General features: G+C 35.2%; 2 protein-coding genes across 4 annotated transcripts; both read right to left on the minus strand.

Annotated features, from left to right (window-relative positions):
* Window positions 1–16,592: 16,592 nt before the first annotated feature.
* LOC114265201 (phosphatidylinositol 4-phosphate 5-kinase 1) lies at window positions 16,593–21,794 on the minus strand. 3 transcript variants are annotated; one of them, XM_028205975.2, is made up of 9 exons: window positions 21,664–21,794; window positions 20,228–21,559; window positions 19,940–20,104; window positions 19,606–19,771; window positions 19,335–19,445; window positions 19,038–19,231; window positions 18,806–18,936; window positions 18,616–18,706; window positions 16,709–17,400 (listed from the first exon to the last, which is right to left on the minus strand). In XM_028205975.2, the coding sequence occupies exons 2-9, from the start codon at window positions 21,301–21,303 to the stop codon at window positions 17,082–17,084; spliced, it is 2,253 nt and encodes a 750-aa protein (XP_028061776.2). In that variant the 5' UTR covers window positions 21,304–21,559; window positions 21,664–21,794; the 3' UTR covers window positions 16,709–17,081. The 3 variants fall into 3 exon arrangements, with proteins under 3 accessions (XP_028061775.2, XP_082779704.1, XP_028061776.2); XM_028205974.2 differs by having other exon boundaries at window positions 16,593–17,400; window positions 19,940–21,559; window positions 21,664–21,785; XM_082923578.1 differs by lacking the exon at window positions 21,664–21,794 and having other exon boundaries at window positions 16,593–17,400; window positions 19,940–21,657.
* An 8,602-nt stretch (window positions 21,795–30,396) lies between these two features.
* Window positions 30,397–58,160, minus strand: LOC114265202 (oxysterol-binding protein-related protein 1C). Its single transcript, XM_028205976.2, has 10 exons — window positions 57,241–58,160; window positions 56,648–57,004; window positions 47,808–47,898; window positions 44,488–44,933; window positions 41,911–42,066; window positions 32,297–32,464; window positions 32,083–32,223; window positions 31,204–31,431; window positions 30,963–31,076; window positions 30,397–30,821 (listed from the first exon to the last, which is right to left on the minus strand). Exons 1-10 carry the CDS (start codon window positions 57,781–57,783, stop codon window positions 30,657–30,659), a joined length of 2,409 nt encoding a protein of 802 aa, XP_028061777.1. The 5' UTR covers window positions 57,784–58,160; the 3' UTR covers window positions 30,397–30,656.
* Window positions 58,161–62,247: the final 4,087 nt, after the last annotated feature.

Consider the following 62,247-nt stretch of genomic DNA (forward strand, 5'->3'; position numbering starts at 1 on the left):
TATGAATGATGATGCATATTATTATACAAATAGCATAATACAAATAATATAATTAGGCATAAGTCATAAGTCTAAAACAGAGAACTAGACAATTTAATGCTGGGTGCTCTAAAAGCACCATTAGTGATGTGGCAACGGACGGGGCCTGCTCCTTGTGTCTTGTTTTTTTTTTTTTTTTTTTTTTTAAATGCTTGCCAACTCATTAGTGGTGCTTTAGAGCACCACTTTTAGTGGGATGTATCATTACCTAAAAAATATGAATGTTTGGGTTAATTTTTTTACTTTTCATGAAAAAATATATACTAAAAAATTGTATAAATTAGTGTGTAGGGAAAAATTAGGATTGGAAATTGTGCAACCGTACTTTTGACTTTTGATAAATAGTGATAACTTTTTAACTTTTTGAGTAATTTTTTGACTTTTTAATTTTTTTTCAACTTACCAAACTTGGCCTTAGAGCTCATTTGATATGTGAGTTCGCTTTTCGACTTTTTGACTATTTTAATTTGAGATTAAAAAGTCTTGTTTGGAATAAATTTTTTTGACTTTTGTAAAAGAAAAAATAAAATAATTATGGGTTATCATTACCCATAAAATAATTATGGGTTACCAAACTTGGCCTTAGAGCACCACTTTTAGTGGGATGTATCATTACCCAAAAAATATGAATGTTTGGGTTAATTTTTTTACTTTTCATGAAAAAATATATATTAAAAAATTATATAAATTAGTGTGCAGGAAAAAATTATGATTGGAAATTGTGCAACCGTACTTTTGACTTTTGATAAATAGTGATAACTTTTCAACTTTTTGAGCAATTTTTTGGCTTTTTAATTTTTTTTCAACTTACCAAACTTGGCGTTAGAGCTCATTTGATATGTGAGTTCGCTTTTCGACTTTTTGACTATTTTAATTTGGGATTAAAAAGTCTCGTTTGGAATAAATTTTTTTGACTTTTGTAAAAGAAAAAATAAAATAATTATGGGTTAAATATAACATTTTATCCTATTTGACTAAAATAACATATTTTGTCTCATATAGATATTTTAGCCCTAAGAAGCATGCCAAACAAACCCTTAATAAATTTGAGACTGTATTTTCAAAATATGTAAAAAGTAAAAAAATATAATAATTTTTCACGCATAATAGTAGTAGATAGTGGATAAATTGTGAATATGACATTCATAAAATATATCATTTAAAAGGCAACGTATTTGGCACGCAAAAGACACCTTTTTTATTAAAATATTTATAATTTTATTATTCTTTTAAACTTTCAATTTTTTATGTAGATATCTATTTTTTTATAAAATTGATTTTAAAATCTTCTTGTAAGAGCATCCACATTAGTCCCATCAAAATAGCAAAAAAGTGAAACATAGTTAGAAAGTCATAATCTACTTGCTCTATCAATCTCAACAAATTATTTTTAAACTAACTTTTGGTTGAATTTGTTATAGTTACTCAACAAATTTGTTGAGGTACTATTCATTAGTTATTCAATATTTTATTATTTTTTTGAGATAGGCTAATATATTTTTTATTATATTTTCCTATCCATCGGGCATTCTCCCCGATGTCGCTGCAAAGAAATAAGTTTTGCTGAATGTTGGCCTGATCGGTCATTCTGTCGGTCGACTGCCCCTCAGTGGGTTTGCCTCATTCGACTGCTGCTATTTTGCACTAGAAAAATTATATTTAAATTGAAAAAAGATAAAAGAATAAAAAATAATATTTTAATGGAATAAAATTTTAAAATAGAGAATTTGATAGAGTGTGTATATAAAAAAAAGGTTAGCTAAAATATAAAAGCGGATTTTGCATTATAATTTGGCTCAAAATTTGTCGAGGATGATGCGGATGTTGAGCATCTCCAATGGTAGTAGGCATTTTACCTATCTAAATATTACTATAAAGTATACATTTTATTTTGCTTATCAACGATTTCATGTTTCTGCTCCAACCATACTCTTTATTTTAGCTATTCATCAAAATATTATTAACTTTATAGAATGCCACGTCAGCAACAAAGATGGAGGGAAATAATCTTAATGATTAAATGCATTTTGCCTAGCCTTGAAAGCTAGCTACATGTAGCTAGTGAATGTGAGCTGAGCCAAAATGCCTAAGCATATGCCTAGTGCATTGGAGTTGAAAAAAGTAAGTCACATTAGGCATTTTGACTAATAAGCATCATATGCCTAGTGGGTTGGAGATGCTCTAAAAGCTAGTTTTTATATTTTAACTCATTTTTGATCATATTACCTCTCATATTTTTTACATACAAAATAACAAAAAAAAGTCAAAAAGTCAACTTTTAACTAACTTTTCAAATCACCTCATGTAACTAAAAAAGTAAGATCAGCTTGCTTGGCTCCATTTTTCCAAAAACACTTTTTAAAAAAATTTACTTTTTTATTTTTCTTGTTTTTTTGTTTTTATAATTTTTTTTTTTAATATTTTAAGCAATTTTTTTACTTTTTAGACACACCTAACATAAATACACCTAAAAAGTAAAAAAATTATAATTTTTTTTTTAAATTCACTAATACCAAAAATATAAAAAAAAAACAAAACAAAACAAAAATTCAGTACATTTTTTGTATTTTTATGTATTTATTATTTTTTTAAAATATTTTCACAATTTTTTTACTTTTTATATATATTTAAGTAAGGTGCATCTAAAAAAAATTTAAAATTTAAAAAATATTCACTAAAAACAAAAAAACACAAAAATCAAAAGTTTTCAAAAAAACTTAATTCAGAAAACTCAAACCAAACACACTTTTCTTTTCTTTTTTTCCAATTTTTTTGTATCTTAAGTGATTTTTTTCCTTAAAATTATGTTAATTTTTTTTACCTTTTAAAAAATTAAAAAAAAAATCAACTGTTTTTTTACTCTTTTTTTTATCCTTCCTATAATTTTTTTTCTGTCTTTTTGGGATTTTTTTTTTTAAAAAAAAAAAACCTTTTTCGGTCCGTTTAGTTGAGCATAACTCAAAAATATATATATAAAGTCTAAAAAAATATATAAAAATAAATAATCCTGCCTTAGACACCTAAGCATTTTATACATTTTGCCTAACTTCATCACATAATGGAGATACAAGAAGACATGTATTTTGCCTACTCTTCTATTGGCTAGCTACATTTAGAAAGTATTAGAAACTAAACAAACTCATTTTAAGAGACACACTAGATAAAATGGTTAAACAAAATACATTAAAAAAAAAAATCATGTAGTTTTGTTATTTTCATTTTTTTGTTAAAATAGTGGGTAAATCACAAAACTTCACATTCATTAAACTAGTTATTGTTGGAATAATCTTCTGTGTAAATAAAATAAATGGAAACTAAATCAAACAAAACAAAATAAAGACTTACATAATTTATTTTGTCGAACCAAATAAAAATTAAAAGACCAAGTCAAGTGTGTGACACTATGTCCTTAAGAAAGATTCGCCCCACTACGGTGCTTACGGTTGAGTGGCGTCTATCTCCCAAGATACAATGATCTTCACAAACTTGTAAAAGCACTTCAAACAAATTTGTACGGCGAACCGAACCTGTGTTCTATACTCTCTTTATTTTTTCTCTAAATAACTAAAATGAAGAACAATGCAAACAAAGCAAAGTTGGACAACAAAAGGAATATTATGCAGACTAATTTTCGGATCCCCTAAACACTGCTGGAATGTTGGTATTTATAGGCAAAAAATATTTGACCGAACAGGTACCAAGGAAGTGAACAGATGTCATATTTAAACTGAACAGATACAGTTTGAAATACAAACAAATCTGTTTGTAACTGCTGCACTGTTTCGGACTGTAGCACTGCTGGACAGTTTCGAAATTGTCTGGGCAGTTTACTAACTGTTCAACAGATGGAATTCAGACTGGATTAGAAGCACAATTATTGGACAATAAATTTGAATTCAAATTCAAATTTTAAATTAATTTTTTTCTCGCAATAATTTTTGAAAAAATTCAAATGAATTTTGTCCAAAAAATTAATACAAGAACCGACCCCACAACCCACACCTCCACTTGCGCCCGGCACGGCATGGCTCAGCTCGACCGGACGGATGGACGGACGGCGGCGACGCGCGCGCGTGTGGTGGTTTGGGCTAATATTCACTTTGTCCATAATTCCTCCCTTTTACAAACTTGGGACCTAACCCAAGTGTTGTAAGCTAGAGCTGGGCCCGTTTGGTGTAGCTGTTAAAACAGCTTATAGATTATAGCTTAACAGATTATAGATTATGACTTTAATCAGAAACTATTAATCTGTTTGGTGTAGCTGTTGGATTATAGATTTAAGTTGCTGAGTAGTATTTGTTAAATAAGCTGTGAAATAGCTTTTTCAATTTTTATTTTTTTTTTGTTTGTCTACATTTCTCATAAAAAATAAAAATAATAATCTATAGTCCATTTGAGTCTTTTTCTATTTTTAAAAAAATAAAAAATAAAAAAATTTAAGAGTATAACCATAAATTAACATGTCCACAGCAGAAGCTGATAATCAGAAGCAAGAGGTAAGCAGCTTCTCAGAATCAGCTTTTTTGAGTTAAAATAAGCTGTTAGAATCAGAAGTTGTTTGAAATAAGTTTAACCAAACAGTCCAAAATAACTTTTTCAAAGCTAAAAGCCATAAGTTGGCTCTGAAAAGCTGAAACAAACACCCCCTATATACTCAACAAAACTCTCTTAAAGTTTCAATGTGGGACAACCCTTTCCAAATAAACCCATATTTACTTCCTTAAATTTCCTATTCCACGAACCTGAAAACGACGTCATGTTCTTATTCACTCATAAATGGTTTTAACGAACCGTCTTCATTGTGTAACTTGCCACGCGGCAAGAAACACTTCACCTCATCGAACCCACCCCAAAAGACGTTTAAGGCCCACTCAATTTTGAGTTCAAAGTCGGCCTAAAATAAGCCTAATAAACTAAATTTTCTAACAATCCCCCACATGAATGGAATTTGACGAAGAGAAAATGCAACAACATGATCTAATTACAGAGAGTACAGAAATTGAAAATATTCTGCAAATGATAGGTAGCTTTTGGCTTTGAACCTTCCTTTGTGAGACACTATCGGATTTACTAGCTAACCAGTAAACATGATGTCTTGAACTGTTCAGCCGTTTGTGTAAACCAATACAATAGAACTCACACAGTATATCTCAGACACAATTTAGTTCTCATTATTGTGTTCATTTTGGCCCTGAACACCCTGATCTTTCATGAGTGCTCTAGAGAATTGTAGCCCTTCACAATTCTCATAGAACCAGCCTAGTTCACACTCATATAGGTGATTCTTATGAAGAGTATCCTGCCATATTCCACTAGGTTTACCTAGATATAAAAATCATTAAAATTTTACTTAACCTAAAATGCTGCAGACATCACTTATTTCATCATAGAAATGGGTAGGAGTTGGACTTCCCAGTGATCCTTCTAAGTCATTCACAACTCGGTTGTCCCTTTGAACCTAGATCTTGGGATCTCCAGTCAATTAGGTTAGGTTGCCGTTGTGGTAACTCTTATTTAATAGGCTTCAGTCCTACTTCCCTCGATGAATTCTCATCTAACTCTCTTGTTAACCCTTTGGTTAGTGGATCCGCTATGTTGTCTTTAGACTTCACATATTAAATGGAAATAATTCCATCAGAGAGTAGTTGTCTTACGGTATTATGTTGACGACGAATGTGTCTAGACTTACCGTTATACATATGACTCTATGCTCTACCTATTGCTGATTGACTATCGCAATGTATGCATATAGCAGACACCGATTTTGGCCAAATTGGAATATCTTAAAGGAAGTGGCGAAGCCATTATGTCTCTTCCCCTGCTTTGTCTAAAGATATGAATTCTGATTCCATAGTAGACCTAGCAATACAAGTCTGTTTGGAAGATTTTCAAGATACAACCGCCCCACCAAGAGTAAAGACATACCCACTGGTGGACTTTGAGTCTCTAGTATCCGATATCCAATTTGCATCATAGTATCCTTTAAGTACTGATGGATATCTAGTATAATTAAGTCCAATGTTACGAGTAAATCGGAGATATCTTAGAACCCTGATAATTGCTTTCCATTGTTCTACTCCCGGGTTACTCGTATATCTACTTAATTTACTTACTGCATAAGTTATATCCGGGCGAGTACAGTTCATCAAGTATATTAAGCTTTCAATAATTTGGACATACTCTAATTGAGAAATACTTTCCTGTACATTCTTAGAAAGATACAAATTAACATCTACAGGTGTTCTAGCAAGATGATCATCATCTTTTCTAAATTTGTTAAGTATGTTCTCAATTTAATGAGATTGTGACAAAGCATAACCTTCTGATATTTTGGTAATTTTCATACCAAGAATTACATCAGCAATGCCCATATCCTTCATGTCAAAATGTTTATTCAACATTTTTTTGGTAGCTTTAATCATATCATTATTACTACCTATGATGAGCATATCATCTACATAAAGACATACAATGACATAACCTTTGTCTGTGTTTTTAATATAAACACATTTGTCACACTCATTAATTTTAAATCCATTTGACATCATTACCTTGTCAAATTTCTCATGCCATTGCTTTGGCGCTTGTTTTAAACCATATAATGATTTAACCAATTTACACACTTTCTTTTCTTTTCCTGGAACAGAAAAACCTTCTAGTTATTCCATGTAAATTTCTTCCTTTAACTCACCATTTAAGAAAGCGATTTTTACATCCATTTGATGAATTCCTAAATTGTATAAAGATGCAATGGCAAATAACATTCTAATGAATGTTATTCTAGTAACCGGTGAGTATGTGTCAAAGTAATCAAGACCTTTTTTTTGTCTAAAACCTTTGACCACAAGCCTTGCCTTGTATTTGTCTATTGATCCATCTGCTTTCAATTTTCTTTTGAAAATCCACTTGTACCCAAGAGGTTTACAACCTGGTGGCAAATCCACCAATTCCCAAGTGTGATTTTGCAAGATGGATTCAACTTCGCTATTGATAGCTTTCTTCCATAAAAGAGCTTCAGGACTGGACATAGCCTCTTTAAAAGTTAAAAGCTCATTTTCTAACAAAAATGTTAGGAAATCTGGACCAAAAGATTTTGAGGTTCTAGCACGTTTACTACGCCTAGGTTCCTCTTCCTCATTTTGGTCTAACTCTTGTTCTTGATTTTGTTATTAATCCTAACTAGTAATAGCATCATGAAATCTTTTATTGTTACTAGTCTCTTGTCCAGTCTTATTTGGAAATACATGTTCAAAGAAAGATGCATTTCGAGAGTCAATAATAGTATTTACATGCATTTTAGAATGTTCAGATTTATGAATCAAAAACCGATATGCACTACTATTCTTGGCATAACCAATGAAAATGCAATCAATGGTCTTAGGACCTATCTTAGTCTTTTTAGGACTAGGAATAGCCACTTTAGCCAAACACTCCCATACTTTTAAGTATTTGTAGGATGGTACTCTTCCATGCCACAATTCATAAGGTGCTTGATTCATTTTCTTTCGGAGTACTTTATTTAAAATATAATTTGCAGAGAGAATTGCTTCCCCCCACAAGTTCTGAGGTAATTCAGAACTTATTAATATGGCATTCATCATTTCTTTTAAAATCCTATTTTTCCTTTCAGCAATTCCATTTTGCTGAGGTAAGTAAGGAGCGGTGGTTTGATGAATTATTCCATGTTCTTTACAGAATTCACCAAAAGGTGATTCATATTCACCACCTCTATCACTTCTAAGTTTCTTGATTTTCTTACCAAGTTAATTTTCAACTTTATTCTTATATTGAATGAAAGTTTCCAAAGCTTCATCCTTGGTGCAAATTAAATAAACATAACTATATCTAGTATAGTCATCTATAAAAGTGATAAAATATTTTTTCTCACCTCTGGTTTGAATTAATTTAAAATCACAAATGTCACTATAAATTAATTCAAGTGATTCCGTACTTATTTCAATTGAATGAAAATGAGTTTTAGATAATTTTGCCTCAACACAAATTTCACATTTATGATTTGAATCAATGTCAAATTTAGGTAAACATTCCATATTAATTAATCTACGTAAAGATCCATAAGTAACATGTCCTAGTCTACCATGTCATAAATTTGAAGACTCAAGCAAGTAAGAAGAAGATGTATTTTTATTAATAACTGAGGGTACAACGGTCATTACATTCATCTTGAAAAGACCATCAGACATGTAACATGTTCCTACATACATCCCATTCTTATTAAGTACAAATTTATCATTCTCAAACACTAGCCTAAACCCATTATTACTTAACAAAGATCCGGAAATAAGATTCTTGCGAATGTCCGGTACATGCAGCACATTATTGAGAGTGAGTTCCTTTCCAGATGTCTTCTTCAGAACAATCTTCCCTTGTCCTTCAACTTTGGAAGTTGAGGAATTGCCCATCAAAAGTTGTTCACCATTGTCCACTGTAGAATAAGATGTGAACAACTTTTTGTTGGCACAGATATGACGAGTAGAACCAGTGTCCACCCACCATTCTTTCGGATTTCTAACAAGATTTGCCTCGGAAACCACCGCAGAAAGATTGATGTCATCTACACCATTGGAAATATTATACACTTCAGTCATATGGGCTTAAGCAGGCTTCTTGCTTGTTATTCTTTTGCTTTTGCCTTTGCTGTGGCAATCTTTGGCCCAATGTCCTTCTTTGTCACAGATGTAACACTTGCCATTAAACTTGTACTTTTTAATTTCCCCCCCCCCTTTGAGACTTGTGATGAACTTTCTCCAGAAGACTTTCGTTTCTTGGTTTTTGAAGCATGTTCCACCACATTTGCCTTAGACTCCGTAGGATGCTTACCAGCCTGCTTTTTAGAATTGCGGCTCTCCTCCTCAATCCTCAAACGCACAATTAATTCTTCCATAGATATTTCTTTGCGCTTGTGTTTGAGGTAGTTCTTAAATTCCTTTTAGCCTTGTGGTAATTTTTCAATTAAGGCTGCAACTTGAAAAGATTCACTGAGAGACATGCCTTCTGCGTGAATGTCATGCAGAATGAGTTGGAGATCTTGAACTTGGCTGATCACAGTTTTTGAACCAACCATTACAAAATCCAGGAATTTGCCAATCACAAATTTCTTTAAGCCGGCATCTTTCGTTTTGTATTTTTTTCTCCAAAGACTCCCAAAGTTCCTTTGCTGTCTTGATAGGACTGTAGATGTTTTATAATGCGTTGTCAAGTCCGTTCAAAATGTAGTTTCGGCAAAGGAAATCAGCATATTTCCAGGCATCGACCGCAGCAACCACTTGCCGGTCGGTTTCATCCTCTTTCAAAATAGGAGCATCCTTACAGAGAAAACGAACCAGGTTCAGAGTTGTAAGATAGAACAACATTTTCTGTTGCCATTTTTTAAAATCAGTTCCTGAGAACTTCTCTGGCTTTTCATCGTGATTTACCGGTACTGTCACAACATGAGAGGGGGTTGGCGTCATTGCAACCACCACAGTAGTACTTGTTTGAGTATTTGTTTCAGTAGCCATTAATTCTAATTTATAAAACAAAATTAGAATTAGAATTTATTCTACACAAAAAATTAATCCAAATTCACAGAATTAAATTCAGTAAAAATAAAATAAACAATAATGTAACTTTTATTTTTTTAATTAATTTGGAAATAAAATAAATTTTATTTAACCAAATTAATTCCACACAAAAAATTAAATTTCTGTAATACTTCAATAATTAAAATACTGAAACAGAATTTTAATTAATGAAAACTCAGAAAATAATTTCTAAAAATCAAAATTAATTTTCTGACAAAATTCCACAAAAATATATTCTGAATTGTTAATGACACCAGTGTATTACTACTAGTTGTCAAAGAAAATAGACAATATATTACTACTATCTATCAAATAGCATATAATCACTATTTATTTTTCCAACCAGAATATTATTTTGTAAATCCGCAAAAAATAATTTTCTTTAAAAGAAGAAAGAGAAAAGGGAACAAACGAAAAAATTCTGTAAACAGAATAATTCGAATATGTCTTAAGATTGTTGGAACAATCTTTTGTGTAAATAAAATAAATGGAAATTAAATCAAACAAAACAAAATAAAGACTTACAAAATTTATTTTGTCGAACCAAAAAAAAATTAAAAGACCAAGTCGAGTGTGTGACACTATGTCCTTAAGAAAGATTCGCCTCACTATGGTGCTTACGGTTGAGCGGCGTCTCTCCCAAGATACAATGATCTTCACAAACTTGTAGAAGCACTTCAAACAAATTTGTACGCGCGAACCGAACCTGTGTTCTATACTCTCTTTATTTTTTCTCTAAATAACTAAAATGAAGAACAATGCAAACAAAGCAAAGTTGGACAGCAAAAGGAATATTATACAGATTGATTTTTGGATCCCCTAAACACTGCTGGAATGTTGGTATTTATAGGCAAAAAATGTTTGACCCGAACAGGTACCAAGGAAGTGAACAAATGCAATATTTAAACTGAACAGATACAGTTTGAAATACAAACAAATATGTTTGTAACTGCTGCACTGTTTCGGACTGTAGCACTGCTGGACAGTTTCGAAACTGTCTGGGCAGTTTACTCTGTTCAACAGATGGAATTCAGACCAGATTAGAAGCACAATTATTGGACAATAAATTTGAATTCAAAGTCAAATTCGAATTTTAAATTAAATTTTTTTTCCCGCAATAATTTTTGAAAAAATTCAAATGAATTTCGTCCAAAAAATTAATAAAAGAATTGACCCCACAACCAGCACGGCTCGGACGGATGGCGACGGTGCGCGCGTGTGGTGGTTTGGGCTAAGGTTCACTTTGTCCATAATTCCTCCCTTCTACAAACTCGGGGCCCAACCAAGTGTTGTAGGCTAGAGCTTATATACTCAACAAAACTCTCTTAAAGTTTCAATGTGGGACTACCCTTTCCAAAGAAATCCACATTTACTTCCTTAAATTTCCTATTCCACGAATTCGAAAACGACGTCATGTTCCCATTCACTCATAAATGGTTTTGACGAACCGTCTTCACCGTGTGACTTGCCACGCGGCAAGGAACACTTCACCTTTTCAAACCCACCCCAAAAGATGTTTAGGGCCCACTCAATTTTGGGCTCAAAGTCGGCCCAAAATAAGCTTAATAAACCAAATTTTCCAACAGTTATTATAAGTTAGTCATTTTAATTTTTGTGATTTTGACTAAACAAGTGTAGCTATTGGTAATCAAACATTAAAAAATATTACTTTTATATTTAGAAATTAATTATACTCAGATTATAAAATATAATTTTAAATTAAAATGAATAAAAGTAATATTTAAATAGTATAGAAAAAGAATACAAAAGTTCTTAGGGAATGCATTTAAAATGATACGAAACTAAATTAAATAAATATTATTTTAAATTAAGATATAACATAATTTTAATTAATTTGATAGAGATACTCCTAAAAAATTAAACAACCGTGCTACGTCTCCCAAATTTGAAGCCCCCGAATCCCTCGAAATCAACAACGCAGAAGAAAAGGGCAAAGAAGAAGAAGAAGAAAGAAAGAAAGAAGAAGAAAAGAAAGGATCAGAGCAGAGAAAGAGATCATCATCTTTATCATCAACCATCAACCAAAAATCAAACCTACCCCAACACATCATCATCAACACAGCTTCATCATCAACCAAACATCAAACCCACCCCATTCCCTTCATTTCAGATCCAGAAAAAAAAAAATAAATAAAGAAAAGAAAATCGGGCTGGGCTGCGACGGAGGCGGAGGCGGCGGCGATCAGCGAACCGGGCTGGGCTACGACGATCGGAGGCGGAGGCGGTGGTCGATAGCCGACCCTCTCTCTCTCTCCATTCCCTCTTCCCCTCTCTTCTCTTTCTCTCTCTTCCCCTGTTCCCTTCTTCTTTCTCTCTTCTGCTCTCTAACTGTTTTCAGACATAAGGGAAAAAAAAACCGCCCAAAACGACGTCGTTTTGGACGGTCGGGAGATTCGGGGGAGAGAGATTCGAGCTACGAAGCTTTATTCAAAATCAAATTGTGTAGTTATCTATGTAAACTTCACATGAGCATTATGAGGGTGTTTGGAATGAGACTTTTTGGACATTTTGGATTAAAATAGCAGTGCCTCGTTTAGAGGTCAGGTATTTTAGTTAAAAAATTATTATAAATTATTATATCATTCATTTTATTTTTTTATATTTTTTTTTGTAAAAAGTTAAAAAATTGTTAAAATAATTTATTCCCAAACGAATAGGTTAAAATAACTAATAAGATAAAATTTCATATCAAATCTATAATCATTTCATTTTTTTCTTACAAATATTATATCCAAATACAACAACAACAACAAAAAATATAATCTTCTTTCTTAACACAATTATTTCAACCTACTAAAATTACTTATTAAAATATTCAACTTCTTCAATGGTGCCATATACATAGGCATATGATCATATTAAAAATATACATAGCCATGTGAACATATTAAAAAGTTTTCCATTTGACCACGTGCTATTTGACTGGCACATGCTCACACTGAAATTCTTAATCCAATATCATAATTTTTTCTTGTTAGAAGTAAAAAATAATAAGTGCCCATTGCTGTGGTATTTGATAAAATCAAAAATTAAATATTAAATTTTTTAAGTTAAAAAGTTATTTAATAAAATTTAAATGTTGAATTAAAAATAAATTATTTGATATATGTAAGATAAAATTTAAAATTTATTATTTTTAAATTATATGTTTTAATTTTTATATTGTGATAGTAGTGGTGGTGGTGGCGGCGGCGGCAGCGGTAGCAGTGGTGGCGGTAGCGTCGTGGTGGTGGTAGTGATGATAGTAGTAATAAAATAATGATAATATTCATGACAATAATAAAAATGGTGATGAAGGTGATAGCAGTGGTGGTGGCGACGACACAATGGTTGGTGGCAGCGGTGATAGTTGTAGCAGTGGCATGGTGGTGGTGGTAGTGACAGTAGTGATAGTGGTAGCAGTGGTGATAACATGATGGTGGTGGTTGTGGCGGTGATAGTGGTAGCAATAGCGGTGGCAGTAGCATAGTGGTAGTGGTGGCAGTGACAAGATAGTTGTTGTGGTGGTGGTGGTGGTGGTGATAGTAAGTTTATAATAATAATATATCGATATTTATGTTTAATATTTATAAATTAAGTCAGAATTAAATAAATTTTATATGATTTAATTTTTTTTAAAATTTTAATCTATATTTTAAAAAATATTTAAAATTTTAGATGATATCAACTACGATTATTAAATGAGCTTAATTGATTATCAAACACCCATGCCTCAATGACAAAGTCAAACTAGCTTTCCCATGATTCATTAACCGCTTGGATTAAGGAGTTTGGTGCAAAAAGAAAAAAAAACGGGGAGAATGAGTCTGTCATCACTTGTTTGGATGATTAATAAGCTAAATAAATATGAGAAATTGTGAAAATGGCAAATCATACCAAACTTTTAAATTTTGTTTCTCACAAAAAAAATTGTGAGATTTATACTATATATTAAGTAAGATAAAGTTTCTAATGAGAATGGATATGAGAGTTTCGATATGGATTTTCAAAATTTTTGACTTATTGTAAAAAAAAAAGAAAAAAAGACATGTTTTAAAATGATTGGTTCATTAAATTTTTTTAATATCATTAATATAACTAATTTTTGTTCCTAAATTATCTTTTTCAAATGTTCAAATAGTCAGTTTTATGATACATATATAGATACTCTAACCTTTTAAATTTATATCTTAAATTAACTCCTAAATATTTTTAAACGGTAGGGAATTTATATTGCAAAATCATATTAATATTTTAGTATCTTTGATTTTTTTATTTTTAAATTAGGAGCCTTCAAATATTTGGTCTTCATATAATATTTTTAGCGCAACATAAATTTCTTAACAACCCGTCAATAACGGTGGTATTAAAATATTTATAATTACACAAATGATATGATGGTGGTGGCAGTGACGGTGACGGTGACGGTGATGGTGACGTTGGTGGTGAGATGGTGGTGGTGGTACAATTACACATATGGTGTGGCGGTGATGGTATGATGGTGGTAGTGGCAGTGGCAGCGGCAGCGATAGCGGTGGTCGTGCAGTGGCAATGACAATGGCATGGTGGTGGTGGTGATGGTGGTAGCGTTGATGGTGGTCGTAGTGATGGTAGTGATAGCATTAATGGTGGTGGTGATTTGCAACATGGTGGTGGTGGTGGTGGTGGTGGTAGCGGCAACGGTGATATGGTATTGTTGATGGTGGTGGTAGTGGCAACAGCAACAGTGATAGTGACGGTGGCGACAACGGTGGTAATGATAGTGGTGATAGTAATATTAGTGGTAGTAAAACGATGATGGTGCTTATGACAACAATGACAATGGTGATGAACGTGGTGTTAATTGTGGCAGTGACGGTAGTGGTATTAGTAGCTGCATGATGGTGATGATGGTGGTAATGTTGGCGGTGACATGGTGATGGTGGTGGTATCGGTGGCATGACGGTGACAATGAGTTTATAATAGCGTATATCCATAATTATATTTAGTATTTACATATTTAATCAGAACTAAGGTCTCGTTTGGGAACAGACTATTTTAGTAACTTTTTAATTTGTTACGAAAAAATGTGCAGAAAAATAGAAAGAGTAATATAATAATTTATAGCAACTTTTTAACTGGATTTTATATCATGTCTAGCTCAACTTTAATTCCAAAATCCAACCATTGTCCATTTTTACATGAAAGTAGGAAAACTATACCCCATGCAATATGATTTAATATATTATTGGGCGAATTTTGACATAGGATAAATTATAATTGAAAAACTTATAGAACATAATGTATTTCTATTTTTTGTAATTTATTTATTTTTTTATTTCTATCAATTAAACTATGACATTTATTTTTTATTAAGGGCTGGTTTGGCAAGTTGTAAAAAAGTCAAAAAGTCACTATCTTATTTAAGTCACATCACCTTATTTAAGTCACATCACCTCTCTAATATATCACTTCAAACCCAACCCAAATCCAATCTATATTTCATAAAAAGTCAAAAAGTACACTTATTTAGATCATCCCAAACAACCCTTAAAAACTTAGAACATACATAAATAAACAAAAAAACCTCCAACAAAAATGGTTAAAATTTAATTAATTCTAAATTATTTTTCCTATGCATGTCAAACAAATTTTATGTTATTATTTAATTGCAAAATTAATTTTTAATTATTTGTTTAAAGCATGTGTAACACGAGTACACTGCTAGTTTGATGAGAAAATAAAATTACTCCTTTTATCATAGTCTATCTAAACAAAAAGATGAAAAAACTACAATAATTTTTTTCCCCTCACTTAGTACACCGCTAATTTCAAAATTCTTATATCTCAAGCGTCGTTTAGGAACATGTTATTTTAGTAATTTTTTGACTTTTTACGAAAAGATATGCATAAAAATAGAGAGAGAGTGATGTGATAACTTATAGTAATTTTTTGACTTTTTAACTAAAATGTATAGTTGATAAACGAGGCCTCAATCCAAACGGTTAAAGTCCACATTTGACCACTTTAATACTTTGCTTTTGTGGGTCAAAATTTGGGCCTGCTACCTAATATGAATAGATAATGGACTAAGATGGGGCAAATTTGGGCCGAAGGCATGGATTGGACATTAAATATCTTTCAAAACTAGACAAATCTGGCAGTCTAAAATTTGTTCTTTGAAAAAAGTTATATAAAATAAATTAGAATAAAAACACAAACAAAAATAAAAATAAAAATAAATGTAGTAAGAAATTTTAAGTTTTTTTTTTTTTAATTATATAAAAAAATGTATAGTTGTTTTAAATGTATTTCTTAAACCCATGTTTTGTGAAATCATGTAAATACAATTTCACAACATAAAAGTCGATGATATGATTTCAAGAAGTTTAACAAAAAAAAATTAAATTAAAATTGAAATTGGAATTGTGCTTTGAAAATACGATCTCACAAAATAATATGGAGTTTGAAAAGATTGGTTCAAAACATATACATGAGAAATATGATTGTACAACTCAAACACTACTATGAAAAAAAAATATATATATATATATATATATTAAGAACAAGAGTAGATTCATTGGGTTTGAGTTTTACCTACTGTGTGAGGTGGACTTCCATTACTCACCCTTTTTTACCTATGGTTAAAAAAATAAAAAAATAAAAAACAATATTAAATTATTGATTTACTTTTTTTTTTTCTCCTTTACCGTACAGTCACTGCTTTGGTATGGTCCAAAAGAAGCAAAAAAAAGAGAGCTTAAATTCAATAATTACAGCCCCAACTTTCCAAACTTCAACAGAAGAAAGAAAGAGAGAGAATACAAGGAAACACCCTTCCACATCTCTCCTCTTGTGCTTTCTCTTCTTTTCATGCTTTCCATGCTGCCAAACAAAAAAATAAAGCTAAAGACCCAATTTGAATGCGCTAAAGAGCCCAGACCAAAAAACAACAAAACAATTCTGCAACACAGACACACACACACATACACAGAATTCAGATTCAGACTCTTGAGATGTTCTTTTCTTTCTTGCACAAGTAGGGACCATTTTCTTTTCAAATTTCTTTATCCCCAAAAAAAAAATAAAAAATAAAAAAAAATCCATCAAAAAAATTCTTTTCAGTTCATTACCCATCTTTCTCTTAACTGTACACATTATTCTTTTCCCTCCAAAGGGAAGCATTTCTATGTTTCCTATATTCAGCTGTTCATTCCCCCACAAAACAATATATTAGAAAAAAAAAATTAAAAAAATTACAGAAGTCGCACTCTCTCTCCATCATCATGGCTGATCTCAAAAATTCAGCCACAAAAAACCCCAATTCTTATGAAAAGCCAACAAGACGCTTGGCTGTGTAGTTGCTGGCTTTCATGGCCTCCCGGAGATTGACAATCCCACCATCCTGTTCTTTGGGGAATAACCCAAAATTTAATGGCAATCGATTCAGCTTGATGTTGTTCTACTTTTTTTCCCCCATTATTGATGGTCTTCGACGAAGATTCTGTTTATGAAATCTCTGAATCTTTTTGAATAGAGCTTTGGATCAACGGCCGAAATGGAGGTGGGGTCCACTTGCAAGGACTTGTATGCATGTTCTAGTTTTTTGGTGATATCATAATCTTGGAGGATGTCAATGATACCAAAGTACAGGACTACATCACAGATCTCACCACCGCCACCACCCGGTGAAGGGGTTGAACTGCTACTTCCACTGCCTGTGTAATGATCAAATTCCATCCTCGACACGCGGACAGCCCTTGCCGGCATATTTGCACCTAACCGGATAAATGGCTTCCTGAATATTAATGAAAAGATTTGGAATTTAGTACATGAATACACATACATTCATAACAAATTTGGAGTAATATCCAAATACCAATAATATGACCACACCTAACACCCTCAAAACATGACCACCTTTCCATCTAAAATATTGAATTTGAAATCAATCATAGGAATCACTAATCCCTATCCTGAATTAATGCATATATATATATATATATGTATATGTATATTATTTCTATAATTTTTGAGCAAATGACCGACCAAGAGTCAGCTAGCAAATTCAGAAATTTTAGCTTAGAATTCGAAAGATCAAATTTCATGTTGACCAAATGGAAAGAGCCCTCCACGATGTCAACAACAAACAAAACTCGTCTTTGATGGCTCAATCAACGATGGAAATTGAACCAAAGAAGTCATGAAACTAACTTTTGTTGATATATGGAAACAAGACGACCCCACTTGCCTTAGTTGTCTAAGAACCTATCGCAAGTTATGCCTTGATGACATGAGTCACTTCTATCATTCCCAACAAACAAGAACCATATTCAAACACAAAAATTATAGAAGACAGGACTCCACACATATTGTGCTTGATTTTTTGTAGATCATGAACAAATCACAAGACTCAATATATTTGGATTCGCCAATGGACAAACCTACCCATGAAATTATGGTGGTGCACATGTAGTAAATCTGAGTTGGATCCTCCACAACTTTCCCCCATAAAATCAAGCATATAAAATAAGAAAATCAAATAGTCAAGAATCCTTTAATTCCCCATATTTTTGGGACAGCTTGTGATGTCAATAATGGCTCAACCCTTAGGCCATGTTTGTTTGGGCGGACTGGATTAGTATTCCCATGACTAATAGTCCTAGGACTACCAATCCGTTGGATTATGTATCCTATCTTAACTAATAGTCAAGTTTAAAATAATTAATCCGTACTTCAATTGTTTAACCAAACATTGGATTAATAATTTTATTGGACTATTAGTCCAATCCCAAGCTCATGTCCACCCAAACAAACATGACCTTAGTGATAAATAATTCATGCGAAGATATCATAGAGGTGCATTATGATGTCAGTCCCCGTTAACCAGAACTTTTCTCTGGGGAACAAAAGGAAAAAAGAGACTGAAAGTCATTCTACAATATTGCTTGGTTTAGTTGGTCATAGCAGACATTTTTTCCGAATGAATTGGTTGAGAAAGAGAAACACATACCATCCATCTAGAATCCAATCCTTATCCTGCAGCTCTTCTTTAAAATCACATCCTCGATTTAACTTATCATCTTGATGTGTGTCATTTTTATCTGATAAAAGCAAGTAAGGTATGCTGAGTGATCTCTTACCAATTTCTACATAGTACTTCACTAAAACCATATAAGGATTTGGAAGACAAAATTAATTACCTGAATGCATATTGAAAGGTGACACATCCGTGCCATCACTGGAGTAGTCATCACGGAAGTGAATACCAATCAAAAGGCTGTAGTCCATGATTCCCTCTGCTTCCAAGAATTCGCAGTCTCTATCAATTTGTCTGAAAAGAAATACGGAATCAGAGTGGTTGTCATAGAGAGAGAAGGTTTCATCTAAACAATTTAGAAAGAAGGAAATTCACTTGCAATGCATCAAACTGACCTGATAAGCTCTTCAAACCAAGACCGTTGCAGGTGAAAGACGAAATTCAGATCTAAGTCTTTGAGTGTGGTAGTCTCATCAATTTCCCCTTCAGGTTTATCAATTGTGCGGCCATATGATGATCCCTTCAGGTCAAACCGTTTATGGATACGGTACTCCGAGTGGAGTAGATTGCTCATTACAACAAATCGGGTCTAGTTTCCATGCATGATAAATTAAAGATTGGCAATCAATCACTTGTTGAACATAAAAGTAGAGTCTAGAAACTACGTGGAGTATCAATCTCTCAAATCATACCTTTTGACCTCCCACCGGTTTAACACAATGCACGCCAAAGAACTTTGTCACCAAGAAGTTTTTGTGCTGATAAACATGTTGGTAGTAACTTGGAAGCATACGTATAAGCACCTGAACATGGATGACAAAACGAAGGTGACAATCTAATAAATCCAGATTCAAATGTTTTGTTAAATTAAGAATAGCCAATCTCAATCTCTATATTTGAGTGCTCTATCATCTCTCTATTTCAGATATTGGTTAAATGACATGTGGGGTATGGGCAACTAACCTTAACTTCAGATTTCTTCACAGTTTTGATCATAAATCGATCATCTTGTGTTAGGTAGAACAAACATCCACTCTTGCCAGGGGAAGACAGTTCCCTAAGGGCATCGCTTCCGCAAATAGCCAGCATGTAATCCGCAGGATCTATTGCAAACATTTCCCTAAGATGTCTAAATATCCAACAATGCAATTATCACAATGATGTTGATGAAATAATGAGAGTTCAATCTTCCAAAATTCAGCAATCCAAAAAATAAGTAAACCAAATCAATTTCAAATCAAAATCCGGGGAAAAAAACCTACAACATGCTCAGTTGAATTTCTTATAAAGTATATACCTAAACACCATGGGACAGTAGTCCTTCCATCTGAAGTCCACTGACTGGTGTGGCGGCGTGCATTTCGATCCTTCAGTTGGAAACCTAGTCCAGAACTTCTCCTTGGGATCAAAATCCGCTGGCTTAAGTGCCCGTGTAATGGACGCATGCTTCCCAACAGAGTATCTACAAATCAATAAGAATCTCACAAAACACAAAACCAACCAACAAAAACCCAATACCCAAATAACGTCAACAGATGCAACAGATGAAAAAGCAAAAGCAAAAGAATCCAATCCAATAATCAACCTGATACCCAGTTGGAGATTAAGCATCAATTCATAATTCTTATGTCCCTTGGATATCATCTGCCCTTGTTTCTTGACATCAGAGCCTTCATACCAACAAGGACTCTTCCTCAACTGCCCAGCAGGAGCTCCTCCACAAGGAGATTCACTCCCAACCCCAATCCCATCTCTATAAAACATTGAAGCCTCCACATTGTCTACAATATCACAAGTAATATCCCCAGCTTCACCATCAGATTCCCATATACAAATTCTGGGAAAATTGACATTCCTCTCAGCCAAACTACCCCTCCCACCGTCCACCGACGATCTCTTCCTGGACGGCGGCAACACGAAACACGGCTGCTCAGGCTGCCGATTATGCAAATTATCACCCCAAATCCCAGTATAAGAACTCCCATCTGGCCAAGCAAAAACCCCATTTCCTTTAGGAACACCATCTTCCCAATTCCCTTCATATCGATTCCCATTAGCCCAAATCAAAACCCCCTTACCCGAAATAACCCCATTCCTCCACTCCCCAATGTACTCATTCCCATTCCTCCAAACATACCTACCATCACCATCCTGCAAATTCGACCTCCATGAACCAACATAGACATCGCCATTAGCGTAGTGTTTCTCGCCGAAGCCGTGTTTGCGATCGGAGTACCAGGAGCCGATGTAGGAGTCGCCGTCGGAGCCGAAGAAGGTGCCGATGCCGTCCATTCGGCCGGCTTTGAAGTGGCCCTCGTAGGTGGCGCCGGAGGGCCAGGAGAAGCGCCCATGGCCGTTGGCTTTGCCTCGCTTCCACTCGCCTTCGTACATGCAACCGTCGGACCACAGGTACTTGCCCTTGCCGTGGGGGACTTTGCCCCAGAATGTGCCTCTGTAGAGATCCCCGTTGGGTAGGGCTTTCTCTACTTGGTTCACTCCGGTGGTGGTGGTGGTTGTTGGGGAGACTCGCCGTGATCGGGGGCGGCCAGCCGCCGTAGACGGTGGTGGTGGGATTAGTATAATGACTTCATCACTCTCTTCATCATCTAGCTGCTTCTTCTTGTTGTCTTCGATGATGGTTTCGTTTTCACTTTCTCGCATTTTGGATGATGGGTTTACTGCCGGAATGTCGACGGAGGCCGTACCGGCGGCTGCATTTCCGGCGACTCTCTCTCTTTCTCTCTCAGATCTTAGTTTTTATTTTATTTATTTTTAATTTTTTAGTTCTTTTTGAGATTTTGTTGTCTGGGATTTGTGTGAATTGAGGGTATATGCCTTTGTCTGTCTCTCTCTCTCTCTCTCTCTATCCAGCTCTGGACAACAAAGGAACTGTTGCTTTGAACATTGGTATGGAATCCTACAAACAAACAATGTTAGAGAGAGTGAAGGAAAAAAATAAAATAAAATAAAATTTGGGAAATAAAGTGAGAGAGAGAGAGAGAGAGAGATAGAGAGGCCGACCTTTCTCCGCAGGAAACGTTGTTGCTAGTTGTAGTTGATGTCGTTGTTGGTAGGATGTTATGTGTGGGAGTGATGTCTTCCAATACCCATAATAATTAATATTATAAATATTTTTAGGTTTTGTATTGTATGTCTAAATTACAGAATTTTGGTGTAGTTTAAATAATTTATAGAGTTTATCTTTTAAAAATGTCAACAAAAAATATATACTAATTATTTAATTAACCTTTTATATAAAAAAGACAATTAAGTCTTGTTTATCAACTTTCAATTTTAATTAAAAAGTTAAAAAATCACTATAAATTGTCACATCATTTATTTTATTTTTTACATATTTTTTTTGGTAAAAAATTAAAAAATTACTAAAATAACTTGTTTCTAAACGAGACCTTAGTTTGTTATCTTAATCTTTTTATTTTCTTCGTTACTTAAACCGTCTTTATTTTCCACCACCAACTTTAGCCAACATCATTTACTTAATCTACTCACTACTCCAGTCCTTTTCACCCAGAGAGAGAGAGAGAGAGAGAGAGAGAGAGAGAGAGAGAGAGAGAGAGAGAGAGAGAGAGAGAGAGAGAGAGAGAGAGAGAGGGAGAGGAACAAGAGAGAAGGAAAAAAAAGAGTGATTGCAATGAAGAAAAAGAAGAATGATGGGAGGCAACAGGATCTAAAGGGAAAGGTTTTATAACTAAGGTTTCTTAGAGGGTGTGTTTTGGAAAATAAAGAGTTGGGTAGTAGTGAGAATGGTTGTAGCTAAGGTTTTGCAAAATAGAGAAATTAGGGTTGTTGGAATGGATAAGGTGGAAAAGGAGCTGCCAAGGTTGTGGAATGGCGATGGATGGTATAGAGGCTTGGAATGAAGCTATCAGAGGTGGGAGTAGCGGAGGAATGAGGTTGCAATAGGAAGAGAAGCGTGGAGGTGAGGGTCCAAAAGAAAAGGTATAGTTGGGATTAATGATCCAAAAGAAGTTATGTAAGTGCTATAGAGCTCCATTTTGTTGATTTTAACTTGTCTTCACCATTCGCCACCAATAATTCGACATAAGTCCTCAATAATTCAATAAAGCCCTCAAACCTACCGTTGTTGTTAATCAATGCAATGAAGGACTCATTAAGGGTTAGGTTAGTAAATCTAATGTTGGTATCTTTCCATAATAATATAAGAAAAATATATAAAATAAATTAAATAGAAATGAAAAAATATATTTTTTTAATTATAATTAAAGAATGAAATATACAATAAACTATAGAATTAAAAAAAAAAATACAAGAATGAACTAAATTACACCATGGAACATATTACAATATGAATTCGAATGAGCATATAAAATAATATACGAGAAATTATTTAAATTTAAAATTTTGAAGAACAAAAGATAAAGATGCAAGCCGAAACCTGTGTGATACCACAGTTTCCTTAAAACAAATTCACTCCCTCCCGGTGGGTGCTGGAGGTACGTCGGTGTCTATCTTCCAAGATACAACAGTTGAAACCAGTTAATGCAAAAGCACCTTCTGAATAATTTCGGCGAACTTGATAATTGTTGCACTCTCTCTAATAAGAACTAAAGAATAGGCTAGCAAAAGAAGATAGGAAAATTTCTTTGGTGGTAAAAAACATCTCAAACTTTTTATCTCAAAATACCATCTCTATTTTTCATCAAAACCTCTCCCAAAATTAACCTACTAAGTTGGAGGAGAAAAATCTTTATTTATACTAGTAGGGGAGAGCCTTAGCCATGAAGGCTAACTTAATGGGGTTATCAAATGTTATCAACTCTAGCCATTAGGGCCAGAATTACAAAGGTTCAAAACTCCTAAACTATTATATAAATCATAAAATGTATATAATGCATAAGTTTTAAGAATTAAACTAGATAGGTTGCAAAATAGATATGGGTGTTGGGTTGCAACCCGATTCAAGTCCAATATCAAACACATGCACAAACTAAGCTCAATACAGCTCAGCCCAAAACTCAAGACTAAGTCCAAGTTCAAGTCTAAGATCAAACCCAACACATACACAAGTACAAGTTTAGGTCCAGTCCATACCAAAATTAAGTCTAAATCTAAACCCAACTTTATTGATGCTTACTTTATGAGTCAATTCTCATTTTTAACTCAATAGTTTCGACTCATTATTTTTTTATTGCAATCTTCTCACTTAAGAGAATACAAAATCACTCAAACCCACCTCAACCGGTGGTTAGGTCCCACTTTAATTTCAAATTAAAATTATCGAAAAACCACTATTTTCTAACCTCCGACTCACAAACTTTTACCCCCTCCCCATCTTAGCCACCACTGAATCAACCATCAACAACTTCCAAGATCCAAAGGGTGATTAGAGTGGTGATGAACGCAATCAAGGGTTTCATTATCGCCACTTCCATGGCTATTGCATTTGGACTATAAACTAACAACCCAAAGGCATATAACATGGGGTGTTTAACATTTTTTTATTTCACCTTTCTAATTATTCCCCTTTACATTTAAGAAAGTACATTCAAAGTAGTATGTAAGTAACTTTTATTTTGGGTTACCATTTTTTGCACTTTCGTTTTTCTCCCTTTTACACATTGAAAAACCATGTTGAGGTGTCCATGATTAAGGCCTGGTTTGACATATCTTAAAAAAGATAAAAAGTCAAAAGTTACTCAAAAAATTATAAAGTTATTATTATTCACAAAAAAAATATTAAAAATTTAATTTTACACATAATTAAATTTCAAACAACTCTGACATCTCACAGGCGGAGCTGACATTTTGGAAAAATTACACTTATTTAGGTGCACAAATAACGCGGTGCTATTCGATCCGAGGGGGCCCATCACGGGTCCCGTTTTAATAATCTGAACCGTTCAATATGTAGAACTCGTCGAGTACTATATGCTTGTAAAAAATCACGTTGATCGGATATCGGTAATTATATGATCCAATCAGTTAAAATTTATAAAATGGATTGTGTTGTAGTTAACGGTTGAAAAAAATTAATTCGATCAGATAGCTATCGATATCCGATCAACGTGATTTTTATAAGCATGTAGTACTCGACGAGTTCTATACATTAACGGTTTTGATTAGCAAAACAGGTCTCATGGTGGGCCCCCACGAGCCAAACAACACCTCCAACTCAATGCCCAAAAAGCAAGGAATCATATCCCAGCCTACACTCTGCACACGCTGTCCTGAATTCATCCCACCGTACTGCCTATTCCATCCCAATCTTTTATACACTAATTTATACAATTTTTTAATACACATTTTTTCATAAAAAGTCAAAAAATTATCCCAAACAATCATTTTTTTCTCAACATTTTAGTCCAAAAAGTCAAAAAGTAAACTTATTTAGGACACCCCAAACAACCCCTAAACATTTAATATCATTAATTTCAATAGTAGTTAAAACCTTATGTTATCACAGGTAGACAACCCAAGAAGGGGGTGAATTGGGTTATTAAAAATTTTACAATATTAAAATTAACACAATATTTAGAATTTTAACAAATTAAAAAAAAAAACAGAATAATAATTATCAATATAAAAGTAAGAGAGATAAAGAGAGAAAATCAAACACTGGGATTTATAGTGGTTCGACACGCCAGGCCTACGTCCACTCCCCAAGGAACCTCCTTGAGAATTTCCTTACTATCAATTGAATAAATACACCACCAAGCTTGTGGATTTGGTACAGGATTTACTCTTATCTATTGAGCCTCACTCAACAATAAATGTCTCGCCCTTATAAAATCTCTCACAAAAATAAGGAATAAGAATAAGTGGTACTTAAACCTTCTTTTACAATAATTCTCTCACAAATAGTAGATATGAAAGTGTAAGAACAAAGGCTAGACTTAGATCTAAAAATGAAAGAGCATAATACAATATACTCAGAATTTTGGAGCTCACATAAATTTTTCTCTTCAAGTTCTTGATTTTTCTCCACACACAACACTTCTATTTATATATAAAAATATACTCGTTGGACGCTCATTGTTGACGCCATGGCTTACATAAGCACGCTGCTGACGTCATGGCTTACATAAGCACGCTCCTTAATTTTAAATAGTCAATGCTGACGTTATGGCTTACATAAGCACGCTCATTGATTTTAAATAGTCAGCAAATATTAATAATTAAAAAGATAAAAGTATGACTAATTTTTTCTTTTCGTTTTTTATTTTTTCAAACATGGAGCCACCGTTTTTGTAAACAATTTAGTATAAAGTTCACAACTTTCAAATAAGCAAATGATTTGCTCCATCTTGTTTTATTATAATATATATATATATATATATATAAAACTCAATCTTTTTCTTCTTGTTTTATTATAATATAATATAATCAATGTAGTGTAAAAACTTTAATAGCGCACGTGATGTATTCTATTTATATTATATGCATTGTATATATAATGTTCTAATCAAATATTTGCATACAGAAAAATCTCTTTAAATAATATTTATGATGGATCTGAAAATATATGCCCTCTTTAAAATATTGTATATGTTGTAGAAATTTTAAACTAAATATATCCTACCACTATATTTGGATATATCATTTTTATCAAAAGAAGACAACTCATCAATAGCACATTTGTCAAGATAATACAACCAATCAATTAATTTTGTCAAAATAATATAATTAATCAATTTTAATTTTGTCAAAAAGTGAATAGTGATCAGCCTAAATTTCAAAAAGTGAATAATAGAGTTTTCAAAAATATTTTTATTTAAATAATATTTAACAAATATATATATTTAAAAAATATAATATTTTGTGTCAAATAATATGTATATTAAAAAAATTTAAATTTTTACAAATAATATTTTAAATATCATCAAAATTAAATAATATAATCAACATCTTACATTTACTTTCATTAGTATTTAGATGGAAGGTCAAAAGGTTGATTACCATTACATGTTTGAGAAGACACCCCAAAAATAAAGAATAATACTATATGCATCAATTAATATACTAAGAGCATCTCCAACGCTTAACTTCTTTTTTCATCAAATCTAATGAAAAAAATGACGATTTTTTCAATTTGATATGAGGCGCTCCAATGGTGAGCATCAAAGCAGAATTGGGGAAGTAGTCGACCGGTTTGGGCAAATTTTTTATTATTTATTTTTTTTTTACCTGTTTGAACCTTTTTTGACCGGTTTGAACCTAGTTATTTCAAAAGGAACCGGTTGACCGGTTGGTCAACCGGCCGGGCAACCGGTTGGTTGACCGGTGTACCACTTTCAACGGTCAGTAACAGTGATTTGGTAAAATCTGTGTCTTGGTCTCAGTTTGATGTTTTGTTTGCTGAATTCTCATTTTGATATGACTTTGGTGCAACGGTTGGAGCTTGAAAAAGTAGGTTTTTCATCAAAATTTGAATTTGATGCTGGGTTTGGTTCACCGTTGGAGATGGTCTAATTAGTGTGTTAATTAATAATATGACATAATTTAAGAGATTTTTAGTATTTATAATATGATTAATGAGTGGAGTCAATAATAATGTCATTACTAGTACTGATACACTAATTAACATACTAATTGACACATGTAACACCACCGCAAAATAAATATCTATATATAAAATCCAAGTTTTCAAAGCAAAATTTTTCACAATACAAAACATAAAAATAAAAGTAAAAATAAAAGCTAAAAATTTCGATAACAAAATCTCTCCAATCACAAACTTCACCCCCTCCCCCCCCCCCAAAAAAAAGAGCAACTTTGTCCATCCCTAATCTTTCTAACCACAACTTTGTCTATCCCTAATCTTTCTCTCTTTCATTTCTCATCAAGGAAAAGCTTCATTAATTGACCATGACAACTTCTTTTACGGAAAAATGCTTTAATTGTTTTTCTTTACTAAGGCCTCGTTTGGGAATAGACTAATTTAGTAACTTTTTGATTATTTAGCCAAAATATGAGTTAAAAAAAATTAATATGTTTGGAATGATTTTTTGACTTTTTACGAAAAGATGTGCAAAAAGTAGAGAAAAAAGAGAATTTTTGACTTTTTTGTATGAGTTGTTAACTTTTTGACCAATTTAGTAACTTTTTAACTTTTTGCCTAAAAAGAAGGGTTCCCAAACGAGGCCTAAACCTACTTTAGGTGCTTACAAAAATTATTTGGAATTTCATTTATGAAAAAAATATATGACTCAGATTCAACTTTTATATAATAATATAACAATAATTAAGGGATGATAATATTTTGATTTCTAAACACCAATCCAAAGTGAGAAGAGAGTTCTAGAAGCTTGAGGTGGGTGTCAAAGATGAGATACAATGTGTTTGGTAACGTTTACGTTTTCAGTTTATATTTACAAAAATTTTATAAACTGGTTTTTGTTTATTTTTTGTTTATTTTTAGAAAAACATAAACTACAAACGCGTTTGATAATTGATAAAATGTTTAAAATATAAAAAAGAGTGAGAAATGGCAAGTGGTGGCAAGTGGCAGCGGCGGCGGCGGCGGAAGACGGTAGTGGAAAGTGGTGACGGTGGGTGGTGGGTAACTGGTGGTGATGGGTGGTAGTGGGTGGTAGTGATGGTGGGTGGGTGAGTGGGTGGCGGTGGCGGGTGGTGGGTGGGTGGTGGCAGGTGAGTGGCAGATGGCAGGTGGTAGTGGTGGTGTGTAGGTGGCGGGTGGTGGTGGTGGGTGGGTGGGTAGCTGGTGTTGATGGGTGGTGACGGGTGGGTGGTGGTGGTGGTAGGTGGGTGGGTGACAGTGGCAGGCGGTGGTGGTGGCGGCGGTGGTGGTGGGTGGTGGGTAGCAGATGGCGGGTGGCGGTGGGTGGTAGTGGTGACGGGTAGGTGGCGGGTGGTGGTGGTGGCGGGTGAGTGGGTGACGGTGGCGGGTGGTGAGTGGTAGCGAGTGGGTGGTGGCGGCAGGTGGGTGGCGGGTGGTAGGTGGTAGCGAGTGGGTGGTGGTGGTGGGTGGATGACAGGTGGCTGGTGGTGGCAGGTGGATGGTGAGTGGTGGTGGCAAGTAGGTGGCGGGTGGTGGTAGCGGGCGGTGGATGATAGTGGTGGGTGGTGGTGGCGGGTGGTGGGTGGTGGTGGCAGCGGGTGGTGGTGGCAGGTGGGTGGTGAGTGGTGGTGGCAGGTGGTGGTGGGGGATGGTAGTGGCGAAAGACGATGGTGGAAAATGGTGGCGAGTGGTGGCTAGTGTTGGGTGGTAAAAAAAAAAAACTGAAAACTGAAAACGGAAACACATTTTTTGTGTTTTTATTTTTTGGCCGAATTTATAAACTGAGACCACTGATTTATAAATCAAAAATTTTACCAAACAAGTTTTTATTTGAATTTTTAAAATTTTTGTAAATATAAATAGAAAACTGAACACGTAAGTGTTACCAAACGATATCTAATAAAGAGTTTTTAACTTTTTTTCTTTTTTTCCATTCTAAAAAACAAAAAAACTTTTTTTATTTTTATTTTTATTTTTTATGTGATAGCCTGGAAGCCTCGATATATGGTATACCCAACCATAAATCAATCAATCAAAAACATCGAAGTACAATTGAGTTGCTGAAGGAAAAGAGAAATCTAGGCCATAAAATGACAGAGGAAGACAGTCAGCAGCAAATCTAGGTTAGAGTTGGAAGTTACAAGTAGTCAAGAAATGCTTACGAAAAGAATGGTGGTAGTTCAAATGGTGCTAAGACACACAAATAGACTATAAAAAGAAAAATACACACAAAAAGTCCCCAACAAAACAAGCAAGAAAATGTAGAGGTGGAGGCGATGAGAAAATGGAGAGAGGTGAAGTCGGCCAATGACAACAACAAATAAGTATATTTAGGTCACACCAGAAATCACCCTTCAAACCAGTCAGAAATTGTGAGTCATTAATAAATAATTTTAATAGTTAAAGGTTCTTACTTGTTAAAATTGATAGTTTCGGAATAAAATAAAACTAGAGTAGTAGTTTTAGGTTTTAAGTGAAAATTTTCATCGATGCCATAATCAAATTGGGACAAACTAAAATAAGTTCAAATTGGGACAAAGTAAATAAGTTCAATAATTTAAGATACAGATTATTAAAATTATAAAGTGACACAAATGTAAGAAATTGAAGGACAAAATGAAATTTTCTCAAATATAGTTTCCCACACATTGTTAATCCAATACCCTATCCTTGAAGAGGCTAAACAAGCATGGCCTTAGTTGCCAGCTCTCAAACCCTAAAAAATTTAGTTTGTGTTTAGAATTTGAATTTGTTGAGGACCAAAAAAAAAAAAAAAGAATGAAAAAAGCCGACATTCAAACGCAGCTTAACAGAGTTTTTCTACAACATTAACTGGAGTAATCATATGCCGTAGATTATTACAATGGGATGGTTGAAATGAAGCAACATTCCAAGACAAAACCCTCTAAATTATTAAAAATAAATAAAAATAAAAAATCAACCCACTAAAGAAATACTCTTTACTTAATTAAATGGATTCATCCACCTTGTCGTTTACACTCAAAGCAAATCATCTAAAAATATTGCGTTAAGGATTCAATCTATCTGAACCCTATGGACTCTGAATACACACCAAGAACCCCGAATGACCATTTCATTCTATCCTATTTCATTTTAGTGAATCAAACACCGCATTACAGGCAAATGCACACATATACGAGAGAGAGAGAGAGAGAGAGAGAGAGAGAGAGAGAGAGAGAGAGAGAGAGAGAGAGAGAGAGAGAGAGAGAGAGAGAGAGAGAGAGAGAGAGAGAGAGAGAGAGAGAGTAAATTCTTATTAATCACCAACGATATCATCTGCATGAATTTTCATGCTTCAGCCTTTCATCTGCTCAAAATGGCGAGCATGACATCCAAACTTTCCTATATCTTTAATAGAAGAAGAAGAAAAAAAAAAAAAAAAAAAAAAAAAATTTGAAGTGCAATACAGTGCACGAAACCTCTGCCACCATGTATGCAGTAAATGGAATAATGGAGAAAAAATCAGGGTATTGAAATGGGTATTTTAAACGAGTCAAAATTCTGTATCATTAAGCACTTGGCCAAAAATATCAGGACACGATTCCCACTTCCCTTCTTGCCTGGCCTCCCAATATCCTCCAACATAGCAGTATGTATCACTACCTGCCTGCTTCGCAAACCACCTAGGCTTCCACCCACTTTCTTGCATCTTTCGTGACTGCAATTTTATATAAACACATTTTCTATCACTTTTTTTTTCCATGCAAATGATCGATTATACATGAATGAGCAGCACAAGAAGAAAATATTTTGAACGAAAAATAAAGAAAATATCACAAAAAATGCTTATGTATCTCACCTGACGCTGCCTCTGTTCCAGCCGCAGCTTCTCTGAATTAGCCATTTCATATTCTCCATTCTCTAGACATCTCTGGTCAGGTCTGAGTCGTGAATCTGTTGGTGGCAGCTTTTCCTGCATACAAATTTCAACGTGGGTGCAAGAAAAAGAAGATATTATAAACCGAGAAAAATGAGACAAAAAAAAAAAAAAAAAAAAAAATCAGTAGGAAAGTAACTATAAAATGGTCTCCCACCGATACCTTTAGTCTGGGAGTGATCTCATTTAGGTTGATGGCGAAGTGTGTTAAGTTATATCTGGTTGGAAATTTGGAGGGCTTGCTGCGTTTCCAAAGCAAACACGCGCTTGACATATCTAATCCTTTTCCTCTCCCAGAACAGTCTCCATTAAAATAATGCAGGCTCTCATCCCACTTACCAACTAATGATGCCACTGTTTTGCCATTCTTATCTTGCACGACGCCTTGTACCTGAAACACAACTTAATCATATATGCAATTCATGATAGAGATAACCCTGATTTTGTAGTCCGAGGGATATTTCTGCACTTTCAATCATATTATTAATATAAATTTGTGACTAAAAGAGATGACCCTAATTTTTTGCTCTATTTTTCAACAGCCATACATTGGTTCCTCTTTTCTCTTTCTTCATTATTCTTCTTTTCTCCTTCCTAATTGTACTTCATCCGATGAATTAGTTTTGAGAAAATTACTTTAATGCTAATCTTATTTTATAGATGTGTATACATCTGTCAGAGCTTCCACGACTTCAGTTGTATTTTTACACCTTATTGAAAATGATTCTGAAGGCAATTATTTATGAATTATCTCTAAATTATTCCCAGAATTTTCCTCATTGGCATCCACAATTTGACTTCATTTTTACCGTGAATTAAATCCAAAATTCCAAAATGGTTGCAGTTTCATGATGATACTGATGTTCCAAGCCAATTGTTTAATCTACTTAAACATCAAACCTTTTCATCCAAAAACCATAACTAATTTTATATAGTATGTAACGACTACACATAAAAAACAAAATATATTTTATAAATGGAATCATATTAACAGCCATGCAGTGCAAATAGTCATTACATATTTGAAGTGAGAAAACGGCACCTGGTGAGGATTTCGATCAATGATTGACTGCTCCTTAAATTTTAGCTTACAAGAGTAGTCATGATTTCCCTGTATACGCATCGTACCATAATGATCGCAATAGAGCTTTCCCAAAATAAGGTTGTAGATCGATGTTGTTACCTGATGGTATCAAGTTCAAAAAATAAGGCGGCACAGTAAAGAAGACAAGTTCTTCCTAATGCTAGTAGCATACCTTACTCCATTGAAAAACTTCTCCATCATCAAACTCCAAGGTGAGAACACCAACAGGATCAAGCTGAATTGAACGACCCCAAAATTTACTCTTTAGATTACTGTCTCCCCAAAATTTCCAACCGCGTCCCTCACAATGGCATGCAACAATCATGGGGTGATGACTAACCTATATCAAGGTAAACAAATCACTTTAAAGGCAGAAAAATGAAAAAAGCAAACTATAAATCAATCAAACATTTTATCGGTCACAAAGACATTAGTAAGTATGTATTCATGTCTTGTATATGCACTGACATACTTGAATATGCTTATGGAGAGAAGTAGAACAATAATTACAGAGCAGGCATTTGTTAGTACCAAATAAAAAGAGTTATATTCAAACAGCACCTCCACACCAAAATGCTCAACCAAAGCCACGGTAAGAAATAAAAGAAAAAACAAGAAAGCTACAGTTGTACAATGAACTCTTTAACAAGTACACAAATGAAAAGCAATATTTTCATGTTTTTCATTTTTAAAAGAGATCATGTCATACATCAGCATTTAAATACTTTAAATCAGTTTATTATCTTCAATAGATGAGAAGTTTCCTCACCAATTATACTGGCATGCCACAAACCAGTCTAATTTTTAGCAATTAACATTTATACAAGTCAGAAAGCATCAGTTGCAGAAGGAATATCGCTGAAATAAACTGAATGATGACTTGTTGGCTTCAAAGTTGAAAAGAAATTTCCCAGCAAGTATTAGCTATGAAACATGAACCTAAGGGTAGTCCGATAATAACCTTATATGCAAGATGTATTCAACCTGCTTACGTCAACAAATTTAAAGAAATCATAGCATTGTAATCAATTACTAGCCCACAATATACGAATAAAACTAACCAGTGACTTAATCCGAAAGGCATATAAATGCTTTTGGTCTTTATTACAATACACTAGAAACCATTTTATAAAAACAACGCCCAATTAGTATACATTAATGTATGTTTGTGAGCGGAAAGATTGGGTACACCTAATGCATAGTGCACAAAGTGGTTGCCCCAAGACTTGAACCCATAATCTCAAGATTATTAGGCTAAGGTTTTACCATTGAACCAATGAAAATCAGGGATAAATACCAATGAAAATATCTCTAACTCATTCACAGTTAAAAGTACCATAAACAGTTATACGGCAATCTCTGACATTGGCAACACAGAAGCTTTGCTTTTTCTCTCAAAATATAGATATAAAACCACAAATATGAAACCAAAAATGAACGGCTTAATAAAAGAATCTGAAGAAACAATTCAACTATTCCAAATTGAGGACACATTTAACTGACAAAAAAACCATCCACACCCAGCACCTTGTCAGCAGCCTTGTTACATTGGACACCATCACACCATAACATATGGTACCAAGAGTACGACCACTACATATTTTTTTAAAAAAAATACAAAACCTTTAAGAAAACAAATAACATTTCTTAAATAAATAAGGTACCTGCCACCAAATCACTTGTCAAAACCCCCATATAAGCCCTATCAAATCTTTTAGATCCAAAATAAGGTAAGAAAAAAATTTTCAACGCATATTCCCAACAGAAATACTTGGAGAAATCATCGAATAGTTTTCCAAATGAGTTCTCTAACATGTTTCTGAAAGCACAAATCAATAAAAATATAGAGAAAACACAATCTGTTATTTTTTACTGGGAAATAGAAAACAGAGAAATGAAAGCAACAATTCGTTGTTTTTAGAGCATGGGTTATTTCTATTTCAATTTCCTCAAAACAGTTCTCTAGAACAGCATACTAAGTTTATCTTTATCCCCAGTCTTTGCTTTCTGCAATTACAGGAACAGAAATTACTCTTGCAAGTTTCACCAGGTATGCCCTTCTGTATCATGTTCGTTATTTTTACACAAATGATGTGGTGCACCTCTGTATCTCAAGATCTCGTTTCTACTGGAGCAATCACCTCTCATGAGGTTGAAGCTGGGCCAAAGTCTGTCCCACTAATCTAGCCAATCTCTAGGGTGACATGTGCCTTCCAAAATATTTCCATCATTTGTTCTCAGTGGTGGTGCCACTGACATTCCTCTATGCCTAAACAATCCAATTTGCAAGAAAAGCACTCTATTGGGGATTTGTTTCTCTTACACCATTGCTCAAACCTTCCAAAAAAAAAATAAAAGAGAAAAAAATAAACATAAAATAAGACTATCAAAAGGCTCCACAGAGCACAACGATGGCAAACCAAATATAATTTTCCATGACGAAAGAGAAATCTGTTAAAACCTATCACCTGCTTCACCCACTAAACCTAACCCACTACACCACTACCACCTCACCTACTTCACCCACTAAACCTAACCCACTACACCACTACCACCTCACCTATTCCACTAAACCTAACCCACTACACCACTACCACCTCACCTACTCCACTAAACCCACTACACCACTACCACCTCCACTTCACCTACTCCACCTACCACCTCCACTTTACCTACTCCATCTACCACCTACTACCACCTACTCTTCTATATATAGGAATCATTGTAGCATTCAATAATTCAACAATTACAAACATCAATCAATAATACAATTCTCTTTTTCTCTTTATACATTAAATTTCTACATGGTATCAGAGCAAGGTTAAGCACTTAGTATTTTTCACTTCACCGGCGGGCGGCAACCTCGCCTTGGCCGTCCGCCGGATCTCAACCTAATCTGCTAAAATTTTTCTACACATACCTTGAAATTTCCTTTCTGAGTGCACTACTGTTCAGTCGCCAGAGACCACCACCGCTTGCACGTCGATGTCCCTTTGCCAAAGCTCCGTCGCGACACCGGCCTTCCTTGCGTCTGGTTTCAATCCCCTGCTATTCCAAGCCACAAAATAGGGCACGACTTTTGAGGGCTCGATATCTATATCCATGTATATCTTTTGGGCAGTCTATATACACACTCATACAGTGTCTTCTACACCGGTAACATGGTACAAGGGCCCAACCCTTCTTGATGCCCTCGATATGATTACAGAGCCCAAGAGGCCATCAGACAAGCCTCTTCGTCTCCCACTTCAGGATGTCTACAAGATTGGCGGTATTGGTAATTTGGCCCACTTTTTTGATCAACACCAGCATATAGTTTCAAAGAGATAACTATATTATATAATTTTTTCTATTTTAAAATATTTTTCCACCGTCCAAACCTTTTTTTTTATCTTATATATATAAAAAATTGGATGGAACTCACGTGGGTGCTACTTTTTCTTTTTCTTCTTTCCACAGCCCAACTTTTCCTTGAACCTCAATTTTTTATTATTAAAAAAATAAAAAAAATAAAAAATTCATTCCATCTAATTTTTCTGCTCAGTCTTGTACCTTCAAGCCATTCGGATTTGCACAATACACTCATTTTATTTCTATCGGGATTTCGCCCTGATCACAATTTTACACCAAAAAAAAAAAAAAAAAAAAAAACAACAACAACAACAACAACAAACCCAAACAACCACATCCACAGGCGGGATTTTTCTTCTCTACTCTGCCGCCGGTCTCTTCTTCTTGCCTCCGTTCTGAACGGCCCTTGCCGGTGCTGCCTCCGTGTTTTCCACGCCGCCCAGCACGTTCACTCCCCCATACTCCTCCACTGCAGCATATGGCGGACCTCCAAATCGGAACATCACGGTGGCCTTCCGCTTCAGCTCCTTATTTTCCGCCTTTAGCACACTTATCTCTGCTCGCGCATCCTTATACATGCGCTGGAGCAGAGCCAGTTGGGCGTTTAACTGCTGCACCTCATTTGTCCTACTCTGCAGCCGGTGCGACAAGTTTGTGACCGCAGTCATGGTTTCCACACATGACTTCAATGTATACTGATTGGCCTCAATATCCGTTTGCACTGCCATTTTTTGCTCCACCGACCGCATCGGAAAGTTCAACGGAGCAAAACCAGAGGTGTTTGGTTGAGGTTCATGGGCCACCGCACCTGTTATCTCTCCTGTTGACTCGTTGAGGTCGGGAAAGAGAGTGAGCAGACCACGGGAAGATGAGGCCATGTTCTGGGTAGCTGAACGGGAAGAAGAGGCCATGTTTTTTGGGTTGCTGAGTGTTTCCGAGAAGGGTTGGATACCGAGTATTTACAGATTGTTTCAGAATGACAAGTTCAGAGGTTTCAGTCTGGTTTGGTTTCCTCCGCCTCCGCATTGGTTTATATTGACACTGACGACGCGGCCGACACGCTGCTCTGTCGCTCACGTGCCTCGTCGCGTCTCCGGCTCACCTTTTGATGGCTCGACGCTTTCTGTCGGGCACGACTTTTGATGAAGTGGGCGCGCCTTTTGAGGGCGCAACTTTTGATGGCACGCCTTTTTATGGATTGGGCACGCATTTTGATGGCACGTTTTTTTATGGATTGGGCACGCCTTTTGATGGCACGCCTTTTGAAAAATTGGGCACACCTTTTGAGGGTGCGACTTTTTAGGGGTCCGACAAGACTCTGTAAACTGTCCCGACATTGATTCCGGTTAGCTCCTTCAGGGGTCCGACAAGACTCTGTAAACTGTCCCGACATTGATTCCGGTTAGCTCCTTTATGGGTCCGACAAGACTCTGTAAACTGTCCCGATATTGATTCCGGTTAGCTCCTTCATGGGTCCGACAAGACTCTGTAAACTGTCCCGACATAGATTCCGGTTAGTTTCTACAAGGGTCCAGCAAAACTCCGTAAACTGTCTTCTACAACGGTCCGACATGACCCCATAAACTGTCTTCTACATCGGTCCGACACGAGCCAGTGTCTTCTACATCGGTCTTCTACAACGGTCTGACACGACCATACAGTGTCTTCTATCCTCTTTTATTTTTTATGTATTTTCTTGTTTTGTTACTCTCTCCAAACTCAAGTTGGTTAGTTCCTATCCCCCTTGAGTTTGCGGGGGACTGTTAAAACCTATCACCTGCTTCACCCACTAAACCTAACCCACTACACCACTACCACCTCACCTACTTCACCCACTAAACCTAACCCACTACACCACTACCACCTCACCTACTCCACTAAACCTAACCCACTACACCACTACCACCTCACCTACTCCACTAAACCCACTACACCACTACCACCTCTACTTCACCTACTCCACCTACCACCTCCACTTTACCTACTCCATCTACCACCTACTACCACCTACTCTTCTATATATAGGAATCATTGTAGCATTCAATAATTCAACAATTACAAACATCAATCAATAATACAATTCTCTTTTTCTCTTTATACATTAAATTTCTACAAAATCCATCCAAGATAGTTAGGTGATGTGCAAAGAAACTGATGAACGCACAAGGAACTAGAGGGAGATTGAAAATAATGAGTTGAGCAAGTTACAAAGACATGAAAATAAATTATTTAAGGGAGTAATCATAACATACATCCCAAACCATCACCTACTCCACCTACTACACCTACCACCACCTACTACCACCTACCACTACCACCTACTACCACCTACTCCACTACATCTCCTATATAAGGAGCCCCTCACCATTTGTAATTAATAATATGCAACAATCAATAATACAATCATTTCTCTTTATACATTAAATTTCTACATGGTATCAGAGCGGGTTTAGAACCTAGTATTTTCGCTTCCCCGGCGGGCGGCAACCTCACCTTAGCCGCCCGCCGGACCTCAACCTAGTCCGCTAGAATTTTTGTTTACACATACCTTCACTCTTCTTTACCACCTCGCCGAAGCAAATCCAATCCTCTCTGAGACGAAGCACAACAGGTGCCTCATCAACTCATCTCCTACGTCGTTTCTACTCATCGGACTCGGCTCCGGAGCGTAAGGTAGCCGTCTTGGAAGCTGCCGGCGGCATCGGGCAGCCGCTTGCGCTGCTGATGAAGCTGAACCCACTCGTCTCCAAGCTCTCCCTCTATCGCCTCAACCCTCGGCGTCGCCGCCGATATCCGCCACATCAACACCAGATCTGAGGTAAATGGGTACATGGGTGAGGATCCGCTAGGGAAGGCTTTGGAGGGATGTGATATTGTCATCATTCCAGCTGGTGTGCCAAGAAAACCTGGTATGACTCGCGATGATCTCTTTAACATCACCGCTGGCATTGTCAAATCACTGTGCACTGCGATCGCCAAGTATTGCCCTCATGCACTTGTTAATATGATAAGCGCCCCTGGAGGATGATAATATGATAATTCTTTGCTTCTAAGGTGAGGCTTGGGAAAAAAAGGGTGCGGAGGAAGTTTTGGACTTGGGCCCACTTTGATTGAATATGTGGTGGTGAGATGTCGATCCCTTTATTGAAAACTCATCAATTTTTGCATCTTTGCTTGTCATAGCTATTTCTTTAATCAAATCCATGTTCCCCACCCATGCTATTATCGTATCTTATATCTGCTTTTCCTACTTGGGAAGTGGACTCACGTGGGTGGTAATTTGACCCACGGTTTTGATCAAACCCAGCATATAGTTTCAAAGAGGCACAGAGATGCTCCACTTTTTCTACTCAGACACCAATCTTCTTTTTTTTTTATTTTATTTATTTATTTATTATTATTTTTTTTTTATCTTCTTTTTTGAAATCATAATCATCTCTTCCACCCAAACATCTTTCACATACATATCCATCACATTTTTTTTTAATATTTCCACCGGATGCTTCTCTTCTTTTCATTCTTTTCTTTTCTTTTTATTTCCATATATTCGACTGCAAAAAAAACAAAAAAACAAAAACAAAAACAAAAAAAAAAAAAAACCACAACCATCTCGGTTTTCATTCCACAAACTTGTCCCTTTTTTTTTCATGACGGGATCAACCCCGATCACACTTTTACACATCAACCACCAAAAAAAAAAAAAAAAACCACACAAAAATACAAACGAACAACCACATCCACAGGCGGGATTTTTCTTCTCTACTCTGCCGCCGGTCTCTTCTTCTTGCCTCCGTTCTGGGCGGCCCTTGACGGTGTTGCCTCCGTGTTTCCCACTCCACTGGGCACGATCACTATTCTCTGCTCCTCTACTGTAGCATATGGCGGACCTCCGAATCGGAACATCACGGTGGCCTTCCGTTTCAGCTCCTTATTTTCCGCCTTTAGCACACTTATCTCTGCTCGCGCATCCTTATACATGCGTTGGAGCAGAGCTAGTTGGGCGTTTAATTGCTGCACCTCATTTGTCCTACTCTGCAGCCGGTGCGATAGGTTTGTGACCGCCTCATGGTCTCCACACATGACTTCAAAGTATACTGATTGGCCTCAATATCCGTTTGCACCGCCATTTTTTGCTCCACCGACCGCATCGGAAAGTTCAACGGAGCAAAACCAGAGGCGCTTGGTTGAGGTTCACTGGCCACCGCACCAGTTATCTCTCTTGTTGACTCGTTGAGGTCGGGAAAGAGAGTGAGCAGACCACGGGCCGAAGAGACCATATTCTGGGTAGCTGAACGAGAAGACGAGGCCATGTTATGGGTTGCTAAGTGTTTCAGAGAAGGGTTGGTTACAGAGTGTTACAGAGTATCTCTCTCAAGACAACAAAGAGTTTCTCAGAGGTTTTTAGCCAGTTTTTTGTCTTAGCCTCTGCCTCAGCCTCAGCATCCGTCTTGGTTAAATAGACATGGCAGACACGCGCATCGCGCGCCACTTGACGCCAGACGACAAAACGGGCGCGCAAGCCAATGTGGTGACGCACCTCGCCATCATGTCCGGCACATCTTTTTATAACTTGGGCGCGCCTTTTGATGGCACGCCTTTTTATGGATTGGGCACGCCTTTTAATGGCACGCCTTTTGAAAAATTGGGCACACCTTTTGAGGGTGCGACTTTTTATATGGGTCCGACAAGACTCTGTAAACTGTCCCGACATTGATTCCGGTTAGCTCCTTCATGGGTCCGACAAGACTCTGTAAACTGTCCCGACATTGATTCCGGTTAGTTTCTACAAGGGTCCAGCAAGACTCCGTCAACTGTCACAACAACTGTCACAACATTGTCTGCTACAACGGTCCGACATGACTCCATAAACTGTCTTCTACATCGTTCTGACACAACCATCCAGTGTCCTCTACAACGTTATGACACCACCTTACAGTGTCTTCACCATCGGTCTAACACGACCATACAGTGTCTCCTACCCTCTTTTCTTTTATGTATTCGTCTATTTTCTTGTTTTGTTACTCTCTCCAAACTCAAGTTGGTTAGTTCCTATCCCCCTTGAGTTTGCGGGGGGCTGTTAAAACCTACCATCACCTACTCCACCTACTACACCTACCACCACCTACTACCACCTACTACACACCTACCACTACCACCTACTGCCACCTACTCCACTACATCTCCTATATAAGGAGCCCCTCACCATTTGTAATTAATAATATACAACAATCAATAATACAATCATTTCTCTTTATACATTAAATTTCTACAAAAAGCACTCTATTGGGGATTTGTTTCTCTTACACCATTGCTCAAACCTTCCAAAAAAATAAAAGAGAAAAAAATAAACATAAAATAAGACTATCAAAAGGCTCCACAGAGCACAACGATGGCAAACCAAATATAATTTTCCATGACGAAAGAGAAATCCATCCAAGATAGTTAGGTGATGTGCAAAGAAACTGATGAACGCACAAGGAACTAGAGGGAGATTGAAAATAATGAGTTGAGCAAGTTACAAAGACATGAAAATAAATTATTTAAGGGAGTAATCATAACATACATCCCAAACACACATTAATGTGTACTAATTGGGCGTTGCTTTTTTAGTAATCACAATATACATGCACATATATATATATATGTATATATACATATGTTTAAAGGACATAACCTTAGACACATCTAAATAAGATAGAAAAATGCATGTGATCGACCATCAAGTGCTCGCATTGTTGAGCAAAGTTGCACGTCTGTCTATGATAAGTACTTATTCCAGTAATTCTAAGAACAGAAACAACAAAGTACCCAGAAAAACAGTGTATGGTCCAGATACATCCTAAGTGGTTGTTTGTGACTCCATTAACTGCTTAGGTCTGAAATTTTTTCAGTGTATCTCTTATTAAGTGCATTTGATAAAGCAGTTAAAAAGAGTCTTAATGTCAAGTCAAAGAGACCTAAGTTATCCTAGAAAGCTTGAAAAATGTGATAAATATGGTTTTAAATTTAGATCTCAAGTGACAAATTAATTTAACATCCGTTAGTTTTCAATTTCATCAAACATCTGGTTGTTCAAAAAAAAAACAATTGAGTGACACATCACACAGGTAAAAATCTATTTTCAAAGGTTGTACCCAGTACGCAATTCTTGATTTATAAGGGTTTGGGAGAGGTAATAGGTAGTCAACCTTACCCCTAGTTTGGAGACTCAAAAATCTATTCTTAAAGTATAAAAAATAAAATAAAAAACTACAGCATTTTCTATATATGTTAGTTACAGATAAGCATAACAGTATTTTTCTATAAATCTCTTCTCACAGAATAGGATCAGGAAGGTAGTGAATCATATACAACTTTAAACATCACAAACTTGGAAAAAATATATTACATATGAAGAACTTAACATTTAAAACTTCAAGCAACAATTAAAAATACCTTCTCTGAGATAAAACGGAGGCCCTTATCTGGATAATCAGCTTCATATGTCTCCCCCAATAATGGATTAAATGGCTTGCAATTTCTTCCCTCTGTAGAAGAATATCCTGACACAGCAAATGCTGCTATATTAAGGATCCTCATAAGGCTATTACCCTACAAAGTCATACCGAGAAGGTAATCAATAACTTAAGAAGATCAATTCCTCAACTTTTTTTATGTCAATTCCAGATAAACTTTATACTTTTTCTGTTATTTTCCTTTTTAAAGCTTTCTTTAGCTAGAGACTTCAAATGTAAAGTCTTGCAGGTTCTAGACAAAAGAATGAATAAATCTCCAATGTTTTCATAACCACACAAATATGGAACAAAACACAAAATCAGAAATGGATACTCTGCAATTAACCTACCAAACTGTGAGTCAAAGTATGTAAAAATAGTAAGAAAAAGAATTTGTTGTGGACCCCTTTAGCTACGTTCTCTACTTCTCACAATATAATAATAACCACAACAATAACAAGAATAATAATAACAATCATGGTAGCATCAATATCAAGAAAGAGCATACTGATTTATCACTTCACTCATTTACAACATTTGCCAAACATGTATATAGAAATTGGCTCATTTAAGTTTCTGCCATTTACAAATTGAGGACTGCTATATATTTCATATTTTTCTCACTGTTTTAACATCGCCGGGGGCACATAGGGAGATATTGTTCGTCTTCATTAATTCCTTAATGATTATTTTCAAACAATGAGCTAATCATGACTGTCCACCTAGGAGATGATACAAAACAGTGACAAAAAAATCATAGACAAAATTTCTCTTACAATTTAGGATAAATTTATTTACAGAGCTAATTACAGAAGTAATCTTCAATCATCCATGTATGCGTTTAGTTCTTGAGGTCTCTTCAGTCTTCAGAAGTCTCCAAATCAAACGTCACATTTGTAGCAATAATTTTGATGTAAAGAGACCACCATAATATCCCATGGAGTGAAAGCATTTCTTAAATGGTTGCTTTTGTTCATTGGTTCCCCTCTCAGACATTTCCAAGGCATGAAATTCTAAATTGAATCTAATGTTTAGAGTACAGTATTTGGTGTCCACTCCCTCACTATTAAGTATTTCTATTTTCTTAACATAAAAATTAGTGGTTTTCCTAGAGGCAAAAGGCATAGTGCATAAAACTCAGTTGTATATCCGGAATAACAACAAAAACAAAAAAAGGCAAATACTGCAAATTAGATGAGGAAAACCAAGACATAGTCATTGTGTTTGTTTTCAATTTTCTGAATTCAATTTTTTAGAAATTGAATCTTTTGCTTTCCGTATTTTGTTGGTTTTAGTGAATATTTTTAAAATTTTAAGCAATTTTTTTACTTTTTTAAATGCACCTTACTTAGATGTATCTAAAAAGTAAAATATTTATATAAAAATATTTTAAGAAATCAATAAATACACAAAAATATGAAAAATGTACTAAATTTTTGTATTTTTGGTATTAGTGAATTTTTTAAAGATTTTTTTCACAAATATTATACTTTTTAAGTGTATTTACGTTAGGTGTATCTAAAAACTAAAAAAAAAATCTTAAAATGTTAAAAATATTTAGTAAAAACAAAATAACAAGGAAAACAAAAAATTTCAATTTTTGAAAAGTGAATCCTGAGTTAAGAAACCAAACACGTTGAGTATTCCTAGTTCTAAAACATGGCTAACTCAAAACACAATAACAAGTTAAATATTCTATGAGCATAGTAACATTACAAAATTTAAACCTAGTTTACAAACCATCAGAACTTTCATCGTATGAAAAATGCACATATAGACGCTCTAAACAACACAAAACATAGACAAGAACATGGTCTCAACTCAACTCAACTTTAACAAGCCTTAGGCTTGATTTCCTAGGGTCAACTAAAACAACAACATGGTAAACACAAAATATTAACAAAAGATTAAAAAAATATAACAAAAAGCTCATCCATTGAAAACTTCCTAAAGACAGATTGATAACATTAGATATGTGCCCAGCTAGTCAAGGTCTGCTCCCTCAACTAAAATGGAAAATAAAAGGCATACATTCAACTAACCTTGGCTTGTGAAGTGCATTCCATAATGGAACGATTGGTTGATTTCTAGGACAGAAAATTTGATGCAGGAGGTATTTAGGGAACTTGGGATTATCACAGCTTACAATAGGTATTGTGGTGGGTATTGGTTATGGACGATTTCTAGGGTTAGGGTTTTATGATGGAGAAGAAAGTTTCTAGGATTTGTAAAAGTAAAATGATAGTTTGGGCTTGACATTCAAAAGTTGCACGTTAGCAGATTGTACACAACTTCATTATAAGTTGCCCAAATGACGGAGGACAAAAAATATGTCATTTTGATAGTGTTAACAGAACCCGCAATAGAATGGCATCACCTTATGCTAGAAATCTCTCAAGCATACAGCTACTAGCTAAAGTCTTAGTAAAGAATAATATTCAATTTCATACTAATTTAAAAAATTGAGATACAAAACTTCCAAATATAAGTCACCATAATATTCTGACAACAAACTCACCATTTTACCCCATTCATATGCTCGGTCAAGAAGGTATGAGTATTCAAGATCTTCATAACATTTCTGTAAAGATGATAGGGGCTCATTAAAATATACTGGAAGACAAACTTTGTTGAGATCCTTCCCAATGTTATCTTTGATCATTGACCAGAGACTAACTCCAGTCTCCTTTTCAATTGGATCAGGCAATTTCTTACGCCGCCTAACATGAGGATAGTTAGTTCCAACAGATCTAATGCAAGGATCAATACCATCATCAGAGTCAAGAGATGCTTCATCCTCAGAATCAAACGATGATAACCGCATATCAGATCCATTGCTTTTAATAGAACTTGATGAGAGAAAATCCTGAGTATCAAAAAACGCATTATCCTCGTCATCTGTTTCTTCCCCCACAGCATCATAATGTCTATCATTGTCATCATCGGAATCACTTCGGCTTCCCTCTGAAATATATCCCAATGAAATCATGAAAAATTAGAACCAGTGGAGAAAAAAACAACATAAAACAGAAGCAAGTTTTCCCAAATTTTCATTCCTTCATCCATATGGTGTTCAATTTTCCATGGAAATTTTAATGGACACTATATGTATTGACCCACGAGTACGGATTAAGCAAGATATTTCATTCAAACCCTTCTAATATAAGGCAAGAACTGTGGGAACAACAGACATCAAAGCAATCAGTAAATCAAATAAAAATATAAAAGATAGAAAGAAAGTGGTTAACATAAAAATAAGCTAGAATACATATAAGAAAAGGGAAAAGTTAATTTTCTGAAAGAGTGAAAATGGACCCTCAAAATTTCAGTGATATGTGCTGGACATCCACATTATGCCGTCACAATGTAAGACCAAAAGAATGGATGCTAAAAACCAGAAAAACTTTTCAAAAACAAAAAAAAGGATGCATGTCACAAAAGAACATATACACTAGCAGGATTCAAACCCCTCACAAGGAAGTTAAGTCAGCATAGATCAAGTAGCTCACAATCAATTGCGAAACTACCTTAAGATGATGCTTTCTGCTATACCATAAACTTATTACCACCTGACTAAGGAGTACTTAAAGAAATCATTTTAGTAGCAAGAGCAATCCATCTTGGTATAATGTCTTCCTAAGAAGCATGGACATTTCTCTAAGAAGATGAAGTGTTACTGTGTCCAATACTTAAGATATATATGAAACACATTACAAGTTTGAATAAAATAACTTGAAATCCAAAGATAAAACGAAAAATGTAATTTTATACATATTCTTCTCCTTTAGACTTAAAAAATTATCATTTTTTGCTTAAATATTCATATATATATATATATGATACATAATAATTATTTATCCTTATCTCTGACATATAATTAATATATAAAATTATAAATTTGCACGTGTCCCCACGTGTCAAGTCCTACATTTTTAGAAAATTTATGTGTTGGCGTGTCTGTGCCGTGTCCGTGTCCGTGCTTCTCAGATGCCTTATTCTCTTGTGAATCTAGAACAATGTTTCCCCCAGAAAAACAGCAGCAGGGAGCCTCACAGCAGTAGACGTTAGAAAGCTAAGAAAAGGTTTCCTCTCTTCTTGCCTTTGGGAAAAAGAATGACACTCTAAGAGAAGAAAGTAAATGGAAGAGAAAGCACAAATGGGGATTGAAGCCCAAAAGGGCCCCGATCAAAACCCTAGAGCAATTGCATGAGAGAGAGAGAGAGAGAGAGGGTTCTTCATACTTGAGGAGAGATGGAGAAAATGGATAGGTTTTAATTTTCCACATTGAGACTTTCCATCGCTGTGATTAGAGGTCCTAAAGGGCTTTTTCACACTACTAAGAGTTTGAGGAGAATACCACTAGTCCCAAAAGCTCAAGTTGTTAGAAAAAGGGTGCAGATAGAGAGACTGAACCCAAGATCTCTTTTAGCCTGAGCTCTAATATCAAGTTAGATCACCAATAGTCCAAAAAAAATAGAGTTGTTAAGAAAGTCGCTCAACAATACATATCATGCTCACTAATAGAGGCGTGGAGACCCACTATCCCCTCTTTTTTTCATCACTATCATAGTGTCGTGTATGTTTTTAGCCTATGCTTGTAGGATTAAGGAGGGAAGGATGTTGCAAGGCTTTGGGATGGGTATTAGGGGTAGAAAAGCCATAGTTGTATCTTATTTTGCCGATGACACAAGAATTGAGATACTTGAGATGTATGTTTCTCTGCTTTAAGGAAATGTTTGGACTTCGCATTAACTCAGTTAAGAGTTAGCTAATTCCAATGGATGAAGTTAAAAATATTGAATGGTCTAATTGTTATTTTGGGATGCAAGATTAAGGGGTTTACCTGCTACTTAGACTTCATATGGGGTCTCCCTTTAAAGCACATTGACGGTTTTGCAGTTATTTTGGATGCAGGATTGGGGCTTTTGCGTGGTAGTTACTTGGACTTGCCAATGGGGTCTCCCTTTACGGCTAAGATGGTGTGGGTTGCAGTTGTAGATAGATTTGAGTAAAGACTGGATAACTAGAAGATACCATTTTTGTCAAAGAGAGGACAAGGAACTCTTATCAAAAGCACCCAGTCCAACTAGTCAACTTGTTTTATATCTCCTTTTACTATGCCTATATCTATGGTTAGGAGGCTTGAGAAGATGGTGAGAAACTTCTCATGGTTTGCATTGGGGGATGGATTTAAGTATTGATCTAGTTGACTACAAGCAGGTGCAAATTGAAAAGTTCAGTCCACACTTCTCCTTAAAACTCAAGTATTAAGGAGAGGGAAACTGGAGACTTATAACCAGTACAAATGGAGCAACTTGAGGTGATGTGGGACACATTTCAACACAGCCTCCTGGACCACAATATACAGTAGCCGAACAAACGGCACACCAATCACAGGCCCAACTAAGCTCTAATACCAAATTGAAAAGTCCAGTTCAGACTTCTCCTTAAATCTTTGTTAGCGCTTACCTAACAACACATTGTTAAACAAATCCAATGTCCTAATTCTTATCCTACCTCCTTCAACTAATGTATGCACTATTGGAATGTGTCTCACATACCCATCCTATGCAACTCAACCCCCTCCTTCCTTAATGTCCCACCCTCTCTTCCTCTTCCCTCTTTGCCCACCCCCTTATGTCCCAACTGCATCCCCCTACCCGATGTCCCCTTCTCTTGTGGGTGTATCGAAATTTTTGTGGTGCATTTAGAAGCTCCCCTTTTAGTGCCTTTGTAATACAATTTTCCTAACAAAATACACGAGCATAGTCAATAGTAATAATAGCTGGGAAAAAAGGCACTTTTTGCGATGGATAGGGACTTTTAATAACAGCATACCACTGTATTGTAGTCTAGAGGAAGCCTCTTGATCCTTTGCCTGTCTTTGGCTTTCATCAACAACTGTGTTCTCTAAATCAACCTTTTCTGTCTACAGAAGCAGCACCAAAAAAACTGTTTTAGCTCAAGAAAAAATATTTTACTTGCAAATTTCACTCATTAGATATCATGCCTTGTAACAACATACATGTGCATGCATATGTCAACATCGTGCAGTCAATGCCAAACAATAATTCAAAATATAAGGTATAACTTTAATTTCTGATGCCTAAGCAAGATATTCACAGAAATACTATAGTATGAGAAACTTAAAAAACATAGATTTTAAAGGCGCAAGGCAATCCACAACATTAAGAATTTTTTAGGCAGTTGTATGCTCAAAACTGTTCGGTGCAGTTCTTGAAATTCACTGTGCAAACACTGCACAAGGAAAGCATATTATCACTTTCTGGTGATAAAACAGGCAGACTAAAACTGTTAGAAGTAAAATTAAACGCATTTTTGCAATTGAAATTTGCCACAGAAATCCACGTCAAATTTCAGAAGTGCATCGCTTTTAACTACCTCTTTCTCTAAGTTCATGTCTCTAAATTTGACTATTGTTGAGGGCCATTAATCCATTAATCCACTTTTGCCTTAAAATCATTCCATTCCTAATTTCGCCTACCATTTTCAGTACTTTCGAAGCAACGCCACTTGAAGTGGCTGATGTGTAACTACAAGTTTGACCACAAACAAAGACAACTTACCAGAAGAAAAAGAAACTTAAACCACTGTTAATGAAAAACTAAGGTAAACATCTATGTATGGAAACAGATATCCATATCAAACACCATAGGTTTGTATCAACAATCAAAACCCATATCTGTGATTATAAACCATAGCAAAAAAATTTTTACAATGATTAATCCTTTTTCTTCACCAAGTTATATACATAACAGGGAGAGAAAGTTCATATGGTAGAGCCAAGAACAATGATGCACAATCCAGAACCGCCACCAAAAGGGTTTGAGGCTGACTTTTGAAGGGTGATGACACCATACATATTAATGGCAGTCCCATGCCACTGCTATGTCATTTTTGCAAGTGGGGGTAAAACTGTGACTATAAACTATACAATTACTTTTTCTAATTAATACAGAGCACGTGACGAGAAAATTTGGAATTTCCAATCATCATGGGCATTTGTAATTATGTTCGGCGTTAATTTGAATCGTATTTTAAGTTAGTGTGTTGTGGGACAGACATAAACATATACATACATACATACATATATATAGGTTCTATTAGTCAGGGTCATTTAGTTAATTTCAACATTTATAAGACATGGCCAATAATATGGTTCTACAAATCTTAGGGTCATTACATGTGTTTTTTATTAGGTTCAGAATAATCTAATAGTTCAAGTTCCTTAATTTCTCATAGCCCTTGTACGATTGAATGAAGTCCAATAATCTAGTCATTTTATTCAACGGAGTTTTGAGTAATGAGAATTAAAGATTATGTTTGTTTAATTTAAACTTTCCTAGCTCTTTCAAGGGAAGCTCTTCTTTTTCTCTGCAAAACCCAAGTTCCTATTCTCATATTACCCTTCATACCACAAAACATCCCCTCTTTCAACCACAAAACCATAACTAATTATATTAAAATGCATCAAAAACCGACGGAACCTGTGTACATGTGTACAAAATATTACCTGTACAACATCTATGAAAGAAAGATCTCCAATATAATCCACCAAAAAAAAAAAGGAGAAGGGACAATTTAAGCTTATGAACCCCTAATCAACATCTCAAAAGTGTGTCAGTTTCACTCCATCCAAAACCACAACATCAAGCATAAAGGAGCCACCTTCGAAGCCTTCTTGATCCTTTTCAATTGGCAGCATCCTGCCCAACTCTCATAAAGGTAAATTACAGAGTCCAACATAACCTAACAAATTCCAAAAACATATATAAAAAAAATAAATAAAGAACAAGAAAAGAACGCTCCACAGCTCTCCAGCCACATGACAATTCAACAAAAGGTGATTCACCGACTCCTACACTTCTTGCGCATACAGCTTCAATTGGGAAACATCTTTCCCTATTTCCCAAATTGTCCACACTTATGATAGCATATAAGGGTATAATCCAAAAGGGCACCCCAGCCATCTGATCACTTTTCCAAGTGATAAAGGATTTAACAGAGAATCTCCTGCCTTTAGCTTCACAAACCATCATATCACCCTCATCCCAGAGCCTGTCTCCTTGTAGCAAAGCCGCAAGAACTCCCCTTTGTCTCCCACTCCTAATCCTGTACTTCTCAAATAAAACAAGGATCCCACACTATGCTTGAGACTGTAATATAATTTGAGAGCCAAGCATTTTTATCTACTACTATTGAGTCTAAGAAAGCAGCAGAAAGTGGAACATCTAAACACCACACATATAATGAGAATTTAAATCACCTACTATAATCAACAGAAAATTTCACATGATAGTTTGAATCTAAAGAGCCATTTCTAATGCCTTTCCATAACCAAGCCCATACTCTTACCTCCTTGGTAGTCCATACACCTACTTCTGAATCATACATGCATTGAATCAAAACTCCACCAAAGACACTCCTCCTCAATGGCATAACTCCGCAACCATTTACTTAATAGTGTTTGATTAAAGAGTCTAACATGACAAACACCCATACGTCCTCCGAACCAAGGTTTTGAAACCCGGACCGGACCGGCCGGTTCAACCGGTTGAACCGGTGACCGGGTGAGTTTCCGGTCCGGTTGACCCCCTAAAACCAGTCAAATGAAAAAACCGGTGTATTTTCACAGAACCGGTGAAACCGGTGGTTCAACTGGTGAACCGTTCGAACCGGTTCCGGGTTAGTTGAACCGGGGCGGTTTGATTATATATATATATAAAAAAAAAAATTAGATCTGCTTCTATTTTTTTTTGCTTATCTTCAGCGGCTGTAGAGCATCCGATCTAGGGCTTCTTCACACTCACACAGGTCTCTTCCTCCCTTCCCTCTGTTATCCGATCTATCTCTCTCTTTTTTTTCACCATTAACGAATCAATCAAGCAAGGTTCTCAACTTCACACTGATTCACCACCATTGCTGCCAAGAATCACAGCCGCCAGCAGCCTCCAGTCTAGGTATTATTTTGATGAATCTTTGAATCTCTTTCTTTGTTCTCCACTCCACTTCTCCGTTTTCCATTTTCCTTTTCCTCTATTTTTTTCTACAAAATGAAAAATGTATAGAGATTCTCACAAAAAAATTTCAGATTGAAAAATATATACAGATTTTTTATTCTTCTATTTTCTATTTTTTCCTTCAGAATTTTTTTCCCCCCTTTATAGATAAATCATAGATATATAGAAAACATATTTTCAATTGAAATGGTGCACTAATTTCCCAATGTCAAACGACTACTTCTCAGTTGAGAGTGAAGATTAAAGTGAGAGAGAGGGGTATAGAGAAGCAGAGAGTGCATTTGTGAAGAAACCCATCTCATTATCTTCACCCAAAAGGTATGTATTCTCATCCCTTTTAATTTATCTCTTTATCTCAAACATTTTACACCATTTTATTTTATTTATTTATTTTTTTTTTTTGTGGCAACTCATTGTTTTACAGGTTGATATTATTGTGATATTTTCTATCAATTTCTTATTTTTCCTGCCTAAATATCTGAAGATCTCTCTCATGCTTTCACTTTGATTGAGTTTTTGATTTTACTTTAATGCCTGTTGCACCAGATTGTGAAACGGGTCAATATTCATATTACCAGTCAATTTAATATTAAATGACCTTAATTTTCAAATATTTATGAAGTTAAATTGTGATTTGGTGGGTATGTTGTTTTGGGTTGCTTCTTGATTTGTGAATTCAGTGATGATAATTTGGATACCCATGAATTCAGTGGTGATAATTTGGATACCCATGAAGTTAAATTGTGATTTTACACCATTTTTATTAATTTGAATAATTATGATCCTACTTTCTGAATTATTAATTTGAATAGGAGTACTTTTTTTCTTTTTTCTCTTTTCTTTTTTTCATTTGTTCTTATTCTAAGTTGTAGTTGTGAGAGATGTCATCGGGCCAGAATTCAACAGCTAATTCCACTCAAGCCACAAGGGGAAAATATGGGGTATGTTTGGTTTGTGTTTGAGAGATGTGTTTTAGAGATAAAAAGTACGAAAACATGTTTGGTTTGGTTTTTTTTAAAAGATGTTTTGGAAAATTATTTTGAGATAGAGTTTTGGAAAAAGTGATTGATTTGATGTGTGTGAGAGAGAGATTTGTTTGGAAAACTTGTTTGGTTTACAAGTTTTGGGAAATTTTTTTGGGAAAATTTGTTTGGTTTGGTTATTTTTGAAAACTTATTTGTAGAGAAAATTTCCCAAATTTTTTTCAGAAAATCAAACCAAACGAGCCCATGATATTGCATGGGCACATGTTATTGAGGGACGAGATGCCAATGGGAAGAAGACTTACTCATGTATGTATTGTGGGAAAACTATTAAAGGTGGAGGGATTAATAGAATGAAGCAACATCTTGCAAAGAAGTCAAGTGAGGTTGGGCCATGTAAAAAAGTTCCCCCAGATATTCAATATCAAATGCATGAATCTTTGAAAGCATTTGATGAAAAGAAGAAACAAAGTGAAGAAAATTATGATCAATTAAATCCTTATGGTCCAGGTGGCTTTCAATTTGAGGGTGATGATGTTTATGTCAATGTTGATGATGAGGATGATGAGGTTGTGAGAACAATTCCTCAGAACAATAAGGGCATTTCAATCAATGAAGGAGCTGGAAGTGGGAATACGAGTAGACCACCAATGACACAGAAGGGAAGGGGAAGAGACATGAATCAACAAAAATCGGTGATTATTTTGCACCAAGGACCACTCCTGGTTCTCAACCAACTATCAAAAGTGCCCTCCAAACTAAAGAAGCCATACATAGAGCACATATGATTGTTGGCAAATTCTTTTATGATACTTGTATTCCAATCAATGCTGTGAACTCCATTTATTTTCAGCCCATGTTTGATGCCGCAATTGCCATTGGTCCAGGATATAAGGTCCCTACGTACCATCAACTTCGAGTTCCTTTATTGGGAGACTCAAAAACAGAGCTTCAATTGTATATTCACACTTTGAAGAGTTCGTGGGCTGCTTGTGGATGTACTATTATGGGTGATGGTTGGACTGATGTTAGACAAAGAAATCTAATAAATTTTCTTGTCTATAGCCCTATGGGAATTGCTTTTGTGAAATCAATTGATGCCTCTGATGCTGTCAAAGATGCTACTCTTCTTTCTAAATTGTTTCTAGAGGTTATTGAGTGGGTAGGAGTGTCGAATGTTGTTCATATGGTGACAGATAATGGAGCAAATTATAAAGCTGCTGGAGGACTTGTAAATGCTACTTACAAATCTATAAATTGGTCTCCATGTGCAGCTCATTGCTTGAACTTAATCTTAAGTGAAATTTCCAAGATGAATCACGTGCATGAGCTTGCTATTAAGGCATCAACGGTGACAAGGTACATATATAACCGTTCATGGTTGTTAGCTCGGTTGAGAAAGAAGAAGAGTTGGACTGAAATTGTGCGCCCAGGAGCAACGCGCTTTGCCACTACTTTCCTTGCATTGCATAGTATTCATGAGCATATGCATGATTTGCAAGCTTTGGTGACAAGTAAGGAGTTTGCAAGTTCAAGATTTGCCAAAGAGAAGAAAGGAAAGGATGCCATGGATATCATTTTAGATAAACAATTTTGGAAGAATTGCTTCATCATTGTTAAGATTGTTGAGCCACTTATGCGTCTCTTGCGTATTGTTGATGGGGATGAGAAACCGTCCATGGGATATGTTTATGAAGGCATGTATAGGGCAATCAAAGGTATTAAAGATATTTTCAAGAGAAATAAGAGGTTGTATAGGCCTTACACAACAATCATTAAAACTCGTTGGGATAATCAATTGCGAAAGAATATACATGCGGCTGTTTATTGGTTGAACCCAGCTTTTCAATATGATCAAGCTTCATTTTGCAAAAAGCCAGAGGTTATGAATAGTGTACTTGATGTGATTGAAACTAAAGCCACATCAAGTAAAACGAAGCTCATGAATGAACTTAGATTGTTTCGAGATCGACAAGACAGTTTTGGAAGAGAGCTTGCCATTGTTACATCAAAGAAAACACAACCTGGTAATCTCTCTCTTTTTTTTTAATAGTAATTATCATTATTATATGCTTTTGATTAGAATATTTTATCTCATTTATCTATTTCTTGTTTCTTTTTATTTTTTATTTTTTATAATATTTTTCTTTCTTTCGTGATAATAAGATGAATGGTGGAAGATGTTTGGACACAGTGCTCCAAATTTGCAAAAGTTAGCCATTCGAATTCTTAGTCAAACTAGCAGCTCTTCTGGGTGTGAAAGGAATTGGAGCGTCTTTGAACGCATACATACAAAGAAGAGGAATAGACTAGAACATCATAGGCTTAATGATCTTGTGTATGTTCATTACAACTTGCGATTGAAGAATAGGTAAATTAATCTTTCTCATATAGTAACTAATGGATTCTTTATTTTATTCGTTTATTTAGTCTTATAATTGAATCAATATAGGATGTATTACAAAACAAGGAATTATGATCCCATTGACGTTGAAAGCATTGACAAAACCGAGTTTTGGATAATTGAAGAAGAAAGACTAGAACAAGAGGAGCCTCCATTGCTTGATTATGATGAGCTCGAAAAAATGCTTTATGAAGAAGATGAGCCTCCACGATATAAGAAGCAATGTCATGGTCTACAAGATGGTTAGAAAATATTGTTTCATCATTATGCAACAAATTTTTTTTTTTTTATCAATCATTATCAAAATGATAGCTTAATGATTTTATTTTAACTATTGTAGATGATGTTGAGGATGATATGGAGGTAGAACTTCTTGGAGATGATATCGACTTGGGATCTTTTGGTGACGTGAACATTGATAATAGATCAAACAATCCGAGCTCTAGTGCAAATGCGAATGAGAATGATGATGATGATTGGCTAAATTATCGTCCCTAGGAGATTTAGGCAAAAATCAAAGATTGCTTGTGATGTTATGTTGTGTTGTCTGTGAACTTTGAACTTAGTTTTGTCTTTTTTGTAACTTATGTTTTATGGATTGCTTTAGTTGGATACTTTCATAATGTTTCTTACTATGATTGTTGTTTTTAATGGCTAAATTTTCATCTTTAATTTTATTTGTTGTTAGTATGTGAAGTGTTATGGCTTATATTCAGGAATTTTTTTTTTTTAAATTATAGAAAAACATCACTAAAAATATTTAAGATTTTTTTTAAAAAAAATTGAAAATTTAATATTTAAATTATTAATTTATATTTTAAAAAAAATTTATTTATGACATAATTATGACGTCACGGTTCGATCCGGTTCAACCCACCGGTTGAACCGGTGTCCCGTCCACCCGATCATTTTTCCGGTTCGCTCACCGGTCCGGTTTTTAAAACCTTGCTCCGAACTGGACTACACACATTGTCCCAATCAACTACATGGTTCTTGAACTCGTCTTGAAGACCTTCTCACAAAAAATTATTTGAAGCTTCTACAGCCTCTTCAACACCGAAAACAGAATAATAAAGAGCAAAATAACAGGCAAAATAGCTAAAGGACTCTTGATACGAGTTTCCCTTTCCTTCGAAAGGTAGTCTTTTCCACACTGTCATTCATTTCGCTACTCTTTCAATAATATTGTCCCTAAACTGCTATCAACGTGTACATCTGCTCACAAGTCAAGCTAAGCCGAGTTTTGGGATGTATGAGCCTGGCTTGCTGAAAATTAGTCGAGCATGAGCTCGAGACAAGCTCAAGTCAAATTTAAAGAATCAAGTGCAACCTCGAGCTTGGCTCATCAAGTATTTGAGAAACTTATGCTTGGCTAAAATCCACTCGATTACATAAAAGGAGTAGAGCTCGAGCTTAGAAATAAAAACCAAACTTGAATTAATATGCACATTAAGAGAAAAATTAAAGATTATGAGCAAAATATGAAGGGGGGAAAAAAAAAACTCATATTATAAATAAATTTTGTCAATCAAATACATAAATTTGCACAAACATCAAACATAAACAGAGAAATAAAATAAATTAATGGAAATATATTTGATATATTATTAAAACTAAATATTTTTTATATCTTTGTTTTAACGAGCCTATTTGATCAGAATTTGGCTCTGCTTAAGCTCAGTTCGATTACGAAGTGAGTCTAAAAATTTGGCTTGAACTCATTCATTTGGCAAACAAGCCTAGCTCAAGCTATTCATGAACAACTTGGTTCATTTGCAACCCTATCTACATGGAAGGATATGAAGATGCACTCAACTCGTGGCAAGAAGCACATAAAGCGTAAGAAAGTACCTAAACAAAAAAAACTTATACAACGTCTTTCAGAATCCTACAATGGACGCATAATTTTACACAAGTTGAATAAACGAAAGACTAAAAAATGCAAACCAATGGGTCACTACACAAATTCAGTATCAACATATGTTTCAATTTCTAAGATTTGGTTTATTTAAGGCAGAATTCCAACCTTTAGTTCAATTGTTAAGAGTGGTGGCATGTTATTGTCAAGCAACAGAAAAGCACAACATGGCAGAAAAGCAAGGCATGTTTGAATGCTATCTGTCTGAAGCTACACACATCTTCCAACATCGTACACAAATACTCTAAAAGAGTACAATTTACGCCCTCCACTATTTCAATTCTGCACAAGCTAAAAATTGCTAATTATCAGCTCAGTTGTATTGTGCATACCTCCAACTGCCTCATTGTGTCAATTAGCAAAAGCTGTTTATGCTTAAGAAGCAAAAGATGGTTATGCAATTCGGATAACTCGCTCTTCATGATCTGCTCACTGTCCTGGATTGCAGTTTCCTTCACGCCCTCCTCCAACAACCTCTGTCTCAACTTGTCTGTGGAAACAACCACATTGTCCACCTGAGCCATGAGCTCGCTGTTCGACATCCGAGGGAACAAGTCCTTCACTGCCTGCAATGCCTCCATCCATGCCATCCGATCCTCCCTGGTATCCGCCCTCAAGTGCAATCTCTTTGTTCCCGTATATATCGAAAACCTCTTGTCATCCGATCGACTCTCTCGGATGGATGAAACCTACATGCAATTCAACAGCAATACAATTCATCATCCTAGAGCATCTCCAATCCATCGCCAATTCTTTCATTAAATTGAAATTTGATGAGTAAAGAGCTAAAAGTGAGCTCCAATCGAATTTGATTAAATTTTCAAAACACTAAGGATTGGAGTGTTCCATATCAATTTTCATTGAAATGTAGATTCAATGTTGTTGAGAAACACAATTGGTAAAAATGCGAGGAAAGGATGATGACCTTGAGATGGATTTCACCGAACGGTTTGCGGTGTCGGAGAGTCGGCGAGTGGCTACTTCTGGATCGGCTGATCCGGCGGAACGACTCATCTCCGATGATCTTGGAACCTTTCTCTGTTTCCTGATTAATCAAGATCTTATCAGGACCGTGGATCTTATAATACGAAAGAACACCGTCTTGAAGAACAAACCACCTCGGTCGCCAACCCTTGCCATAGTTGACCCACTTATAAAGAACGCCGGAGATTCCATTGCCGACGATGTCGTTGATCCTCACCTCACGAAGAGACGGAAATCGAGAAAGCGATTCCAAGGACGCCGAGAGCGATCGGAGAGCTAGGCGGCCGTGATCGTCGCTATTGCCGTTACAGTGGAGGTTGTTGGTGTGGTGGCGATGGGTGGCGGAATGAGAGCGGGACGGCGGAGGAATAGGAGGTTGAGGTTGTGGTTGCGGCGGCGTCATGATGAGGAGCTCGGCCAACGGCGAATGCGGAGGGGCGGTGTTCCGCTCCGATACGGTGGAGATGCAGCAAAATGGATGCATTTGATTTTTATTTGGATTTTAATTGTTGGATTGGGTCATACCAAAAAAAAAATTAAAATAAAAAAATAATCATATCATATCATATCATATCATGATGATGAGAGAGGGAGAGAAGGGGTGGTGCTACGCCGGAGGAATCGGGGAATATTTTTTTATATTTGAGAAAACATTAGGATATAATTTGAGTGAAATACATATATATATATATATATATATATCTATGTATAGTATAGGTTGGTTTTGGGCGTTTAGTCTGATGAATATATCTTATTTTTTAACGGAAAAAAAATTGAATAAGATAATTCAGGTGAGTGTATGGGTGGGGTGGGGGTGTATCGGGAACGCCGACTCCGAAGAGTCCGTCTTGCGATATGGCCGGAGTCGTTAAAAATAAAATAATTATAAACACCCTGTAAAATACAAATTGTTTTTTATAATTTAAAAAATATTTTTAATTTTTAAAATTTTTAATTGTATAATAAATGGTTATTTCTATTAACAAATTATCAAAATAATTATTCACTTTACTTGGTTCTCATTTTTTAAAAACAGTTTTTAAAAAATTCTACACTCTTATTTTTCGTGTTTTTTTGTTTTTACTGAATTTTTTAAATATTTTATGCAATTTTTTTACTTTTTAGACACACCTAACATAAATACACCTAAAAAGTAAAAGAATTATAAAAAAATCTTTTAAAAATTCACTAAATACCAAAAATACAAGAATTTAGTACATTTTTTATATTTTTATGTATTTCTTAATTTTTTAAAATATTTTTTCACAATTTTTTTACTTTTTAGACACATCTAAGTAAGGTGCATCTAAAAAAGTAAAAAATTGTTTAAAATTTTAAAACTATTCACTAAAAACAAAAAAATACGAAAATCAAAAAATTCAGTTTTAAAAAATTTAATTCAGAAAACTCAAACTAAACACAGTGAATAATTTTTAATTATGTCATAAATATATTTTAATTAATTCTTTAAGTACTTTTATTGTTGCTGTGAGATCCATAAAAGCCTCTCACATTGATTGTTAAAAAGATTCAACAAAGAGATCAACTTGACCCCTGTTGATCTGCAAAAATGGACATAGTCGACGTCACTCAAACGGAATGACAAAGTTAGGAACTTGAATCAGATAAGGAAGATGTAAAAGATCAAGGTGTTGTACGTGTTGTGTTGCAAAGATCAGACATAACTTTATTCCTTGGAGTCCTCCTTTTATATATGCGGGTGTGATATTTACATGATGGGTTTCTTTGTTTGGTCTAGGTTTATTATTAAAGGAAAATGAGTGAGAGCATTAATTAGTGCTATCATTAATGATGTAGCAATGGGCCTCATCAGGAATGATTTAATGTTTTGGCATTGGTGTTGTATTTTTTCTCTTTTTTTTATTGAGTGTTATGTCATTAGTGGTCTTTTTAGAACTCCAAAATTAGTGGTCTCTATTATTGTTGATTATTAAATTTGTTTGAGTTATCCCAATAAATTAGTATCTTTTGGACTCTCACAATTGTAAATGAGAGTAGTTATAAATTTTATTTTTATGTTATTTATTAAATAAAAAAATTAATAAAAAAATATTTATAATTTCTAAAATTTTAAGGAACAAAATTGTATTTTAGATAAATTTTGAAAAATGTACTTAGAAATATCATAAAAAATGAAAGGCGGACGGAGAAGGATGAAGCGAACGTCCTTTCTAAAGTACACACACGTGTAATGGTCAAACTAGAATAGTAGTCCTTTTACTAGTGGTGTGAAGTTTTTTTTTTAACTTTTAATTATAACCAGTGGTTGAGCTGCAAATTCAGACAAAATTAATCATCCCAATTGCGTCCGCGGAAGTGATTGAGGGCCCTAAATTTCGGGGCTCGAATGCCCCGAAATTCCACTTTAAGTAAAAAAAAAAAAAAAAAAAAAAGGAAAAAAGAAAGAAAAAAAGAAACAGTTTCCAAAAATAGAAATTAGGGACATTAGGGGCAAATTTTTTAGGGCCACCAATCATTTTCCTTGCGTCCGGATCCCCTAGAGTTATTTCCTGTGATCTTTTAGAGTGATGTTTTATGGCCCAACACGTGTTCTATTAATAGAATTAGGTCTCGTTTGGGAATAGATTAATTTAGTAATTTTTTGATTATTTGGCTAAAAAAGTAAGTAAAAAAAACTTATATGTGTTGAGATGATTTTTTGGCTAATTACGAAAAGATGTGAAAAAGTAGAGAGAAAAAAGAATCTTTGACTTTTTGGTATGAATTGTTGGCTTTTTGGCTAAAAAAGTAACTTTTTGATTTTTTGACTAAAAAGGTAAGTCCCCAAACGAGGCCTTAATGGCTGAGATGATCCCTCTCCAAAACGATGTCATTTTTGTGGCCAACCCTCCAAAAAAAAAATTTTTTTTTACAATTTGCAAATCAAGAGGGAGGAGGAGAGAGAGTTGAGGAAATAGAAGATTTTGCAGAGATTGATTTTTTTTTTTTTTGCAGAGATATGTCCTCTAGTTTTTGGATCTCTATTCTTCAAAAAAACTCACTTTAATCTCTATTCTTCAAGAAGCTTCAAGGACAAAGATTTTGCAAAAGTTTTGATGGGTTTGAGAGACAATGAAGAAAATGGGTGGATTTGTAGAAAAACCCAAATGAAAATGGATTTGGTGTTATCCATGGCCATGAACTTCCTGAGAATAATAAACAATAAACAACTCAACTATACATTCAAGAAATCTAGAGAAATCCAAAGAACATTTCAACCAATCAAAACAATAAACAACCCAACTATAGATTCAAGAAAGAACAAAATAAATAAATAAATAGAATAGTTGTATTCCAAGGAAAATGAATGTGTATTCCAAGATCAGACTTGCTAGCCCACCAAATCAAGAACCATGGATTTATTAGATCTTCATTTTCCACCAAAAAACTAAAACCCATTGAAGAAACCAGTAGATCAAGAACACCAATACCCATGAAGAAGAAGAAAAAGAAGATGAGAGTGAATAGATGGAAATCTGAAACTCAACCCTTTTCTTTCTCACTCTGTCTCTCTGTGTCTTTGTATTGCGTCATATCTCATCTGCAGAAATTTTGAATTAAAGTTCTTTTTTTTTATAATTACTAACCAAAACGACGTCATTTTGGTTAGTTTTATTTTGAGCCATTGGATCACTCACTTTAGGGATCACTTCAGGGAATCCTACTCTAGAGGATCCGGGCGCATGCCAATTTGGCATTCTAATTGTATAAATTTTATTTTTAAAATTTTTATATTATATTAATTCAATTTAATTTAATTGATAATATATGTTCAAAAATTATATAAAAATCAATGATAAAATAGTACATTTAGAGTGGAATTCACCATTTGAAACTAGATGTTGCCTCGATCTCTATGAATATAGTGAATGAACTATTTTATCTATTAATTTAGGTCTAATTTGGCATAGTCTAAAAAAGTCAAAAAATTGAAAAATTACTATCGTATTTAAGCCACATCATCTTATTTAAATCACATCATCTCTCTACCACATCACTTAAAACTCAACCCATATTTCACGTTTTTTCGTAAAAAGTCAAAAAATAACCCCTCAGTCTCTCTATCACATCACTTCAAACTTAACTCATATTTCACGTTTTTTCGTAAAAAGTCAAAAAACAACCCCTCAGTCTCTCTATCACATCACTTCAAACTCAACTCATATTTCACGTTTTTTCGTAAAAAATTAAAAAACAACCCCTCAATCTTAGGAATGGCAACGGAGCAGAGTGGGACCGGGGATCGCCCTTCCCGTCGCCGATCCCCGACGGGGAACCTGTCACCACCCCGCCCCCGCCCCCGCCCCCTAACGGGGATTGGGTTCCCCGACCCCGAAGAGTCCCCGGCAAAAAAAAAAAAAAAAAAGAGCTTCAATAACAAATTCAACAACAGATTCAACAACAAAACAAAACAACAACGGATTTAACAACGCAACACTAAGATTTAATAACAGATTCAACAAATTCAATAACAAATCTGATTCAACAAACTGGTTTAATAACAGATCTGATTTAATAACAGATTAATAACAAATCTGATTTAATAACAGATTCAACAAACTCAGATTCAACAACACACCCAGATCTGGTCAACAACACACCCCGTGAGCGAGGAGTGACGCCGTGAGGGAGAGAGGAGGAGTGGCCGACGCCGACGCCGACACCGACGCCATCGCCATCGCAGTGAGCATCGCAGATTCGCAGCAGAGAGAGGGAGAGAGATGCCTAGAGAAGAGAGAGTATGAGTGGGAGAGAGGAGTGAAATGAGTCTTAAAATAACCTAAACACATATATATGCGGTATATATATTCAGGGATATATATTCGAGGATATATACAGGGAGTAGTCGGGGCGGGGCCGGGGTTGGGAAATCTATCCCCGTCCCCGGCCCGAAAATGATCGGGGGTTTATTTTTTAATACCATCCC

The sequence above is a fragment of the Camellia sinensis genome, chromosome 1, assembly GCF_055761805.1.
Source record: "Camellia sinensis isolate YWXY chromosome 1, ASM5576180v1, whole genome shotgun sequence".
NCBI classification, from domain to species: domain Eukaryota; kingdom Viridiplantae; phylum Streptophyta; class Magnoliopsida; order Ericales; family Theaceae; genus Camellia; species Camellia sinensis.

Coding starts and splice junctions, on each gene's coding strand:
- LOC114265202 (XM_028205976.2), bottom strand. CDS start 57,783: ATGCATCCATTTTGCTGCATCTCCACCGTATCGGAGCGGAACACCGCC. Junction 47,899..56,647: donor ACACAATGAGGCAGTTGGAG/GTATGCACAATA, acceptor CTGCTTCTGTAG/ACAGAAAAGGTTGATTTAGA. Junction 44,934..47,807: donor CTCTAGACTACAATACAGTG/GTATGCTGTTAT, acceptor GATATATTTCAG/AGGGAAGCCGAAGTGATTCC.
- LOC114265201 (XM_028205974.2), bottom strand. CDS start 21,303: ATGCGAGAAAGTGAAAACGAAACCATCATCGAAGACAACAAGAAGAAG. Junction 18,937..19,037: donor TGGTTTGAAGAGCTTATCAG/GTCAGTTTGATG, acceptor ATTTCTTTTCAG/ACAAATTGATAGAGACTGCG. Junction 18,707..18,805: donor ACCTTTCAATATGCATTCAG/GTAATTAATTTT, acceptor TGCTTTTATCAG/ATAAAAATGACACACATCAA.